At 39.5% G+C, this 72,089-nt stretch overlaps 1 protein-coding gene across 1 annotated transcript; it reads right to left on the bottom strand.

Moving 5' to 3' along the window:
* Nucleotides 1–33,188: 33,188 nt before the first annotated feature.
* LOC114050193 (replication stress response regulator SDE2-like) lies at nucleotides 33,189–48,776 on the bottom strand. Its single transcript, XM_027871822.1, has 7 exons — nucleotides 48,624–48,776; nucleotides 45,794–45,911; nucleotides 44,595–44,706; nucleotides 38,680–38,849; nucleotides 37,309–37,423; nucleotides 35,172–35,610; nucleotides 33,189–33,593 (listed from the first exon to the last, which is right to left on the bottom strand). Exons 1-7 carry the CDS (start codon nucleotides 48,738–48,740, stop codon nucleotides 33,366–33,368), a joined length of 1,299 nt encoding a protein of 432 aa, XP_027727623.1. The 5' UTR covers nucleotides 48,741–48,776; the 3' UTR covers nucleotides 33,189–33,365.
* Nucleotides 48,777–72,089: the final 23,313 nt, after the last annotated feature.

Raw genomic sequence — 72,089 nt, 5'->3', positions numbered from 1 at the left:
ATGACCCCATTTGGGGTTTTCTTGACAAAGATACTGGAGTGTGTTGCCATTTCCTTCTCCAGCTCGTTTTACAGGTGAGGAAACTCAGTCAAAGAGGGTTAAGTGACTTGTCCAGGGTCACATAGCTAGTAGGTATTTGAGGTCACATTTGAACTCAGGTCCTCCTTCCTGATTCCAGGTCTGGTGCCACCTAGCTGCCCTAGTGATATATGAGTTATGTCAATACTTGACAGGGAACAAAACTGAAGGCAACCAGAATTAGAGATACTGTCCAAAATTATGAAGGGTTCAGTTTAGAGTCCCACTAATTTCAAGTGGGCAGATGGCTCATCAATTTCTGGTCCAACACTTTAGCTACAAAAGCACATACCTGCAAAAGCTACACATACTAAAAGATACTAATACTGTATCAATACTTTCACTCTGCCTCAGCAGATAATCCTGAAGTTTGTTTGAACTGCACCTTTGTGTAGCTGGGGTGGTGGTGCAGAGCCTGGGGCCACCACGTGTCCATGATATTAGCAGTCTGTCAATTCTGAACAGCCGCCCACTGAAAAGAAGGATAGTTTACCATGATTTTTTTGTTGGTTCTAACCTGTACATTGTGTATTGTATATTGGTGGATAGAATTCGGTGAGGAAAATCACTATCAGTGTAAATCAGCAAGTCCTACAACTATAGTCTTATTACAGAGTTGCCTAGGGCACTGATAAGATTTCGGGGGAAGAGAAGGAAGAAAGATGAGGGAGAGAGAAAAAACATTTACAGGTATAGTATTCTTTAATCTTTCAAAGGCATCTACGTGGCATAGCAGATAGGGTGCTAGACCTGGAGACGGGAAGATCTGAGTTCAAATTGGCCTCAGACAATTACTAGCTGTATGATCCTGGGCAAGTCAATTAACCCTCTTTGCCTCAGTTTTTCCATCTATAAAAGAGGGATAACAATAGCACCTACCTCCCAGGGATGTCATGAGGATAAAATGAGATGTTTGTAAAATGCTTTGTAAATTTTAACGTGCTATATGTAAATGCTAGCCATCATTATTATAAAAAGGGCATCATGCTAAACAATATCGATTACACAGAATATTCATAAGATGCCTTATAGAGTTCTTTATTAGCTGAAATTTACATTTGTTCTAATTGGATGTTAATGTGTTACTATTAGCTTTCTCCAGAGATGCCATTTTTCTTATGTTTCATTTCTTTACAGTCAAAATTGGACCCCATCGTCCTCTTGTAGAAGTCTTTACTGTTATCACAAGCTATTTCAACATGAGTTCCAGCATTGTAAAGGTGGGAAATGAAGACCTGACTTTTTCTTCTGAGATCAGTTGAAACAAGGAGATCAATGATGCTAATGACTTTTCTATTCAGTTGGTTCTAAGAGTTCTAAAGCAAGTCTGATGTCTTCCTTGGGTTTTCTGGTTTCCACAATTTATTTGACTAACCTGTGGTTGGACATGTTGTTTCCAGTTTTTTTTTTAATTACAAATGATGCTATTAAAAAAAAAAAAACACTGAAAGAGTATCAGCAACTTCCAACCCACTTACTGTATGTGAAAGAAATTACACGAACATAGATGCCTAATTTTCATTTGACCTAGTTTTATGGAATGGTGAACTGTGCTCAGTTGCCATCATTGGTGATCTGAATTGGATGGCTCAGGATAAGATAACTCTAAAAACAACAACAATCACAATGGGAATGATAACAGATATTATAGAGTGTTTTAAAGTGTGCAAAGCATTTTACTTACATTATCTCATTTGAGCTCATAACAGCTTTTGAGGTAGGTACTACAACGTAGGTAGTACCTACAACCCCCATTCTACAGATGAGGAAACTGAGGCTGAGATGTTAAGTGAATTGCCCAGGGTCATACAGCTAGTAAAAGGTCGGAGGTGAAATTTGAACCCAGGTCTTCCTGACTTCTAAATCTACTCTGTCCAATATGCCACAATGCCCAAAGATGGTAAATGAGCTGCTTAGAGTGAATAATATCACTTTTAAGTTCTATAGCAACCACTCGTCTAGATTTGACAATGATTTTTTTTTAATGGACTTTGTTAGAATTTCAGTAGTAGCTCCTTAGATGACACTTAGCATTACTGATCCTTGGGAGAGTCCTCCAAGGCAATAGAGAGCAGATAAAGATATCATCATTTATTGTATCTCATTATGGAACTTAACTCTATTAATGGTTTCATGACATGTTTGATCTAGATAGTCACTTGTTCTGGAAGGGGCAAAGGTAGTTGATGAATTAGAAGTCAATGAATTAGACATTGGTGGGGCTTTTTTTAAGTTTCATTTCTGCTTCTTGTTCTTAAACCACAATTAATTCTCAATAAACCCCCCACTCCCAAACACACCCAGAACCCTCCTTTACTTGGATGGATCTGTGATGTAGTTGAGATGGGTACTTCCCCCAACTCTACAGATTTCAACCTGTCCATTCTTGTCCCGCCTGTGTGACTCGTGTCCTTGTGCTTCCATAATTCCATTATAGGGATCCATCCAGCATCCTGGGAGTTCTTCTGCTGGTGCAGAGACAAGAATGGGCAAATGGTCATCCTCACTCTTGCTATGTGACTGGCCCATCTTTTCTCCAGTCATACACTCCTTATAATGTGCCATTTTTCTTGTGCGCTTCTTTGGTCGTAGCCGCTATGTATCTCCCCACTGGCCTTTGGTTGTCCCTCAGTTTTAATTCTTCAGAGACTGGGGTATTCTATGACTCAAAGCCATATAGAATCCCTAAAAGGATAATGATATGAAAATTATGGGCCCTTGTTCTAGGGAAAAATGTGGGATCATTAAAAAAGTCTACACAATTTCCCAATGACAAGCCTGTTTTCTCTCTTCCTCTCATTTAACTCCGGGTCTGAGCTTATTGTCTATTTGTAGCATTTCTCCACGCTGCTATTCTGATGGGCTAGTGCTACAGATTATCCATAGAACTGCCTGTCACAGTCTGGAGAATAGGCATTCTTCATCCACTTGATTTTTTCTGTGTGGATAGTTAAGCCATACTTTCTTGAGTGGTTATAGATCTAATTTAGAAGGCACTGCAGTCATTCAGGGACTGATGCAATTAGTGTTCACAAACAGGAATATATGGAGGATATCACTATATATATGAGGAATCCCTCTTCCATGTGTACTCTGCCCTAGACATTGTCCGTGGCAGTGTCAAAAACTTTTGGTGGACGTACGTGTCCCTCTTTTATTGCTTGGTTGAGATTAACGATCAGAGAAGTGCTCAACAAAGTTATCTCTGTTGCTACATCTTTCAAGAAATCTTGTATGATTTGACATGTACGTTAGAACCTTTATAGGAGAACTTTTAAGGCCTTTTGCTCTACCTAATCAAATACCTTTTTTATATCGCTCCCCCCAAAAAAACAAGCTAATGGAATCTCATGTTTGTTGGACAATTGTGTGATTATGATCTGCTATAGAATCTGGTAAAAACCTGCCTGTTTACCTTCTCAAACCTTCACCAAAGATTCCTCTGACGTGTGAAGATGATTCTCATAAAAATTTGTAGAAATGGCAAAACAGGCATGTGGGTTGGAAGTTGCTGATACTCTTTCAGTGTTTTTTTTTTTTTAATAGCATCATTTGTAATTAAAAAAAAAACTGGAAACAACATGTCCTACCACAGGTTAGTCAAATAAATTGTGGTACTTGAATGTAATAGCCTACCATAATACAGTGAAATCAACAAATAATTAAGATAAAGGAACATGAGGAATATAAAGGCATCTGAAAAGACCTTTATGAAACAGTGCCAAGTGAGGAAAGAACTAGAGGAAACATAGTATATTACTAATTACCACCATATAAAAGGAAAAGTGAATAGGAATGATCAAAGAAGCCAATGAATATTTGCAACTATAAAATTATGATATTCATGTATTAAAATTAATTTAGTCAAATGTATCTAGTGATGTGTGATCTAGTAATGTATGTGTATCTAGTAATATATAGTTATGGTGATTTTTAATATTTTTAATTCATTAAAAATAATTTGAATATCTCTTCACACATATACTTCCAGAACATCTGAGTAGTTAGGAAAACACAAGTAAACACAAGTAAAAATAAACAGTGTTTTTATTGTCCTGTCTTAGAAGGCTCAAAAGTTGAGGCAGTTTTCATTATTTATTGAACGGAGGCAAGTGCTTTTATATTATTAACCCCACATGAGTCTCCTATGATGTTATGCTGAACTAATGAGAGTGCCCATGGAGCACTATATGAATAAAGAATTCCATTCTTGAGATGGATCGGGTTTACACTGTTATCTTGGTGCAGTCACCTTTTAACAAAGTAGTAAGCTCAGAAGTTCAATATCAGAGTGTTTTAAAGGCATGTTATACAAATAAAATTCCAGGGCTCTTCAGGACAGCCACAAATGTTGCTTCTAGGGATTTAATATATTTTTTTTAAAGCTGTATCAGTCTCCACAAAGCCTGGGTTTATGGCACTTCTGCAGTGAACTGGACAACAGGAGAAAAGGAATGAATTTCACATAGTTTTAAAAAAGAACATTTGGCTAATAAAGAACAGTCCGTTTTTGCCAGGACTTAGTAGACTAATCCTGGAATGGAAGAAGCCAGTTGCGATCTTTCATGTTGTGCTGTTAGGTGTGGCCGGTGCCTTCAACAGCAAGTTCTGGTGGAAACAGTGGTGTTGGTTTCCAACAAACTTCAGTTTCTCAAGTTACCACAAGGAGAGTAATTTGTCTCCAAGTGGCTTGTTTGTGAACAGTTTGGCTCTCTAACATGTGGATAAGGAACTTGCAGAAAAGCAAAAATATCCAAAAACTTATTCAAAGTGTCTTGTCCAGATAGGATATTTCTTCTGTTCTAAGACAAAGTAGCTCTATCAAAGTACAACTAGTCTTTTGTTGTTTAGTTGTTTTCAGTTACATCTGACTCTCTGTGACCCCATTTGGGGTTTTCTTGCCAGAGATACTGGAGTGATTTGCCATTTCCTTCTCCAGCTCATTTTACAGATGAGGAAACTGAGGCAAACATGGTTAAGTGACTTGCCCAGGGTCACACAGCTAGTAAGTGTCTGAGGCTAGATTTGAGCTTGTGAAGATGAGTCTTCCTGACTCATTGCACCACTTATTGGCCATCCATTGTGCCACTTATTGGCCATCCATTGTGCCACCTAGCTACACAATCTTGTCTGTACCCTCTTCTTTTCTCTATGGCCTCATAGTTAATATTGACAAAGTCCTCAGCAGCTCTGCAGACCTCACCTGCGGTCTGGCACGGCCCTTAGCAATAAAGGCAGAGAAGGCCAGCTCTAATATTTTTTCTTCAGCATTTGAATCCTTCTCTCAAATCTTGAGAATTGATCCCTTAATGCCCCCCAAAATGTGATGCCTCTAACACAGAGCTCTCCTGTATTAAACTTAGTCTACTAGTCCAGTTGCCATTCCCATTGTTTTTAAGTGTTTTCAATTTCTCATATGACAGGCATATCTAGGACTCTGATGTGTAAGTCCAAATGTGGTGGAGAAAATAGTTTGTTAGAAAAATCTTCCTTTCTTGTCTGTTGGAAGTGCTTTGCCTAGTTTCATTCTTAAATGCACTCAAAAAGAGTGGTTAGTTGGGGCTGTCACTCAGTTTTGGGTAAAACTAAGTTCTATCTGTTGACTTTTGCTGGTTTATGAAGCAATTCTGCTTTTCACCTGCTATCATTTTCTCTGTAAGATTTTACAAATTAGCTTAAACCTGTATACAGCTCTTTTCTCCTCTTAGCCAGGAGACCAAGAGTTTTCTGGCGAAGGTGATTTTTCAGTACTTTTGGTCTCTGGGTTATGACAATTAATTTATACAGGTTACACTTGTTTAGGAAATGGTGACGGTCTGTCAATGTTCTTTTTTCCATTTTCCAATTTTTTGGCCCCAGCATCTTATTTACTGGAGTTGCTGCGGTTCTATCCTGTATCCTCTTGTTTGTATTTTTCTAGTTTGTTATTGATTTGATCTTTGCTCTGACAACTGATATGGGGATGACTCCCACATCAATAACCAGTCATTTTCTGTCTGTTAAAATATTATCAGCTTTATAATTGTGATGTTATTTGGTGTTTGCTTTGCCTCATAAAAGTGTGTAATTCTTATTGCCCTCTGCTTCCGTTTTTGCCATTTGGCTATCTTCACTGCAGAAGCAGAAGGGACCACACGACAGGACTGAGGAGACATTTAAAATTTCTCTTTGTTTCATGGGTGGCCATGAACAAAGAATTCATTACCCAATGGCCCCCCCTAGTGGTGATGAGCCTCTCTGTCCTTAGCTTGATTGCTCCTCAGAAAGCAAGTGTTGTCTGTCAGGACAGTCTGTGAAGTCTTTCTGGCATAGCTTTGCATTCTACTGGCACGGACTTAAAGAGCACAGAATTATTTCCCTTTCATAACAAGTCATCAGAGTAGGACTCTGTGGAGGAAACTTCCCTTATAGTGAAGAAAAATGAGTAAAACCAATCAATACGGTGAAAATGACTTGACAATATTTGCAGTCTACTGTCTCTCTACTGAGAGGAGGGAAGTGTTTCCTCATCAGTTCAATTCAATCCAACAGACATTTATGAAGTGTCTAATGTGTAAGATACTAGGTTAAGCACTGGAGATAAAAAAAGACCAAAAATGAACTAGTTCCTGCTCTCTAGAACCTTTATGTTCACCTACAGGGATGCAGCACATACACAGGTAAGAAAAAATGAAGCTACAAAGTAATTTCAAGAGGGCCACAGCACTATCAATGGGGAAAATCGAGAAAGGCCTCTTGTTGGAGGTGTTACTTATTCTGGGCTTAGAAGGAATTGGAATTCTGCAAGGTGAGAGGTGAGAGGGGAATGCGTTCCACATATAAAAGAGCTGTGCTTTGGCAAGGAGAGGAGAGGTTGTGTCCAGGAGCTGTTACAGAGAGAATGTGAAGGGAAATTAAATATGGAAGAGCAGAAAGGCGAGGGGGTGGTGAGGAAATGGAGGCAGTGACTGAGAATGGTGTGCCCATAAATGGAAGAGATATCGTGCTCAGCTGAGAGAGAGAGAGAAGAGGAGGTGATGTAGGAAGGGTGTAAGATAGGAGAAGAGTTTGGAGTAACTACTCCAAAGAGTAGAGAAGAGTTACAGAGCGAACAAGGGAAGAATAAAAAGATGTTACCAGCGAGGGAACAGTTGAGATCAGATAATATCTGTGGTAATTCGAAGTGTCCATACTGAGTGTCAACATTCAGGGACAACCAGGTCAACCTCCACCACTCTCAGATCCTGGCTGGATCATTTATTAAATTTTCTCTTAGAGTATGCTCTTGAATATTCTCAGTAGAGAACCAGAATTACAAAAACTCTTTAATTAGCTTGGCCCCCACCCCAGAGCAAAAAGCTGAGAAATCTCTTCTCCAATGAACTAGCTTCCTTTTTCTCAATCTTGAACTCCAGATCTCCAGTTTTAAACATAAATCGTTTGCAATGGCCACGTAATTTATTAGCAGTATCAAATAACAAAGGAATGAAGATAAACATTTAAATAAAGTGTTAAAGGGGGCAATGGGGCTTACAACTAAGGTAACCTTTTTTCTCCCTTCCTTCAGGCTACTCTTCCTGGTCTCAGGGGGAATTGCCAAGAAAGGAATTGAGATTGTTGCTCTGAGTAGAAATTTTCCCCCCACTGTGCGCTGAGAAAAGCAGAATAGAGAAAGGAGCTTTTGAATGGACTTCAAACTCACCACAACTGCTGGTTCTGTCTAATCTCAACTCTGGTACACTCCTGGTGTGAGTCCATCTTCTCTCCTCTCACTTTCCAGTCTATACACTAATCTGCTTGTGTCTTACTCTCACCTCCCTGCTTCCCCTGTTAGGCCCCAGACCGTAGGCAGAAGACCCTTTATCATGGCCATAGGAACCACAAAACCTGCTGCTTCCTCCAAATGCCCAAGGCTTCTTAATAACCTGGGAAGATCTTCCAAATTCTCTTGGATCCTGGTAAGGTGTTCCAAGTATCTGTGATCCTAAGCAGGTCTTCCTGAATCTCCCCAGTCTTAGCAACCCAGAAATACTTTCCTCCTCAAGACATTTACATGCACACATTATAACAGTGCATGCATATCCAGAGTCCAATTGCAAATAATCACAAACAACCAAAAAAGAGAACTCTAGCATCAGCAATATCAATAGGCCTTTTTAGTAACAATACATGTATAATTGTTAATGTATGTGCAAATAGTACCAAATCACGCTTCTATTTTTTGCTACAGTAAATACAAGACATCAGCAATAATTAACACATGTATCAAAATATACCCACGTAGGCGATTAAATTCAAGGCATACATTACAGGGGCAAGCATCAGGATTGTCCTCTGGCCTCCTTCTGCAACATCCTAAATCACTTCGGTTCCAGGTTCTAGAGTTCTAGCTCTTTTGTAACTTACTGGCTTGTCTACATCGGTATCTGAGTGAGTTGATGATATGGCATAATCATCATGATCATCAGATCTCCAGGCTAGGTCTACATTCCTGAACCTGAAATTGTTGGGGACCTACGCACATTGGCTGTATTTCTAAATTAAATGGATTACCTTTGTACTCTAGGAAACTCAACAGCTGAGGTTCTAGGCATGAAATGTGCTGCGTCTGGGTTCAGTCTTCCCGCCTTTTCCCCATCTGAATCTGAATACTCCTCAGTCTTAGTCAAAGTTGTTGGGTTACAGCATGCAGTATCTTATTCACTTGAAATGACAGCTTCTGAACTATTATTTGGCTCATTCTTTCTGTGGCTGATAGGCAGGCTTTTCTGCTCCAAGTTTGCTTAGCTAACTAATCCTGCTCCTCAAATTATCTCTCCTCTAGGCAATAGATAGTTTTAATTAATTGCCCTTATAAAAGAGTTTCAGACAGTGGTGGGTGCTCTATGAACTGGCCGGTCACTCAGTGTCACAATGATTTGATAAAGCGTGACTTTCCATCGATCCACTCCCTAACATGTGTATTGCCTACACGCTAAGGTTTCTCAACAAAACTCTGTCACCGTGTTGGAAGTTCTTTGAGAACAAGGTTATGCAGCAGCATCCCATTATTCGTTTCTGTCAGGACTCTTCTGAACTGAAGTCATAGCTGGTTGGAAGACTTTATTCAACTTATCTCAGCTGACGGATTTACTGGTTGTGAATTTGTGTGTCCTCTTCATTTTCCAAGGCTCCAAAATACAAATCAGTTGGTAGATTTGGCTCTCACCCAAACATCAAGAAGTATCATTTCTAGTGGAGTTGTAAATTTGTATTAGAAATGCCACACGTTGACTCCGCTGAGATTGTTGTTCACCTCTGCTGTTATTGAAATTAAGGCAAAGAGGCACAAGCTCCAACTGAGCACAACCAATTTATTAGCAAAGTGCAAATTTGCCAATAGACAGGGCGTCAGACTCCTCAGCAAGCTAAGGCTTGAGGGCTGACAGATCATTTGTTTAGACAAAAGAAAGAGCATCCAAAAAATAGAAAATATCATCATAGAAGGGGAAGACAATATGAGTAGTTATAATGATCAGAGGTATCATAGGCATGGGGAGCAACATGATTGGATGGAAATAGGGAATGCAGTCTAACATCAACTCCTCCTTCCATCTTGCTAGGAAATTCTGATTTAGTCCACCTGCAAGGATAGCTAACAGTATGCAAATGACACATTTCCTCTGATTGTGCAAGCACAGTTAATGGTACAGAGATAACAGGTTTCTCTTAATTAAAGTGATTTATAGGGAAATTGAACTTTGAAACATAACTCAGATGAGAAGACTAAACTTCTGAATCTATGAACATCTGAACTTAATTCAAAGACAAAACATAACTTAGGCAGTTAGTTATGTAAAGTGTCAGCAGTGATACAGAATATAATCAATTTGCTTTTCTCAATTCCCGCCTTTGATCAATGGGAGACATGTCTCCCATGGAAAGTGATCTATATATTATCTACAAGCTAATTTAAACATAGTCAACATCAACACTGCATGCTAACATAAGCCTCCTGGTGCAAGCTTGGAACAGGCTTTAACACAGCAACTAATACAAAGTTTAAACAGGGTTATAAGGCAGAGGCTGATAAAGGCCCATTTACCAAGAGTGGCTATTAGGCCGTTTCCCTGTAACCAAGTGAACCAAGAAGAAGGATTCCACCAGAGGTTACTTGGGGTGGGTGCTTGTGACTGCAATAATAAACATAGATTTGTCACAACTTCTCCTGACTGGTTAATGTATGAACAACAAGATTGATTAATCTTAATACAAGCCTCTTCCTGAGCCACAGTAAGAATAGCTAAGGAATCTGTCTCAATCTGTTTGTTTTGTTTTGGTTTGGTTTTTTTTTGACTAGGCAACTGGGGTTAAGTGACTTGCCTAGAGTCACACCGCTAGTAAGTATCAAGTGTCTGAGGCTGGATTTAAACTCAGGTCCTCTTGACTCCAGGGTGGGTGCTCTATTCACTGCGCCACCCAGCTGCCCCCATCTGTCTCAATCTGAAGGGAAAGATGAACTCACTTGAGGCCTGAGGCAACTTCTCAATTTCAAATGAGAGATTCAAACTACTTAGAAGGCTCACTATGGACTAATTTGAGAGGGGAAATTTACATGTCACCAAGGTAACCAAGAAAACTCAGCAAACATAACCACTATGAACAAAAGGTCAAAGTAATACAATTATGATCATCACCATTAAATGACATCAAATCTTGCATCCTAATAACCCACGTGCAATGTCATTTTGATCAATACCTTTCATCTTGGGTCCTAGATGTCCCATGTTGTCTTCTGGTCCCTGGAAAGATCTCTTGGACATTTGTGGAAGAAGTCTCCTTCTCAGGGCAGCTCTAAAGAGGGCTCCTCTTTGAAGATATGCTTCTCTGGTTCCAAGTTACTTGTAGAAATTACTCAGTACAATTTAGTACAACCTTCTTTAGTTCATGTGGTGAAAAACCTGCTCAAGCCTTATAGGTGCTGGTCTTTTTAACCAATAGAGCTATAAGAAAAACATCAAATTAAGAACCCACAATTCATCTAAATCTTCAGAGAATTTCAGTTATTATGTACCACTTGCTGCATCTATCTTTACCTAAACCCTGTACCTGTTACACATTCTGCCAGCAACAGGCTTTACCTTGACTCAGAAGAGTTGGGGCTGAGGGGAGAATTAGGTCCCCAGTACAGTCATCCCTCAGTGAAAAGTTCCATGGGAGCATTTCAGAGGGTCCTCTCAAGAGGTTGCCCAGGGAACTGGCCTCCCTCCCTTGCTCCTAGCTGGTTTGCCAACTGTTGCAATTGAAATTAAGATAAACTGAGGCACAAACTTCAAGCACAATATAAACAGGGTCCCAGTCTCCTTAGCAAGCTAAAACCTCAAATGAGGGTTGACATCATTTTTATAGACAAAAGGAGAAGCATCCAAAAAACAGAAGTCCGCATCATAGATGGTGAAGACTACACGATTTGTTACAATAGTCAGAAGCATCATAGGCATGCAGAACAACATGATTGGATAGAAATCTGGAGTGGGGCTGGCAACAACTTCTCTGTCCATCTTGCTAGGAAATTCTGATTAATTTAGTCCACCTGCAAGAATAACTAATGATTTATAGATAACATTTCCTCTCATTATACAAGGACAGTAAATGGTATAGAAATAACAGGTTTCTTTTCATTAAAGTGATTTATAGGGAAGCAACTTTTAAACATAACTCAGAGAGGAAGATTGAGTTTCCGAACTTAAGTCGAAGACAAAGAAACATGGCGTAGGCAGTTAGTTACATAAAGTGTCAGCAGTGATTGACTCAATTGAATCAATTACAAAATAGAATCTATTTTGATTTTCTCATCTCTCAGTTTTTGTAACATGTTCATCTCCTTGGAGATGGTAAGGAACAGTTCTAGACTTCTTGTAGCTTACCAAAGCTAATATTTTTTTTAATTAGGTCGCTCTCAAAGTCTACCTTGATCAGAGTGTATCCTGGAAGGAAATGCATACCCAGAGAAATACTTCCTCTCTAAGAACATGGAAGCTTTCTGGTTTTTACTTGGTTGTGCCTAAGCATATTTGGTGAAGTGAGCAGTCAACACTAAGATATGGCTATCTTTTTCAGAGATAAATAGACAATTTAAATAAGTTTGGAGGAGTGTTGGTGCTTATATTCTTCCAATATGCAGCACAAGTTTGTCGTGCTTTTCTCTGAATACAATAATTCTCATACTTCCTAATGACATCTGTTGCCATCTTAGGAAGAGGGACAGGGACCGGACTTGTGATTTCATTGGTACCGGGAACTCCCAGGTGAGGAAATGCTCTCTAACGATGCAAGTCAGCACCTTCTCTACAGCTTAGAGTTTTAGAGAGTTGCTTGAAGCACTGAGAGGTAAGTGATTTGCCCAGCATCACGTAGCCAGTATGCCATAGGTGGGAGCCTTTCTCCAAGGCCAGCTCTCTACCCATTATGCCATACTGCCTCTCACTGCCACCTGAAGCCTGGAATATTGTCGTTCACTAGCTCTGGGGTTCTCTCAGCCTCTGTTTCCCAAGCTATCATATAGCGCTCTCGTGGCCATAGAGTGACCCACACTATGTAGCCCCAATTGCTTTGTAGAACCATGTTTTGTGATGAATTACTGTCTAGGGCAGCGCTTCATTGCTTCTGCCGCTGTCTCGATAGTGAAGCGTCTTCTTGGGAGTAGAATTTGAGTCCTTTAACTTCACTTCTTTGTTTCTTGGCTTGTATCTCTTTTTGCAGCATTTTTTGTCTCACTTCCTCAGCCCTCTGCTCTTGCTGCCAGTTATCCACAGGAAAGGGAAGCAAAAAGCATTGGCTTAATAAAACGAGGTTTGTATACCTCACAGGTATGTTGTCTGGTACAAGTCCCAGACTCTCAGATGTACTTCCATTTGACGATGACTCGGCTTCCCAGATATCACATATAGTCTTCGTTCCTTTAGGTATCACAAATATGTCAGTTTCATGTAACCTTTGGGACAGAGTATCTGCACCTACATTAGTTTCCCCTGGACGTTAGTGTATCTTGAATTCATAGTTAGCAAATGCTTCTACCTGTCTCTGGCACGTAGCATCTAACTTGGTGCTGATTGAGGTATCTGTCAGTGGACTGTTGTTAGTACACATGGGTAATTTAACTTCATACCCAAAATCTTTGAACTTTTCAGAGACAGCTCAATCAAAGTCAAGGGTACCAGTTTGTTTATGGGATAGCTAATCTCACTATCAACCAGTCTTCTGCTTATGAATATTACCAGTTTCTACTAATCATCACTCTAGGTAAAAGACTGTTACAAGCACTCTAGGCTCACATCCATACTCAGGACAAAAGCCTTGCTTGGCTCTACATAGGCCAGCACTGGTACATGTGGGAAACAATCAAGTCTTTGAAAGTTTCTTCACCCTTGTCTGTTCTACAATCCCTAAACGGCTTCCTGAGATTTAGAACAGTTTGAGCTTTCTTGCCCCTCTGATTCTTTCGTTCTTTTAAACTATCTATCCGCAAGTTAGATTGTTGAGTGGTTTAGCAATTGTGTGATGGCTCTTAACAAATTCACAAGAGTAGCCACCAAATACTAGAAAAGTACTCAGCTCTTGAAGGTCCTTAGGACACAGTCAATTAAAGACTATTTCTGTCTTCACAGGATTAGTTCTTCTGCCTTGCTGCTAAGATACTATGGGACCCACATATTTGACAGATGTTCTGCAAAACTGAATAAAGGACCAGGGTTGGACCTGTGATTTCATTGGTATAGGGACCTCCCAGGTAAAGGAACTCCCTCTACTAATGTGGTTTGGCTCTTACTGTGCCACTTATAGTCTTATACAGTTGACTTGCCCAAGATCATACATCCGTTATGTGTCAGAGGTCAGACTGGATCCCAAATCTTCTTGATTTCAAGGCCTGCTCTCTGCCTCTGCAAAATTTGGCCTTATCAACTGAAAACTTCAGATTACCTTGCTTAGTTAGATTAATCTAACATTGTCATCAGTCTCTCCTCATGTCTTTCCCCAAACAGTCACCTAAGCACACCAACACTTCAAGGTAATTTATGTCTCTAGTCACCGTCTCCATTAACTGTTGGAAAGTAACGGGTACTGCAAACTGCTTTGGGGTATACACTCCAACTGGGCAGATGAAAATTATCTTCTTTTTTCTTGCTATAAGTATCTGACAGTATCTACTACATAAATCCAACACTGAGAACCACTGACCACCTAACATTATCCAAAGCATCTTGAACTCTTAGCATGGGGTACTGGTCCACTTGGTTCTCCTGTTCAGAGTCTAGTCATCTACAGACATTCCCATTCTTCTTCTGTACCACCACCACTGGTGATGCATGCAGGCTGCTGGCCTCTCATGAAGATGACATCGGTTCTTGCATGTGGTTTTGGAGGTCTTCCGTTACAGAAAGAGGAATCTTCCCAGATTGTCCCCGGAACTGGAGCGAATCAGCAAAGCAGACTCTCTGAGTTGTTCCTTAAGCATACCCCACATCCTACTCCTTCAAACAGAAAGCTCCCATCCTCTTGCTGAACTTCTGCCCTGACCAATCCTTCCATTCTTTCAGCTGGGGGAAGTCACTCAGATTGAACTTCTCGGGATCCACTCCTAAGCTGGCCGGGCCAGTGCTCTAATGATATTGATTGCTATTGTTTGCCTCTTCTTGTCGGCTTCTGCATAACCGCATGGAGGATCACAGTATGCAGTACCAGCTCCCGCTTTTTTGTCTGCAGTGACATTACTTTAAATAGGTTAGAATTGGTTGCAATCCGTGCTGACAGTCTTGCAGTAATTAGGGAAGGTGGACATAGCAGTGTCTACCTTCTTGTTGATCTCAACAACTTCAAGGAAGCTTCAAGCTTACGCCGATGTATCACAAATAGAAGACAGGCTATCACTCAGTCTACCAAGTTCTAGTCTTTTTGTAGGCTGTAAAGGTATTTTCTTCAAACTTTTTTCATAGAATGACTGAAATTTAATGACCTGTCAAGAGCCAATGTCCAATAAGGCAGTGCATTCCACTTTCTCTGTCTTCATTATCACTTCTGTGTAGGATCCTATGAGTATAGACAGGATAGACTCCATGAGAAACTGAGGATTAAATGGTTGTGCTTCATATTTTGGGGCTCCAGAGTGACCTCCATCTTTGGTCCAACCTTTATTTTCCAGTGTGTATTCTGAAGGCATCAGCTTCCTCCAAACCAAGACATAATCCTCCTCTCAAGTGCACCTAATATATTTATGGCCATATAATCCACCTTTTTGATAGAAAACAGTTCTGCCTTTCTGGCTGTATCCTGCTGATACTGGACTTGTATTAGGGACGTTGTAACTATGTTCCCTCTGTCCTTATCTTTCCAAGAAGAATAGTTTTGTCTGTGGTTCTTGCTCTCACCAGGCCTGCTTCCTGTGGACTCCAGCCTCTGAATCTGTAACATCCAGGCAGCTCTGTTGCTTTGCTTTCATGGTCCATAAACAAAAAGATGGCTCAGGACTAGTCAAAACTGGGTTTTCCCAATTTAGATTCCTCTTTGCAACACTGAGATCATCCTCCATTTGCCTCACTCATTCTAGCAAATGGCTCAAATCTAGTAACTTCTGTCGAAATTCAAAATCGATAAGGTATAGCACCTGTGCTTGGTTATGCAGCAGCACAGAAGTGTTCTCACTCGTCTGACCCCATCAGCTTCCTTAGGTTTTATTACTCCTCTCTTTCTCAGTCTCTATACTTGAACATTGCCATGGGTCATATCGTTGGTCTTTCCACTTTTGTACTGAATGACAGGCTGGATGAATGGAGCATCAACTTGCTATGTGTCCTACCTTCTCCAGAGAGCCTCTCTGATCTTCCCAACACCCTTGCCATGTGAGCACAGGCAGAGCATGCAGGCTTCAATCCTGGCACAATTACTAAAGCTGCTCCTTTGGGGTTTTCTAAAAGTTTGTCTTATCCACTTTTTTATAACCAGATAGGTACCAATATTGTAGTGATTCTGTCACATGATAATTTAGACTTTTTATGGTTGTGACCCAGGGGACATGGGACCATTCCTGAGAAGATTCTTAGTTTGGACCTATAATATCCATGTAGACTCAGTGTTATCTGTCACAGAGCTTGGTAGAGACCTCAGAGGCCATATCTATGTAAAAATCATCTTTTTACGATTTAGGCATGTATAGTTTTTCTACTAACAAGTCTTCTCTGCTCTCCCCACCCCCACCATCCAGTTTTTTAATCAATTCTTCCTTCTCAGATTGGGATCTAGAGATAAATTTCTAAGTAATATCTCCAGCTCTTACTGTTATCAGGACTTTTTAATGATTGAATAGATCTGTAAATTCACAAAACACCCCCTGAGTGATTTCTCCTAGTCTGACCCTACTATGTTTTATAATTCTTCACATTTTTATAGGCCTTTTCAATAATCTTATAATGTCCTTAATTTTTACTTTTACATGAATGGTAACCTGTTTCTACACCAAGTATCAAGAGACGTCTATGTGTCCCTACACCCATTACGCAATAATACATTTCAATCATGTCAGCCTCCAGTTTTTCAAATAAGCGTAAAATAAAAATGATATTCAGCAGACCAACAATGTTAAGCCAAGATTAGACATGCAGCATCATATAGCAATAAGATAGAAAGCCCTAGTTATGTGGAAAACCCTCTATTCCAGACTCAACTTCTTATTCATCCTCTGCCTCTGGATTTAAAAATTCTTTTTGAGCTTTTGTATGGCCTGAGACCAATTCATATTTTTCTTTGAGACTTTAGATGTAGCAGTTTTGACTTTGTTGTCTTCTTCTGAGTGTGTTTTGATATTCCTTGTCACCATAGTAACTTTCTGTAATCAGAATTTTTTCTGTTGTTTGCTCATTTTTTCCAGCCTGTTTCTTGACTTTTAACCCTTTGCTAAAATGTGGTTCTGTTTCTGGGGTGGAAGGTGCATTGTCCTAAGCTTCAGGGTTTTTGTGCAGTTATTTTCAGAAATACTCCTAGGGAACCTGTAAGTTTTCAGTTCTTCCAAGATGGTATGATCCAAGGAGAGATATTTACTACTGGAAATATGACCAGGGTCCCCATTCCCCTGCTGCTGCAAGCTCTGGTGTGCTAATGCTCCTCCTCGCCCTGGGACTGAGACCCAGGACTGTAATCCAGATCCAAGAATGGGCAATGCAATAAAGTCCTGTCCCTGGTGACGGCAAAGGGACCTCTATAATCTCCTTCTGACCAATCGTCCCACCCCCTTTGATTGATAATTCTGAAGTCAACGGTTGCTGCTGCTGCTGCTACCCATGCTGATTCAGTCACTCCCAATTGCTCCTGGTTTGCTAGGGTTCAGCGGTGTGGCCTGCACTGGACTGTACTCCACTGTCACCCTGGTGTGACAGACCTTTCCTACCAACCTTGTAAGTTGTCTTGTGCTAGAAAATTGTTTCACCCCATCCTTTTGTAGGTTCTGATGCTCCAGAATTTGTTTTGAGGCATTATTTAGAGTTATCTTGAGGGGAATTTGGGAGTGTTCAGGCAGGTCCCTGCCTTTTCTCCACCATCTTGGCTCTGCCTCTGTCTCTGGATTTAAAGGTATTCTAGTAGGTATGCTCTGGAATATTTTCAGCAAATTACCAAAACTGTAGAAAGTCTTTCTCCGGTTGATTTAGGTTCCATCCTGGAATAAAACTGGGGACATTTCTCTCTCAGTTTTCACTACAAGCCTATAGGCTTAGACCAAAATCAGTTAGTGGCCACACAATTTATGAGCAGTATCAAATAACAGAGGAACTCAAATATTAAAATAAATATTAAAGGCTATAATGGAAATGGCAGTTAAGATCGCTGTTTTTCCTCACCTTTCACCCTACTTCTAGCTGGTCTAAGGGTGGGAAGTGATGACAAATGGGATTGAATTTTCACTCTGGTTGGAAATTTACCCAATACTATGCTATGGGAAAAGCAGGAAGAAGAAAGGACCTCTTGATTGGACTTTAGCTGCCACAGCTGCTGAATCCATCTGGTTTCAGCTCTAGGTCATTGCTGCCACATGCTTGCCTGTTTCTCCTCTCATTCTTTAATTCCTATACTTGTCTCCTCATATTTCACTCTCACTTCTCTGCCTCCTCTATCTGGAACCCCAAAACTTGGGCAGAAGTACCTACCTCAGATCCATGGGAACCCCAAAACAAACAAAGCCCGTAAACAGTATAGTCAAGGATTCTCTATACCCCAAGAAAGGTCTTTTCAAATCTCCACGAGCCTATGTAGAGCCTCCTGAACTTTCCTAGGTCTCAGCAACCTGGTGCTCATTTGTAATGGTTGGCATATTTAGGTGACTTTGTCCAGCAGTGCTCAGAAGCAGATGAATAAGCATAGGGAAAGAAAATTATGAGAACAATTCAGCTATCAAAAGAACAGAGAGTTGGGATTTAGGGTTGCTGATAGTTTATGGTCAAATTGCTCATAGAGTCAAGAGGGAAGGACAAAAGAGACTGAGAGAACTAGAAGGAGTAGATGGACTCTGGAAAACTTAGTAAGGGTAAAAATTAGGAGGAAGGAGGAATAAGGCATAGAAATTGAAGGATACTTTATGATCAGAAAGAGGAATTTTGGTTTCAGAGGTGGGTTGGTTATGAGTGGTCATATGACAGGGATAAACTGCCTTGTGTATCTCCAAGGCAGAATGAAGGTATAAATCATAGGTTTTTAGGAGGTTGGTGAATTAGGAGGTCAGGATGCTCAAGGGGCCATAGACATATACAGGGACCCCAATATGTATTGGGGGTGGGGGGATAGACTAGAAAGGTTGTGAGCCACATACTGAACTCTGAGAAATGAGAATGACCTGGAGACCTGGAGATGACTGAAAATCAGGATTTTGGAGCTAGTGACCCTCCAAGGGATAAGCTGCTGAGTGATAGTGGTGGAGGGAGAGTGAGCAGCAAACTCCTCCTCCTGGAGTAAGTACTCCATGGGCCAAGGCAGCACCCAGTACTGGAGAGGATACAGAAGGGTACAGTGGCATCTTGGGGGGGATCAGGTTTCTATTAGTATAAGAGAGTAAGAAGCATGAAGTGAAGAGAAACAAGAAAAACGGGGATTGCATTTATAATAGGGCAGTTCCAAAGGTCATGATAGAATGGTAGGGCAAAGGACAATGAGGCCTTAGAAGCAGCCGGACTGGATCCAGATGAGAGTTCAGAGAGAGATAAGAGGAGTAGAGGATTTTTTCTTCAGAAGATGTTCATTTCACTCTACATCATGGAGACAAAGGAAGCCAGACATAGGAATCTGACCACCATGCTACAGGAACTAACCAGTTGATAGGGGTTGCCCACCCTTTGGAATCCTGAAATTTCTTAGCATGAAGTCAAAGTGGGCTCACTGCTTTAGACTCCCAAAGGCCCAGGATTTCTTATAACTCTGTGATATCTGGTGTTGGAGGATGGCGATTACGATCTCGGGGGGCTGTACTGACCTCAAAACTCTACACCCATCCCAGAGCCTCATCCAATATTAGGCAAGGGGGCTGCAGAGTGTATGGGCTGTCTAATCTGAGTCCTCAAAAGTAAAAACTTCCCAGCCTCATCTCTCTACCAGTCCATTTGGGTACCTGATGGTAGAGTTCCCTTTGGAGCAGTCTCCCTGCTGTGCCCCACACCCTCAACGCCTGGAGGCTGAGGCCTGAAAGCGTCTAGAGTCTCCTTCAAAGCAGGCTCTTGATTGTCCCGTACCTAGTGAGGTCTAAGATGACTGAGATTCCTTCAGAGTTGGTCATCTACTTCCCAGACCAAGAATTGTCACCACATTTAATCTGATTTGTCTTGTAGTATTATAGTAATTTATGTTATTGTAGTCTTGTGTATACTGTTCTCCTGGTTCTTCTTTTTTCAGCTATTGCCAAATTAATATGCAGCCATTTTGTTTCCAGTTTGGGGCTACTACAAAAATTGCTGCTAGGAATATTTTGGTATATATGGGACCTTTACTTCTGTAATTGACCTCTTTAGGGTATATGTCTTATAGTGGCATTCACACTGTCATCTTCATACGGTTTAAATCTCAAAGTTCCAGAATCTTTTTCATAATAATTAACAAAAAGACCTAAGAATTTATTGAACTAGTATTTATCAAACAGTCCCAGTAGGTTGGGATTTTAGGGTTTCTGCCTCACACATAAGGAAAGAACATCATGTACTTTTCCTCTTGGGTAGGTGAAATAAACTTTGGTCACTTTGAAGTCTAGGTTGCAAGTGACTTCTGTATAAAGTAGCATCTTAACCAATTGACTGCAAGCTATCAGGAATTTAAGAATGAGATCCCAATTCCAGGTACTTCACTTTCTATTGATACTGAAGGTGATTCTGGTGTACTCATTCTTTCTTCAGTAGTGTAATAGATACATTTTCACCTCCGGAGTATGGGTTTCAATCCATGTGAAGGACATTCTTTCCATTCATTGGCATGATGCTTCAAAGGTTAGCACTCCATTAGACTGGGGTCTAGCCTAATCACAATGTGTACCTCACTGGGTAACCAGAGAAGAAAGGGGGAGGAAGAAAAAGCAAGACGTAGGGAGATCAAAGCTAGAAAGGGAGAAAAATCCACAGAAAGGGAGAAAATAGAGAATCCACATACAGTTCTTCTAGCTTCAGGAAAAGAGATAAACTGGATCTCAGGAGGAGGAAAAATTGCTGGGGTTGGAGATTGGGGAAGATGCCAAAGAAACTGGGGCCAAGTCATCAGTACAGAACCATGAACTTTGCTGGGAGAAATGCTTGTTTTAAATGTGAGATGCCTGGACCACAAGGAGAAAGCAATTCCCATCAATGGTAAGGGCTCATGAGGTTCACCTAGAAGGTAAGAGTTGCAAGGACAGTGGAATCTAGAAAAGACTGGAGGGAAAGAGAAAGACCATTAAACCAATGAAAATAGGCACAGGGCAGTTTGTAGCAATGGAAACACTGTCTTAGGAAAGGAGACTGTCTCTGTTCAACAGGAAATTGGGGAAATGTCAATAGTTTTCAAGCTGAATTTCACAGATGCTAGAATCCTGGTGTGGACTTGGGAAAAGTAGCCTGAATTTTGGAACACTCTAAATACTGGATGTGAAGCAAGACGGCAACATGGCATAGTAGAAAGAGGGATGGCCTTGGAGTCAGAAAAACTTAAGTCCTGTCTGATATATACTAGCTGTGTGACCATTTAATGGCAACTCTCTACTATAGATTTTGACCATTCACCAAATATATAAACATATACACATGTGTATATTTTCATACACATATAATATTTTTGTCTAAGCAATTTGATCCTATCTCTTGACAAGTGAATAATTTGATATTTTAATTAACACATATATTAAGAGCATGCTAAGTGCTGGGCACTGTGGTAGGTGCTGAGGATGCAAAAAAAAAAAAACCCAACCCCATATAGAAATCTATCTTCCCCTACAGGAAAACAGAAGTGGATGGGGATAAGGGGGGTAGAGAATAAAAGGGAGAACAGATTGGGTGAAGAGGGAATCAGAATGCCGGTCATCATGGGGTGGGAGGAAGGGAGGGATGAGGAGAAAATTTGGAACTCAGAATCTTGAGGAAGTGAATGTTGAAAACTAAAAATAAATAAATAAATTGGGGGGCAAATAAAAAATCCCTCAAAAAAACCCCTAAACCTTTTACATAAGGATGTATAAAGGATGTATAGGAGGACTGTAAGGAGCTTACATTATAATGGGAAACAAGTATATAACTACAGAATAAATACAAATAGATATGGAATAGTTAAATATAGGGTAGTTTGGATTCAGATTTAAATTGGATTTAATGCAAACAAAATCATATTTAATATATATGATTTGAGAATGCATCTTGTCCATATTATTATCTATGGAATGGCTGATCATCTTTATTGTGGATACAATTGATAGACAACAGTGCCCAACCTTTGTATCTTGCCTGTTACATAAATATTGATAAATGTATTCTGTAGTGGTTTTTTAATACAATCAACATGGAACCTCAAAAGTGGGAGAAACTTGCATGATGTAGTTTTTGTGCCTAGAGTTAATTTGGAACTGTATTCAACTGAACTAATATTATTTAATTCGTAACAGAAGACTTTTGTTTTATATATGAATTGTTTATAAATTTATGTTTGTGCTTTTAAAAACTTTTTCTTAATATATTTTGGAAAATATTATAAGGCTGTGTGCTACTCTTGGGGAAGGAATCTAACAGATTGTGATACTTATGTTAACACTAGGGTAATATCCTCTCTGAGGATCTGAGTGCTATAGTTGGCTTATTTAAGTGGAATCATTCTATGGGTTTTGATTAACTGGCTTTAACTGAAACAGGCAATGGAAAATCTATAGGTTTTACCTGTTACAGTCTTGGAAGAGTCTAATCTTTGATGAATGAAGATACATTGGCCTTGGGTTCTAAGCCAAAGATAGACTATGCACGGGGTTTGGAGATATGTTGAGTTTCAGGAACACTGTTTTTTTTATTAGGATGTTACAATATTAAGGGAATTAATTATATAGGAAACTATGTTATTGTATTTCTAGGGATTTACTTATGTTACCCTTTTGAGTTAGCTGCTGTTTAAATTAGGTTTGGATCATAGTATTAAGTTCCTTTAAATTTTGTGAAAACCAGGGATAAGAATTCCCTTCCACATTGGACTGAGAGCCTGGGAAGTCCAGCTTTGTAGGTAAACTCTCTACTGGGAGCATCAGTACCAAGAGATTTTCAAGACTGCAACTGGTAGGGAAGAGACAAGATATGTTCCCTATGTATAAAGAAACTATTTTAGAATTGGGAACTTTGCAGTGTACCACTTAGGGCAAAACGTTAAGAACACACTGTTAATATTGAGAGCTTTAATAAGCACAGACTGGAATAATAAATGTAATCATAAAATTCAAGGTTGTGAAATGTTTTTGATTTGTATTTGGTTGTCATGTTTCACGTGTAAAACTCAGTATGACTGTGATTGTGTGTTAATAAAAAGTACCTATATCTTCCTACTAGTAGGAAATTCCTGTCCTTATATTCAGAAGAACTGGTCATTAATGCATGTATAACCAGAAAAATCCATACACATATTTTTTGATGTGGTGGACATGACTACTATCGTTGACATGCCACTGGGAAGAGGGAAGGACTTATTCCAGCCTGTCTCTTAAGAGACTAGGAGCTTGCCTTCTTAGTCAAATGCAGTGTGCATGATAATGGAAATCATCAACCCACCAACCGGTTAATATAAGAGACTTCCTCAGCTCAGCCCAGCCATCCTTAACAATATCATAATTTACAAGTGACATGCTCAAGTTGTTTAGAAGTGGAGCAAGGAAGCATCCATAGAATTAAGTATTGTGGGCTCCAGGCAGTAGGGGACAGTTTTCTACTGTGAATTGGGTAAGTTCTTGATTCAAAATTGACTTCTGCCTTGGAAAAAGAGAAACCAACTCCATGAACTTTTGGGACTGGCACAGTTTGGCATAAAATAACAGTTCATCCTCAGTAAAGGAACTGGGGAACATCTTTGGATCCTTGGAAGAAGGAACATGATTGGGAGCATGTGATCAGACTCAACAAGCAGTCATGGATGGGGCTTCAAGATCCAGGTCTTCTGGAGATTCTCTTGACTCTGTTCCTTTTTCCTTCCCTTTAGCAATTGATTGCCATGTGGTCTCACTCTTTCCTTCTTCCTTGCACTGAGCAGAGGAAGAGAAACTTGGCCTCACTCTAGTGCTCTTTTCCTTACTCTTCTCTCTTTATTGGCCAGGGGAGTAGAACGCGCTCTCTCTTTCTCCCTCTCCCTCTCCCTCTTCCTCCCCCTCCCTCCCTCTCTCTCTCTCTCTCTCTCACTCTCTCTCAGTTTTCTCCTGGAGGATGAAGCAGTAGGGAGAACAGTAGCTGATGACAATCTCTGTGGGCAGAAGTAGGTGGCTACTCTTCTGGTGGGCTGAGCATCAACTGGCGAGCTTTTCCTTTGCTTTCTCTTTTCCTCTCTCTCAACAAAGAGTTCGGAGACCATGTGGTCATACATGTGTAGAAAGGCCCCATTGTGACCGGGACAGGTATTGATTATTAATCTGTCATATTTTTCCAGAAATAGGTCTGTCATATTCTTAGAATTAGGCTTAAGGGTTCTATTTCCATTACATAGGAATCATTTTTAATAGATCTACATGTTTGTACTGAGCTAGGAATCTCCATATGCCTGATAGGCTTTCACTTAGAATGTTCATACTTTTGTGGATAAATGTTCAATTATTGAGCTAATACTTTTTCCTATAGCCTATTAAATGCTTTTATTGGCAAAACTGTGTCCTCATTTTATGGTACTCTTGTGGCCAGTGCTCAGAAGATTTCCAAATTATTGACCCCCAACATATTTGGTGTTATAAACAAGTTGCATTGTATATTATAAAGCACTATATAAATGTGTGGCATTATTCCTTGGAAAACTCAACTTCTACTACCAAAGAAAAAAACTCCTGATCCTATTGGTTTCATAGAATTTTACCAAACTTTTTTTTTTTTTTGGCTAGGTAATGGGGTTAAGTGACTTGCCCAGGGTCACACAGCTAGTAAGTGTTTTGTGTCTGTGCCCGGATTTGAATTCAGGTCCTCTTGAATCCAGGGCTGGTGCTTTATCCACTGTGACACATTACTAAACTTTTAAAGAACAATTAGTACCAATACTACACAAATCATTCTCAAGAACTAAGAAAGCACTCTATTAGACTCCTTTTATAAGGCAAATATAGTATTAACTGCTAAACCATGGAAGGACAAATCAAAGCACTACAGACTTATATCATTAAAGAATAACTCAAAAATCCTGTCAAATAGACTACAGCAATTTGTCAAAGAAATCATTGATTATGACCAAGTTGGATATATGCCTATAGGAAAACAATCAGCACAATTCTTGTATTATAAAAAACAAAAGCATTCCAAATCACATTTATGTTAAAAGCCCTACAAAGTGTGGGTACAGAGAGACCTTTTTTTAATAACATAAAAAATATCTGAAACCAAAAGCATCATATGCAATGGGGCTACACTAAAAGCTTTCCAAATAAATGTAGCTATAAAGCAAAGATGCCCACTCTGCTATTATTTGATATGGTTCTAGAAATGCTAGCCCTAGCAATAAGACATAAAAAGTATAAAGATAGGCAAAGAAGAGATAAAATCACTCCCATTTGCTGACATGACGGTTTAGTCAGAAAATTCTGAGTGAACAAAGACACTAATTGAGACAATTAACAACTTCAACAAAGTAGCAGCTACAAAAAAATCCCACAAAAATTAACAGCATTTCTATATAATAAAATCCAAGAAGCAATAATAGAATGGGAAATCCCATTCAATGTAACTACAAAATGTATAAAGTATCTGGGGATCAATCACTAAAGTACACAAAATACTTATATAGATTTAATTGCAAAATGCTCTTTAAATAAAGAACAACTTGCATGCTCTTTTAAAGTTGTAGTTTTAATTATTAATGATATGTTGATTCTCTGTGTAAAGTAATTTGGAAATGCATTTAACAGAACTGAAGTCACCTGATTGGGAATGAATTTGTTTCATGTTTCAAATTGGTGAACTTTTTGTATCAGTTTGTCACACAACTTTTCGCGATTTGGTTACTGCTGAAATAATTTGGCTATTATTGGTTATTGTTTTAATGTGTAAATTTGACAAAAAGCTTGTTTGGGTTTTGACTTGCTGAGAATTTGCAAGTATATAGAAATAATCTCTAATGATTGGCTTTTTACACCAGGACAAATTTAAATTTGAGACGTAAATCCTGGAAAAGTTTTTCCTAAGCTGTGATTAGTGAAACTTGCCATTTGAGGTTAAAAGAAAGTTCATGATTTTATTTTGTCTAATGGATCATAATAATCCATCCATAAATCAATAATCCACCATCTGAGACATGCCACAAGCTACTCAGAGAGAATGTGAAAGTAGTGGGAAGTCAGCATTGAGAAAACCTGAGAGGACAATTTTAGCCTCAGTCTAAGACGCGATCTTCCTGGCTCAGTTTCCTCATTATGTTCCTTTGAAAGGTAATGCTCCCCCCCCACTGGCTATTCCTGAGTCTGGCTATGACATGGATTTGATACTGCATGGTTGGAAAACTGAATTATCTGAATCCAAACAGAGCTAAGTATGTTTTATCCTCTCATTTGGGCCCTAAATCTAGTCCCTGCTTTATATCTGGGCCCTGCAAGTCTTTTCCGTCAGATTTGTGTCTTCCAGACCACAGGCCATTCACCTACAGTTGGTAGCAAACAGCAGGTACCAGCCAATGTCCCATCGTTCCCTGGATGCTTGGTTCTTGTCAAACCTCCTTTTTGGGACCCCCTTGAGGCAGGAAGCAGTTTCAGAGGCCAAAGACCTTCGCCCCTTACCCCAAAAGAATTTAGATCCCATTTGAGGGGGGAATGATGAGGATGGGATCTAGGCCCCAAAAAGGAAAAACCTGGACTTTCCCACTTGGCCAAATCTCTGGGGGGGGGGGGGGGCCACCAAAGCTATAATCCCATCAACCAGCCTTTCTTTGTGGCTACACACAATCTCCCAATTCTGTTACCCTTAACCTAGCCTAGCCCTCCATTGTCTACCTCCCTATTGCCCCAGTCCACTTCCCAGCCTTAATCCTATCTAGGCTCCATTCTCCCTTGACCACTGTGATCTAGGTCTCTGGACTTCTATTACCTCATAGACTACTTGGCCACTCCTAGATCCCTCCCATAGTCTTTCTGTATATAAGGTCCACCTTGTGCTCAGTCAAGATGTTCAGATTCTTATAATCCAGACACTGCTCTGATTTTTACACTCTTGCCAAAAGCTCGCAGGTGCTCGGATTCCTTAAGAGTCTGGCTAATATGGCAGATCTTTAATAAACCTTGTCTTTGGCTAAAAAAACCAAAAACACCAAAAAAACAAACACCCCTGGTGAGGTAGATGCTGTTATCTCCATTTTATAGGTGAGAAATCTGAGACAGATAAAGGTTGAGTGATTTGCCCAGGGTCACTTACCAGCTGTGTGGTTGGATTTGAACTCAGGTCTTCCAGACTTTGGCCAAATGTTCTGTCCTATACCACCCAGCTGACTATTAAAGATTCCACAGCTAAACTTATACCCCAAGGAGGTTATTGATAATTTTTTTTAAAAAGTCCCTATGCACACCAAGATATATGTATAACAGAACCCTTTGTGATAGCAAAGAAGTGGAAACAAAGGAGATGCCCATTGACTGGGGAACTGCAAAAGAAACGGTGGCATATGAATGTAATGGAATTCCTGTGTGGTAAGAAATAACGAATATGATGAATATGGAGAAGCATGAAAGGATTTACAGGATCTGATGCAGAGTGAAGGCAAGTCAAGGAAACATACACAATGACTATGACAATGTCAATGGAAAGGATTACATCAAAAGTAAATGTTACAAAATTACAAAGAATAAGTCTGGCTCCAAAGAAGAGACGAGAAGCCGCACCCTCGTCCCTTGCAGAAGGTAGCAGGGTCACATCTGTGTACTCAGCAGATATTTTTAGACTTTAATGTATTGATTGATTTTGCTGATTAAAATTTTTTTTCCTTTAAAAATCTACCTCTGGAAGGGTAATAGAAGAGGGATGCCAGGAGAAATTTTGATGATGTTAAAAAAAAAAAAGATCAATAAAAATTTATTTTAAAAAAATATTCAAATTCCATGAAAATCCTCTAATGCCTCCTTGTGAATGAACTAATGAAAAACCGTTATTAAGTGCTCACTTTATGGAAAACAACCGTCCTAAGCACTGGATCAGATACAAATGGAAAAGACAACCCCAGCAGGACATTAACTGTGGAGTAGGAGCCACGCTGGCCCGTGTCTGGAATTCACTCACCCTGCATATTTTCTTCCAGGCTTAGCTCAGGTGTCACCACTGAAGTGAAGCCCTGCCTCCCCACCCAATTCGTTAATGCTCTCTTCCTCTTCAGTTTACTTTTTGTAAGTGCTTGTGAACCTGTAAGCTCAGAGAAGACAGGGATTGTTGTTCTGAGCTCTGTATCCCATACCTAGCACATGGCAGGTGCCCAGTAAGTACGTGTTTGCTGATCTGATCAATGAGGTGAAAACTATCTACTACTAGGGAGTTGCAATCCACATCCATGGAGAAAGTGCCTACATCAAGAACTCAGCATTCTTTAAGAATTGCAGCCAATAGCGTCACTGATAAGCCTTCAGGTGGCCGCTGCTCCTAGCACCCCCTCAGTCTTCTACTACTTGTGTGTGTAAGAGGTGTGTGACTCTGTAATACACCTGCCTCATTACATGGGGTGTTCCAAAAGTCTTAGTGGATTTTTAAGGTATTAAAACTTAAGAGTGCATGTGTAAGCTATTAAAGCTTAAAATGACACCAAGACTTCTGGAACACCTTGAATATATGAAAGCAGGGCTAGAAGGGACCTCAGTGGTCATGTAGCCTAAGCCCCTCAGTTCACTGATGAGGAAACTGAGGCCCAGAGAGGTTAAGTACCTTGGCCATGGTCACACAGGTTCCTACTGAAATTCAAACCCAGGTCTTCAGACTCTAAATTCAACATCCTTCTCCCTACATCACTCTGGCAAAATATCTTATTATGTCCTCCTCTGTCCATATATATATATATATATCAGATTTTCTGCCTTTAAAATATATGTAGTGATAATCAGGGTCTATTGTTCTGATCCTTTATAATACTTTACATTTTTTCCACATTTGTCATGTTTTATGGATCAATAATACATTCAATTAATTCACTTCAACCATTTTCCCCAAGACTTGAAATGTTTTTGAAAAAACAAAAACTGCTATGAATGCCTTTTTTCCATAGAGAGGTAATAGTTCTTAGCAGTGGAATCACCAGGCCAACTAGTAGAATCAATTTTGTAACCTGTTGGGTCTATGGTCAAGATTATCTTTCAGAAAACTGCACCACTCCACAGCTCCTCAAGGCAGCAATGCCCCTATTTCCTACAACCCAGTTAATACACAATCTTATTGTTGTCAACTGTTTGCCACTTTTCTGGGTAAAAAGTTATATTTGATCACTGATCAAACTGAAATTTATTACAGTGCACAATGCAGATTTTAATTCATTTTTTTTGCTATAGATATTTTCCTAATAAATTTTACTGAATTTCTTTCCCCAATCTTAGGTTTTTCAGATAAAATTTTGGTTTTAATTTAATCGATTCCCTAAATCCATCCCACTTATCTAGGGATACGGAATTCTTACGGTAGGAAACTCTCCCTATCAATTTAGGTTGCCACATTCCCTGTAGTTATAGTCTTAGAAAGCTGCTGAGAGGTGGGAGGTTGTGATTGCTTAGGGTCACATGGCCAGTATACACTCCTCAGAGGTGGCATGTAAGGCTACCTCTCTATTCACTATGCCATGCTGCCTCTCTCCCACTGATCTACTTTCCTGTCTTCTGTAACGTAGCACCGGATAGCTTGATAAACAATTCTTTGATAACTGAGAGGCACTGTGGCTTATTTAATCTAACTAAGCTGCAAGCAACTAAAATTTATCTAACAGGTTATAAATGGTATGAACTGATGGAATCTTCAATCTATAACTTTTTTGGGTGGAGAAGGCAGGGCATAAGTCTTCTTTTTATCACTTTTCCATAGCTCCTTTTGATATGTTTTTCCTTATAAATTTTGTTATAACTTTATCTAATTTTATTAAATAACCTGTCAGCATTTTGACTGGTATTGTACTGAAGCTATTGGTAAAAATTTTGACACTTCCCAAATTAATTTTAGGGCCTCAACCAAGCCATGATGCATAAAACATCCCTTTTGCTTAATTAGTTCATTTGCATAAAAATCACTTTATAATTTTCTTTACATAGGTTCATTGTGTATCTTGGCAACTGCCTTTGCACACTTATGGAAGGCATTTGGAGTATGTTAAACTGAAATGCATACCCAGATATTCAAAGCATTGTTACTATTGTAAATGATATTTTATTAATTTCTCCTGATTTCTGTTAGTCACAAATAAAAACACAAATTACTTTTGTAAATCTGAATCAGCATTCACTTACTGAGCACCTTCCTGTTCTCCAGGGAATTGGGCAGGTTTTTTTCTTTTGTTTTTAATGAAAAGGCAAGACCATGGTGAAAATTAACAAGGAACATTTCTGATAAGGATCATCTTCCTTTTCTCTAACATTTAAGTCTGTTCCCCCACATACAACAAAATTTTCCCTGTTTAAAGTTAGAAAGGCCCTCAGAAATAATCTAGTTTAATGTTCCAGTAAGAAGTAGGAATCTCCTTTACAACATACTTGACAGAGAAATCATTCAATACTTCTAATGATGGAGAACTCATTCCTGGGCAAAGTAGTTGACAAACTACTTTAGAAAACTCTTCTTTAGGCTAAACCAAGATATGCTTCCCTTTAACTTCTATCTTCCATGGGTCTTAAGATTACCCTCTACCTTAAAATGATAAGTAATATTTATCTAAAATCACCAGTAAACATTATCTGTAACAGGGATAAGCTAGACGCCTTCTCAATACAATCAGGGGTGAAGGAAGGATGCCCATTATCACCTCTATTATTTAATATTGTACTGGAAATGTTAGCTATAGCAGTAAGAGAAGAAAAAAATTAAAGGAATTAGAGTAGGCAGTGAGGAAACAAAACTATCACTCTTTGCAGATGATATGATGTAATACTTAGAAAATCCTAGACAATCAACTAAAAAACTACTTGAAACTATTAACTTTAGCAAAGTTGAAGGATACAAAATAAACCTACATAAATCATCAGCATTTCTACATATTACCAACATAGTCCATTTAAAATAACTATAGACAATATAAAATACTTGGGAATCTACCTACCAAGACAAACCCAAGAACTATATGAACACAACTATAAAATACTTTTCACACAAAGTCAGATCTGATTAACAGGAAAAATATTAATTGCTCATGGGTAGGCCGAGCTAATATAATAAAAATGACAATTCTACTTAACTTACTTGTTCAGTGCCACACCAATCAAACTACTAAATTATTTTAGAGATGCAGAAAAGATAACAAAATTCATCTGGAAGAACAAAAGCTCAAGGATATCAAGGGAATCTATGAAAAAAAAAATGTGAACAAAGGTTGTTTATCCATACCAGATCTCAAACTGTATTATAAAGCAGTAATTATCAAAACAATCTGATACTGGCTAAGAAATAGAGTGGTGGATCAGTAGAATAAATCAGGTACAAATTACATTACAGTAAACGACCAGAGTAATCCAGTATATGATAAACCCAAAGATCCAAGCTGTTAGAACATAAACTCATTCGACAAAAACTTCTGGGAACAGTGGAAAACAGTGTGGCAGAAACTAGGCATAGACCAACATCTCATATTGTATACCAAGATAAGGTCAAAATGGGTACATGACTTACACATAAAGGGTAATACCATAAGTAAATTAAGAGAACACGGAATGGCTTATCTGTCAGATTTATGGATAGTGGAAGAATTTAGGACCAAAGAAAATAGAGATCATTACAAAATGTAAGAGAGGTAATTTTGATTATATAAAATTAAAAAGTTTTTGCACAAACCAATGAAACTAAAAGAAAAGCAGAAAACTAGGGGAAAAAAATTTTTTTTGCAACAAGTATCTCTCATAAAGGACTCATTTCTCAAATATATAGAGGACTGAAGTCAAATTTACAAAAATACAAGTCACTCCTCAATTGATAAGGATATGAACAGATGAAGTTTTCAGATGAAGAAATCAAAGTTATCTATAGTCATTTGAAAAAATGCTCTAAATCACTGTTGATTAGAAAAATGCAAATTAAAACAATTCTGAGGTACCACACCTCACACCTATGAGATTGGCTAATATGACAAAAAAGGACAATGTTGGATGTTGGAGGGGATATAGGACAACGGGGACACTAATGCACTGTTGGAATAGTGAACTGATCTAACCATTTTGGAGAGCAATTTGGAATTATGTCCAAAAGGCTATAAAACTGTGCATACCCTTTGATCCAGCAATACCATTGCTAGGTCTATTTCCCAAAGACATCTAAAAAAAGGAAAAGGACTTATTTGTACAAAAATATTTATAATAGCAGCTCCTTTTGTGGTGGCTAAGAATTGGAAATTGAAAGGATGTCCATCAATTTGGGAATGGCTAAATAAGCTGTGATATATAATCGTAGTGTAATAGTATTGTAAAGATTGACAAGCAGGATGATTTCAGAAAAACTTAAAAAGACTTACATGAACTGACACATAGTGATGTGAACCGAACCAGGAGAACATTGTACATAATAACAGCAATATTGTTTCATTAAGAATTATGAATGACTTAGCTAGTCTCAGCAATACAATGTTCCAAGACAATCGCAAAGGACTAATGAAGCATACTGTCTGCCTCCAGAGAAAGAACTGATATTGACTAAATACAGACTGAAGACATGCTATTTTTCACCTTCTATCATTTTTTTCGAGTCTTCTTGTACAAAATGACTAATATGGAAATGTTTTACATAATTACACATGTACAACCTATATCTGATTGTTTACTATGGGGGGGGCGGGAGCAGAGAAGGGAGAGAGGGAGTAGAATTTGGAACTCAAAACTTTAAATAAAAATCTTAAAAAAACTGGAAAAAAAAAAAAGATTACCATCTGGAGTTACAAATAACTGTCATTCAAATATTTGAAGATAACTTATCAGGTCCCAGTAGAAATATCCCCAGCTCCTTCAACTATTCTTCAAACGAGAGAAGGGATGGTTTTTTACCTTTATTTGTACTTCTACCAATAAGCACAGTGCCTGGCATACAGCAGGGGCTTAATAAATGATTGTTGATTTGACTTGGCATGTTGACCATTTCTAGTCCATCTCAGTGTCTAAAAAAATATTCTGAATATAATAAAACTAATGAAACAATTTTATTTCTATATTTTTCATAATATTCACATTTTAAACAAAGCAGCTATTTTCTTTATGAAGACCTAAAGCACAACATGTAGTAATGACTTTTACAACATAAAATTCTCCTTTTGAATGACTTATAAAACATATGTTTATTGGAATTTAGAGTGGTACCTTTCTCAGTTTTCAAACCACTAAATCAATCAAGTTCAGTTCTAATCAAACAACAATAATTGCAGAAATAGCAATAGAGGTTAACATTTTCAGAGAAAGAAACCTGCTGGTACAAAAAACAGTAAGAAATGAGCCTTTATGGATTTTTTTTCTTCTTCCCTTTAGTGGGTTTGGCAAATAAGCTAGGGTCTATCTGTTCCTTTGCTAGTCCTCTGACAGAGAAGAGCCTTGCTGCTCTTTCCTGTAAGGTGCCTCCACACTTAAGTCCCAATGTCATTAATTCCAATTTAAGCTTATCCAAACCCAACACTTCCATTTCTTCAACAGAGCTGAATGCCAGAAGATCTATAGGTTCTTGAACATACTAAAAGAAACAGAAAAAAGAAAATAATGATTCAAATCCCACGTTTCCGTGAATATAGATTTCTCAACTACAAAACCATAAAACATCCATTTTATAGAATTTCCATCTAATTTATATTTTACCCCCAAAAGCATTCAGTGATAGGAATTTTTCAATAGCTATTATCAGTAATCAAGTAAGAATCTTTTATAACCTATTTACATAAATAAGCACCACTTTTTTGTTTTAAAACTGTAATAAAGAGAATAAAAGGCCATTTAAAATATGTAAGATCACTCAGCTCAATCTTTCCTCCCCAGTTATCCACTAAAAATGCTCAAAAAATGCCTCATCACTTATCTAGAATAAAGCTGTTATCTCAAAGAAACCTTTGCTGATTTGAACCCATTAACTCTAGTAATTTGCTGTCATTCTTTCTATCTGCATAGGGCTTAGTAAATTCAAATATATTCAACTTCTCTCTAGCCCTGGTACCTTTGCAAACAAACAACAAATTAATCAAAACAAAAATTCCTAATGGCGATAGGGAAACTAAGAGGAGAACTGTCCTTTTCTATTGAAAGCATTAACTTTGAACAAGAATAATGTTTCCTCTTAAGTTATTTTGAGATGATAAAGCTCTAGGGACAGATTACTCATTTCTTTTTCCTATTTCCAAAGACAATGCAATAAATTAAAAAATGCTATTACATCATTCTTGGAGTACCATTTGCAAAGTAAGGGACTCAGGATAGTACCTATGACAGAGCTTTTCTTAATATAAGGAATAAACTCCCTTATATATTAGATTATCAACAGTGATATTCCAAAAGGTGGGGTGGGGAAATAAGATTATTCTTGCCTACAAATAACTAAGAATTCAAGAAAGATTGGCTGCACTGACCAAAGCCAGCTTCGTTATTGGTTGCAGGATTCTACTAACAATGCTCTAGGAAATTTTAGAAAGCTACATGTGATGTCCTGAATACAAGATGCTGATTTATAAAATCAATGATGTAATTTAATTACGTAAAAGGAAACCAAAGAAGTTATACTGTTGGTTCAGATTTTATCTGTTCTATCCATAAACCTGTTAAACCCAAGTATGACCTTAGATAGGCGTTCCTAAAATCTACCCAAAGGTTACTTTGGATACCTATTCTGAACAGTATGAAATGAAAATTATGTTATCATTATAAAGCAGAACGTGGAGTCACTAAGATTTGATGACCACTCATTCAAAAAAAGGGCTCTCCTCTCCTGAAAGCCTTTTCACACATTCAAATTCTATTTTCTACTCAGGAGGAAAGAATGAATCATTCCTGCTTACACAAGATAAGACATTCACTATCCAATACACGAGCACCATCTAGTGACAAAATGTCGTATTTCCAGTGCCCTGTAATGGAAGAGACCTACAAAAATAACCAGAGCATATAAACTTGATCTCTATCTGAACTTCTAAACAAGCAAGTCATTTCACTAAGTGGCTAATGACAAAAACAGGCAAAAAGTACATGAAAAAGTCACGCTTCTTATTACTATAAATATGAGAAGAAAATAGATTTCTAAGAAACCCACCCTAAGAATATGACTTACTTTGTTTCCTGTCAGGCTTCCCTCAGGTTTATCAAGTGGCACCTTTTCTGGGTTTCCTTCAGTCGCTTCTTTGGTCTGGTCTTTCCTGTCCTGTGCTATATTTGTCTCTTCCTCCTTTCCTGCCACACATGCTTCCTTCTCTACCCCGATTTCTCTCTCCACTTGCATTTCTTCTGTCTTCTCTAATACCTGCTTCTTGTCCAGCTCATCACACACTTCCACTGGGGCAACAGTCTCAGAGTTAATAGTGGGCACCGGTAGTTTTTCTGATACACTCACACCTACAGAATCCTTACAACTGCTGGAAAATTCTGCTGACTTGCCAGTATTATCAGCACAGCCATCTGGCAAGTGGAAGCTCGTTCCTGAAGTGCTAGGGACTTCTTCACTGTCCCCATCATCTGAACTTCCAGCATCCTCCAGGCCGTCCATGCCCATCCTGTCAGAAAATAAACAATATGATTTACAGCTACTGGTTTTGAAAAACTGTGCTATTTATTTGTCTAGGAGAAAGGGTTAGTGTGACAAAAAAGGAGCTTAACTGGCAGGAGAAGTAAGAGAATTTTAAGGATATAGGATACACACTGGTATAACAGATCCAGAAACTGGAAAGTACCATTGCTTCATAATGAATTTTGATTTTTAGTAAATATATTTTAAGGGGTTCATTTAATTTGTAGAAGTTTTTTTTTTTAATTTTGAATTAACCGCAATCCTAAGAAATTAGATAAAGCCACAAATATTAAAAGGAAATGTCAAAATTTTACTTTAAAAAAAATTCACTTTTTAAATTAAAAAAATCTATTTTCTCTCCCTCTCCCTTTCTTCTTTCTCTATTGGAAAAAAAAGAAAAGAAAAAACTCTTGAAACAAGTATGTATAACCAAGCAAAATAAATTCCTACACTGGTCACATCCCAAAACTACATGCCTTAATTTGCACCCTGAGCCTGTCAGGAAATGTTTAGCACGCTTTATCATAGGCCCCTGGAATTGTGCTTAATCACTGCATTCTTAAATCTTTTTAAGTTGTCTTTTTTTAAGTGTTGTAGATTGTTCTCTTGGTCCCATTCCTTCATACCAGTCTTCCCAGGTTGCTCTGAAACCTTCATCATTTCTTGCAGCATAATAGTATTCCACTTTATAATTTGTTCAGACATTCTGTAATTGATGAGCATCCTTTGTTTTCAGTTCTTAGCCACCAAAAAAAGAGCTGCCATAGATATTTTTGCTCATGAGTTCTTTTCCTCTTTGATATGAAGGGCTAGTAGTGGTATCAATGGGTCAAAAGGAATGCAGTTTGGGGGCACAATTCCAAATTAGCTAGACAAATTCACAGCTTCCTCAGCAGTGCATTAATATATCCATTTTCCAACACTGACAGCTCCTCCAACAAGTCATTTTCTGTTTCTGTCAACTCTGCTAATCTGAAGGGTGTGAGGTGGCACCTCAGAAGTGCTTTAGACAGCTTGGATTTCTTTCTTAGAAAATAGCTTATTCATATCTTTGAACCATTTCTCAATTAGGTACTTACTCTTTTTTTTCCTGAAGAATAATGACAAAAAGAAGGAAAAGAAAAGGTAGGCCAACACAAAGAGTAACACAGACAAGTAATCAATCTATCTATTGCACAGTATATGAAGTTGACTTCTCCCATAAGCCAAAAGCCCTGAAAATAAAAAGACATTTGCTCTTCTGTGATTTTTCACCCTGATTATGACAAAAAGAATTTTGTTGATTCTATTTCTGTAATAATCAATAATAGCAGTATTTCAGCCAACATTATTAAATTAAGGAAAGGGAAAGCATTTCATTTTAAAGGCCGTATACAGCCTTGGAAAGGTTTGTAGGGTTCAGAACCAAGAGATCATCTAACATAACCTCCCCATGTTATTGATAAGTAAACTGAGGCGCAGGGAGGCAAAATAACTTAATGTCACAGTCATAGGAAGGATGAGTGGCAGAATTCAAACTTAAATCCTTTGATTCCAAATTCCAACGCTTTTTCCACTACAATATTTTTGAGCACCCATTTCACTATCATATAAACATTTTTACATAAGGCTAATAGGTGGTTCCATAGTCATTTGTTCAATAATTTAAGGCCTTAAATATTGCAACTAGTATTATTTAACTTACCAAAAGCATTTCCTTTTCTTTGATTTGATTCCACCACTTATCTCAGGTTCATTAGGTCGTTTCCTACTGTCACTCACTTCAGGAGACACCATCTTGCTGGAGGCAGCCTGCATACCTGACCAGAAATTTGAACAACTTAGTTTTTCCTGTCTAGTTCATTTATAAAAGCTGTCTAAACTAAAAAGCTGCATGCATGCATGGATACCTACCCACAGACACAAACAAATAGATCCAACTTGCTGAAGACTTCATTTGTTTTTTTTTTTTATGATTAACATGTGAGCAATTTCTTACTATATTCAACTAGATTTTAACTGGAAACTCTCAATAATAGCATTCAGTCAAAAGCATTAAAGTTCTGATGAAGTTAGAAACAAATAACCTTTGTTCTTCTCTTGAAAGCCAGTTTAGTTAAAGTATAAACTTATTCACAGGAAACCAAATCAAACATTTATTATGTGCCTTTTTAAGTGTCATTTATTAAGACACTGTGTTTAGCACTGAAGACATGAACCTACAGACCTTGTTCTCAGAGTTGACAATCTAATGGGGAAAGTGCAAAGAAAAGGTCTGAAAGGGTGGTGTCAAATTCAAAGAGAAACAGAGTCCCTGAGGGTGGCATATTACCATTTTTTATGTTATATTGTTGTTGTTCTTTTCATTTTGTTAAACATTTCCCAATTCTATTTTAATCTGGTGGCAGGCTAGAGGAAGAGCATTCTAGAGCTTTGCAGGCAGGCCAAGAGTTTGACAACTACTGTCTAAACCAGGGGTAGGGACCCTGTGGCCTCAAGGTCACACATGGCCCTCTAGGTCCTCAAGTGTGGCCTTCTGACTAAATCCAGACTTCACAGAATAAATCCCCTTAATAAAAGGATTGGTTCTGTAAGACTTGGACTTAGTCAAAAGGCCACAGTTGAGGACCTAATAGGGCCATGCGTGACCTCAAGGCCACCGGGTCCCTACCCCTGGTCTAAACAAAGGGTTATGGGCTATTTGAAAGGAAAGAGATAACTTTCACCTGGGATGGGGAAATGCTACACTTAATTTGGACTTCTAAGGAAAGGAGTGATGTCAGCAGAAGGAGAAGAGTCTAAACTGGAGTTAAAGTATCTGAAAAAAGGCTGGCACGGCATTGTGGTAAACAGCTGGTATCAGAGTCAAGAAGACCTAGTTTCCCACCTCTGATGGATGCGGCTTGTCTGGGTAAAGCCACTAACTCTAACACTCTAAGGTGTAGAACAATCGTCTGATCTGCCTCAGTGGAGGGAACTCCCTTAACGTAGGTCCTCAAACCAATGACATCACAAATCCAGACAAAAACAGCTCTCGTGATGATGCAAACTATTCCCCAGCAGCCTCCGCTCCTACCTTTGAGGACCGAGTCTTCTAATCGCTCAGCCATCTCGTGACACTGCTGCTGGTAATCAGGGCTGGCAAAGTGGTGCTTTGGCTCCACCAGCTTCCGCTGCAGCCTCTCGAGGCGCCTTTGTTCCTTTTCTGCTTCTCGCTCAGCTTGTTGTTTGACCCATTCAGCCATTCTGGAAGGGGAAAGCCAACAGGCACAACTGCCTTGAACTTACATGGCAAGGAATACGTAGCAACAGGACAAGGGGATGACAGATTCAAGAGAAAAAGATTGTGTAGAACTGAAGTGACTAACTAAGGGGTTGAGGCTGGAGAGAGAAAGAAATAAAAAATCAGGGCCCGAGAAAGTATTGAGGGTAGAGACTGGAGATTTCAATGATGGTGGAGAGCAGGCCTAGTAAGGGAAAGGCAGAGGAAGAAGCAGAATACAGAAGATATAAGTTATGATCAGATAAAGGACTGTCAGGGTTTCTACTCAGACACTTGTGGCTCACGTTGAGATCTGATGTGTTGCCATTTCTACGTGGTTGAGGTACAGGGAAGAAGTAGGTCATAGGATTTAAGGAGGTTTAAGAGGTGAGAGATTAGGGAGCTTGAGGATGCATCTGTTTGAATATTAAAGTCCTCTAGCATAAAGGCAGGACTCAAAGAGCCACCATAATCGGGACTGAGTAGAAAATTTGGATCTCAGGTTTATGCCATGGATTGGTATGAATACTAAAGGCCAATTAGGTATGCCAAGAAAAACTCTATGTTGCCAGCAAGTAAAGGCACAAGGGAATCACAGGCAGATAAAAGGAAAAGGAAGATGATAACCTAACATGTATTTTTGACAACATATGCCATCCTGACAATATGACAGTTCTGTGGGTATCCATAGAAGTGAGTTAAGCTTGCGATACACCTTAACTCCTTCAGTGGGCCAAACAACTATATTGGGTAAAGCTATACAAAATGCATTCATGGAATCATAGCAGGGGAGGGGTAGGAATGGAGCTGTTTGAAAGCACTGGACACATTGTATACCAAATACCACTATGAAAACGAAACTATTTGTTAACAAATAAGAAATAACTGGTTATTAAAGTGGGAGCAATTGCAGAATTGGATGTGTACAGTCAAGACTACTGACTAGTTAGGGCAAGGATCAAAAACTCAACACCAAATCAGAAGGATAGAGATGAAAAGAAAACACTATGTGAAATCATGATCTATTCAAACAAGGTGATGTTGAAAATCTCCAGCATGTTTTTTCTGGGGACAAAGAATTGGAAACTGAGAGGATACCCATCAATTGGGGAATGGTTAAACAAACTGTGGTATGTGATTGTGATGGAATACTATTGTGCTATAAGAAATGATGAGCAGGATGCTCTCAGAAAAACCTGGGAAGACTTGCATGGACTGATGCAAAGTGAAATGTGCTGTGTACAAAGTAACAGTAATACTGTAGGGTGATCAGCTGTGAATAACTTAGCTGTTCTCAGCAATACAATGATCTAAGACAACTCTGAAGGACTTATGATGAAAAATGCTATCCATCCCAAGAGAAAGAACTGATGGTGTCTGAATACAGGTTGAAGCATATTTTTTAATTTTCTTTATTTTTCTTGAGGCCCCCACCCTTGGTCTATGTTGTCTTTCGCAACATCACTATTACAGAAATGTTCTGCATGACGACACATGTATAACCTACATTGAACTGCTTGCCTTTTCAATGTAGGGGGAGGGGAGGAAGGAAGGAAGAGAATTTGGAACTCAAAAGTTTTAAAAATGAATATTAAAAATTGTTTTTACATGTAATTGGGGAAAAAATAAAATACTAAATAAATTTTTTGAAAAAGAGAAAAGGAAAAAAAAAGGAATATCTCCAGCATGATCCATTCAAACAAGTGGATAATACTGAAAATTGGGAAATAGATAAATATGAAGATACTGACATGGACTATAGCTGCTTTTTAAAAAAAGTTTAACTTATTTTAAGCAAGTGCCACAAAAAAAGCCAAAAGGACCTTGCCAAAACGAGAGCATGGCAGTCAAAGGTAAAACTCATTTCCAAAAGAGGAGGATGGCAAAAGACCAGGTAGCCTCATGAAACAGCAATTAGCCATAGAAGGGAAAACAAATCTACTGAAAGCTTACCTTAAACCTAACTAAGCCAAGTTTGGTTTTTATATCCAACTAAGCCATACTACCTTCACGTGAAATAAAAAATATCAAATAGATAGAAAATAGAACACATTTGCCAAAATTTCTATAATAATCTTATCAGTTACAGTGAAAGCACTACATTTGGACTCAACACCTTAGATCCCAATCTACTATATGAGGATGTGGAAACGCTACTAAGGAAGATGGAAATCATGGCTAGACCAAAAGAAACCCATGTGTCCATAGGCAAACACCTTTGAAAGCACTAGAAAGGTCAATTTTCAAGATTTTGCAAAAACAGGAAAATAACAACTAGGGGGAAAAAAAGCACACATGCTATAATTATCCCTCAAAAAAGGAAGTGAGAGGCCATCAACAACTACCAACCCATATGCCTACTTTCCCCTCTATCTATGGAAATTAAATCATTATTGAGGAAGTCCTTAATGAAAACACAAGAGAACAGGCATTCTCCCAGACCCAAACAGTTCCTAAAGCAGGCTTTATCATCAAATATTCCCCTCTTGTGAACTTCTCTATTACTGTTAAAGGTGCCACCATCCTCCTAGTTTCCCAGGCTTCCAACCTAGATGTTATCCTTGACTCCTCACTCTCTCTTACCTCCCATATCCAATCTCTTGCCAAGGCCTATCACTCTTACCTTCACAACATCTCTAATAGGTGCCCTCTTCCCTCCTTTGCCTCCTTAGAGACACAGCTATACAGTAGACAGAGCGCTGGGCCAGAAGTCAGGAAAATCTGAGTTCAAATATAGCTTCAGACATTTACTAATCGTGTGTGACCCTGGGCAAGTCACTTAACCTCTATGCCTCAGTTTCCTTAATTGTAAAATGAGGATAATAAAAATACTAACACCTACCTTTCAGGGTTGTTGTGAAGATCAGATGAAATAATATTTGTAAAAAGCACTAAGCATAGTGCCTGGCACATAGGAGGAGCTATACAAATGCTTACTCCATTCCCTTCTCCATCCTCTGGCACTGCCACCCCTATGGTACATCACCCTCCTCCCTGGATTAATGCAACAGTTTGCATCCCTGCCTCAAGTCTTTCCCCACTCCAGTCCATCCTCCACTCAGCTGTCAAACTGAGCTTCCTAAAACACAGGTGTGACCATGTCATGCCTCCCTCATTTAAGAAACTCCAGGATCTCTCTTATCTCCAGGATCACATATAAAATCTTCTGGTATTCAAAACCTTTCCTAACTTGGCTTCCTCTAACCTTTCCAGGCTTCTTAAAACTTTTTTCACTGGCCTTTCCCCATGCCTGGAATGCTCTCCCTTCTTATCCCTGCCTTCTGGCTTCCTTCAACCCTCAGTTAAAACTCCACCTTCTACAAGTCATCTTTCCTAATCCCCCTTAATGCTAGTACTTTCCCCTCTGTTTATTACCTCCAATTTATTCTGTACATAACTTGTTTGTACATAACAGTTTTCATATTGTCTCCCCTTCTGCCCTTCAGACCATGAGCTCCTCGGAGCACAGACTGGTTTTTTTGCCTTTCTTTGTATTCCCAATATTTAAAACAGTTCCTAGCATGTACTACGCGATTAATAATAAGCATTAACTGACCACTTTGGGGAGTTAGTAAATCACAAGCTCAGGAGAAGTTAGCAAAATGACAGCAAAAATGTAACTTTGAGCTACATTAAAAGAGATGGAGCTTTTAAAAATAACCAGGTGATGGTCCTATATTATTCTGCCCTGGTCAGACCACATCTGAAGAATTATGTATTCTGGCCATATTTTAGGGAGAAAATTGGTAAAAAGGAAAGCATTCAGAGGAGAGGAACTGGGAAGATAATGCCATATGAGGATCAAAAGAACTGGAGATGTTTACGGTAAAAAAAAAAGAGAACATTTATGAGAGGCATGGTATCTGTCAATTATGTAATTCAGTGGCATCAAACTCAAATAGTGCATTAAGAATCCCTTCAGATGCATATTGACATAGAAAACCACTTATTAACATTGTCTATGTTTCTACTGTAGTTTCATTTATTTTGTTAGATACTTTCCACTTGTATTTTAATATGGTTCCAGAGGCATACTTGTTTGACCACCTCTGATATAAATGACTGTCATATGGAAGAGAAAGAGTTGTTCTGGGTGGCCCCAGAGGGCAGAATTAGGAGCAATGAGTAGAAGTTGCAGAGGTATCTTTTTGCTTAATATAAAGAAACACTCCTAACAGTGCAAAAGTGAAATGGATTGCCTCAGAAGGGAGTGGGTGCCTCATTATTAGAGGACTTGAAGTTGGATGCCCTCTTATCAGGTATGTTGTGAAGCAAAGGTTCTTAACCTGGGAAACATGAACTTGGTTTTTAAATATTTTGATAACTTGGTTTCCTTTATGATTCTATGTGTTTTATTTCACATATTTAAAAATTATTTTAAGAGGCTCACAGGTTTTTACCAGACTGCCAAAGGGAATCTGTGATCTCATTTTATGTCTATGACACAAAGTTAAGAAATAATTATTATAGAGCCTGTCAAATAATAAGAAAATGTGGAACAGACAGTACAGATGGGCACTGGAAGTTGAAAAGGAGGAGGACAGCTGGTTGAATTGCTTTCAGGAAATTGCAAAGCTCTTTTACTGACCTCAAGCTTCCCATAAAAGCAAAGTCATTCAATACCAACATTTTATCAGGGTTACAATATAGCTGCAAGATGTGAACCACCACTGCCTAACAACTAAGAATCAATGCCACACACAGGGCAATGGAACATCGAAGTTGGTGCGTGCAGGCTGCACTATCTAACCAATAAATGAACAACTTTGAAGAACAAGGGTAAAGGATGTCATCAAAGAACTGTGTAATAGAAAGAGATGGGCTGATCATGTAGCAAGGGCAAGAGAGACAGGTTGACAGCCAGAATGCTCTACTGGCATCCTCAAAACATTAGGAGTGAAGAAAGCCTCCAGCTTGTTGGGGGGACTTTCTGTGGTGAACTTTTGGAGAAATATAAACAAGTGTCAACATGTAACATCATTGGGAACTACCAAACTGATGAGATCATTGACCCGTCAGAGTACCTGAGTAAGCCAATGAAAGGTATGCTTCTAACAATATCTTTCAAAGATGCTCAGGCCATCAATGTTCCTATAAATGTTTCGACATCCTTAAAGGCAGGATGTAAATACAAACAGGATTTCAAATGGATCACTGGCAGTGACCTGTAAGGATGTTTAAGATTCTGAGGTAATGCTGGACACACTATCTCATAAGGGTCCTTTTAGCCTTATGATTATACCGCTGATTAACAAAGCTGACTATGAATGACTAGAACTTTAAAAAATAACTTCTACTATGTAATAACAAAATTTCAGTGTAACAATATTACCATCGTCCATTCAGTGGCGATTCAGTGTTATAACTCTCACCTGTAATGTGGGAGGCACAGGTTTCATTCTGGCTAAAGCAACATAAATGTTCTGAGGAAACACTGTGGTGCAATGAAAACAGCACTAGACTGAGAGCTGGGATTAGTTAAATTCCAGGACCTAAACTAATAACCTGCATGGTTTTGGGTAAGTCACTTTCCCTTTCTGGTCCTCAGTTTCCTCATCTGTCAAATGAAGGGACTAGGCTAGATGACCTCTACAGGTCCCTTCCAAGTCTACATTTATGATTCTCTGAACTTGATGGGAAATGTTCTCAAAGTTTCATTTTTTTTTTAACCTGTAGAGTTAAATATAAGACTGCAGTTTTTAGGGAGCTTTATTTTTAAGTTATCTTACGCCTTTTCATGGTTGACATCTCTAAGTCTCCTTCCACTGAGATCTCGACATGCTTCTCGATTAGTTGTCTTTTCAATCTGAGCACCAAGAGCTCGAAGCATAGATCCAAAACCTGAAGAAAAGTGATAAAATTTCAAATGAAGAATTGTCCAACAGATATACATTTGGCTTTTTTTCATTTCCAAGTTGCTAAATTTTATAACACTAAATAGCCACTATGCAAACTTTAAATCCATGTGGGGGGAAAAAAGAGAAAAGCTCATTAAAAACATGTTACACGCAGTTTTATTGAAGGATTATAAAGCATCTTAATTGTACAAGAAGTTGCACCAGTGACAACTAAAGATTAACAGTGATCTTGAAAATTTTGCAAAACAAATTAAGATTCTCACCACCCCAAGCAACATACATAAAAGGATCTGCAAACCACTTGTCAACTAAATGATTTTTTTCCTTCTAGGTTCTTTTTCTTTTCTTATGGAAACAGTTCTTTCTCTCATAAAAACACCTGTGCTAGGCTAACATATTCCAAAAGGACAGGCAGCCAGCCAAGGGTTCTGAGACGAACAGCTCTGGAAATCACTTGGAAGGAGGTTGCAGAGTATCTAAAGGAAATGTAATTTTAAGTATAACGAGTTAGTCTAATGAGTTCCTCCTGTGGGATTCAAAGTTGTTAAATATTCCAAGTTGCTATTTCCTAGCTCTTCCAACATTTGAAGTTCTCCAAGGTTCCAAACAGACGCTGTGTGTTACATCTAGAGAAATCTTAGGAAGCATTTACATGCTGTGCTCACTTCCATAATTTATTCCCCCATCCCTTCTCAAATATTTTACTGGAGACAAATTATGCCTGCAAATTGAAACCATAAATATAATCTTTCTACTAACTCTTTGCCTCACTTTCATTTCCAGTCCTTAGTTTGAACTTGGAACTCCACTGGATCTCTAGCAACCAACTGAAAAATTGGTAGAAGCAGAAATATTATGATAATATTCTTCCTTCTATTTTAAGCAAACTATTTAATCAGTTACTTCTCTTCAACTCCTGTTACCAAAGCTTTCAGAAACCAGGAGTTGTCAGAATGCTAGGGAAGAAGTTCTTCCTTTTAGAAATTAAAGAAAAATATTTAAATAGGAACAAAAATAGGACATAATATCTAGATACATCATTTCCTCTGGTAACATCAAATATAAGTTACCTCCTTTTCCTCCACGGAGTCTGGGCTCCAGACTATAAACTGCTCCATATTGAACGATATCTTCAGTATTAGTTAGCTGTCCATTACACTTCACGTAGAAACAATCCACTGGAATACCCTAAATGCAATAAAAAGTTGTTTAAAAAATGCCAAACATTTTTAAAAATTAAGAGTGCAAACAAGATCAGGAAAACTAACTGTATATACACTGACTACATATACAAACAAGGCCAACTGTGTAGAAGAACTTCAGGTGGACTTGGAAGGTGACATAAAGCAAATATATTTGTTGTTATCTTGTTCATTTGTTTGGCTTCATGTTGTCACACACTGGGGGTTTTTTGTAAGATATCTGTCCTTATTTTGTATCTTTTTTTGTTGATAATTAAATAGTTTATAATAATTTTTAAAAATAAGTATGAATGTATGTAAAAACAAGAAATACAAAAGAAACAAGTAGTAGATACTGGATTACAGGTATAATTCAACTCAGATTCTTGGAGCATATTTTAAAAGACTCTCATACTCCTTGTAGTTATAGAACTGCTACCTTCTGTATAGCACAGCATCTGGCTTGGCCACACTAAGAAGTTCTAGGGCCAAAAACAAATTACACAGTGATTTCCATAAAATATTTTTATATCAGTGAAATCAAGCTAAAATGAATTATAAAGAAGAGCCCTGAACAGGGGAAAAACAAATCACAAAAAGGCAAAATGAAGCCTGGGGTGTGGGAAAGTGGGATGGAAAAGGAGGGGTGCCTTAAGGAGCTATAGAAATACATTACCATTTTTGCTGTTCTTTTTTAAAGCACCAGCTGGCTCTAACTGCCTCCTTGAGTCACTGCCAATCACTGTAATAGCCCTGGCTCCCCCAAGCACCAGGTTAGTTAGCTTCACTTGACAAAATAAAAACTTAATACATTCTAGGAGTGATAAAGTGAGGGGAAAAAAAGGAATGAAAAGTTCTTCCTTATCATGAAAAGATCTTTCTCACCTTACACCTGGACTACTATTTAATAGCTTTCTAGTTGGCCTTCCTGCTTCAAGTCTCATCCCACTCCAATCCATCCTTTACTCAGCTCTCAAATTAATTTTGCTAAAGTGCAAGACGGACCATGTCACCACCCCAGCCTGGTATTCCAAGTCAATAAACTCCAGAGTCTCCCTATTGCCCTCAGGATCAAATATAAAATCCTCTGGTTTTTAAAGATCTCCATAATCTGGTCCTTTCCTACCTGTCCTGTTGTCTTGCACCTTACTCTCCTTCACACACTCTATGATCCAGTGACTGACTTCTTTTCCATTCCTTGAACAACACACCCCATTTCCTGATTCTGAGCATTTTCCCTGGCTCTCCCTATGCCTGGAATTGTCTCCCTCTTGGTTTCAAATCCCCGTTAAATTCCATTTTCTTTAAGAAGTCTTTCCCAATCTTCCTTAATATTAATGCCTTCCCTTTGTTGATTATCTCCAGTGTATCCTGTATATATCTTGTTGGTACATGGTTGTTTGCATGCTATCTCCCCCATTAGATTGTGAACTTTTTGAGGGCAAGGACTGTTTTTGCCTTTCTTTGTAAACAAAGGCTTAGCACACCCTGCACATTTAATAAATGCTTGTTGACTTCCTAAACCATTAGCCATTTCACAGATAAACACCTCCCCCGTGGGTTTTCTTTTCTGTTGTCATTGAGAACATATTTTGTTTTATTAGAAATATATTCAAAGTCTTATTGTTCAAAACCTGATCACCTCAAAGGATCACAGATTTAAAACAGGAAGCAATCTGAAAGACCACTTAATCCAACCCCTTCATTCTACAGATAGGAAGCCGAGTCCCAGAGAGGTTAAGTGACTTGCCCGAGGTAACACAAGGTAACCATCAGAGAGGGGATTTTAACCCAGGTCCTCTGACTCCAGTCAGCGCTCTTTCTCTTGTACTACACAGTCACCCCGACAACTTTAAATGTTAGAGGGGAGTTTCGTAAAGTCTTTCATCATTGTGGTGGTTCTGAAACACTTGATTAATACTTTAAATTTTCTTAGCTCCGATTTAACGTCTTACTTTCTAATGTCAAAAGCATTTTCCTCTCCTGGTCCCATTCTACATGAACTTACCGATTTAAAACCTGTATTTAAAGGATTAAGAGTTAAGACATTTCAGAAACACTAACATCCAACTCACTTTGGGAAGTGTTCTCTAATTCAAATGGTCACAGCTGAAAACAGGTCTGTTGGCAGTTTGGAAAGTCGATTGTGTGTGGGAGGAAAAAGAGGAAGCTGAGAAACCAAAGTATTTGCAAACAGACATTTCCTCCTCATGGAAACAGTCCAAGTCTTCGAAAGCATTCAAAACTACTGTTGTTTTCGCCTTTGTTCAATGTGTGAACGAGAAAGGAAAATACAACCCAATACAAAGGGGAAATGCTTCAACAAACACAAGCCCCTAAACTAGAAGAGCCACGCACCCGTGACCACGTCAACACCCGCATCTCCTGGGCCTCCTCCTGAGGAGGCGGGTTCAGGGTCACGATAAATCCCGGCCACGGAGTTGGGGCCCTCATGACAGATAACCAGCTCCGGTGGGCGCCGGGCTGCTGTGGGGACGGGGTCCCAGCCCCCAGAAAGGCTGACACCGAGCAGGGCAAATCCCAGCAGCTCCTGACGTCCGAGGCAGAGGCTTGGGGGAAATGCGAGGAAGGAGAGAGAGACTCCCCCGACCAGCCTGACCCTCCAGCCCAGCCCAGTCCCGGGGACCTCAAGGAACAGCTTCCGTCGCTCGCGTCTCTCCCCTCTTCTGCCTCCCCGATCCGCGCCTACGCCCCTTACCCTGTGCCGGCAGTAAGAGCCGATGAAGTCCCGTACCGAACCCCGAGCCGAAGACCACGGCACTGCCCAGCACTCGGGGCCGGGACCGAACACCAACACCGGCTGCCCGGTCGCCATCTTCTCAGCCAGGGACTAAACAGCTAAGCGCGACACGGCAACCGCGTCCGGCGCGGCTTGATGACGCACAAAGCGGCCCTGCTCCTAGGCCCACCTCCTTCTCCACCCCGAAAAGCCTCGCCCCGCCCTCCCAGCCGCTTCTCTTTACCCCCTTCCTTTTCCCCTCCCCCCAGCAAAGAGTCACGTGAACCGAGCCACCCCCTCCCCCGGAGGTTCCGGCGGGGAACAGGAAAGGTCTGGCGGAGGCCGATAAGGGAGTCCGGAACCTGGGACAGGCGTTGCTAAGGGGCGGTTGCTAGGGCGGTGCTCGGGGACTCACTCTATATAAGGACCGTGGCCGTAACTGGCCCCGCGTTCCGGTTTCCTCGGCTGGCCTGTTTGTCTATGATAAACGCGCTGTGGTGCCCCGCCTTGTGATCACGTGTGCCCCACAGCCAATCCGCTGCTTTGTTGTTGGAAGGCGGGTGCTCAGGCCTACCGAGAACTGAGGAGGGTCGGGACAATCTGGCCGCCGGGGTCGGTGGAAGGCTTGTGCTTCGGCTTGGCTCGCCTCCCCGACCCGGGCCCGTCGCGGGCCACCGTCGTGCTCTCCTTTACGCTTGTCGGGCTCCCTCCCCTGAACGAGAGCTAGCCTCAGGTTTCATGCCCCGACTCCTTTCCGGCTGCGCCCTGTCCGTTCAGGAGATGTTGTTCATCCTAGGGGAGGAACGCTGGCCGTCCTCGTCTAAATCAACCTTAAACTAATTAACGGAACGGGGCGGGGCGGGGCGCCTGCGATGATTGCATCGCGCACAAACACTGCAAAGGTTCCAGATGTAGGGAGGCTTCTCTTAATGTGCACCAGTATTTGTTTCCACAATTTTGAACGGTTTTAAAGAACGTTTTAATAGAGGAAGGTCAGAAGGGTTATATGCCAGCACCTAGTTTCCGACTTCCATGTTAAGGACATAGGTTGTCGTCCATGGAATTGCTTTCACTGCTAATAAAGATGCTTGATATTTGCAAACCTGTGGGTAAAATAAAAGGTCTAGAATAGCATAAGTGCAGAGGTGCTATGGGCAATGCCAGAATTTCAGGGCCTCTCAAATCCTAGTATTTGACTTTATTTCACTTTTGTCAGGGGAGGAATGGGTCGGAGGATCTCTCAAGCAGGATGACACTGGAAAGGTGAGGAGGAAATCAACAATTATAAAAAACCCTACTGTTGTACTCGTGCTTCTCACGTGGAATGAGGTGGTTCTGGCTTCTGAGGCATCCTGAAGGGATGAGATTACAGAATGTCCTTACATTCGTGTCACAGGGAAAAATAAGGTATTATGGTTTTGCTTCTTTCAGACTTGTAGTATGGTAGTACCGTTTGCACCTAGTAAAAGGTATGGGTGTGTCCTTTCAAATTTCGAGTGGATCATTTTGCACCTTTTAATAAGATGTGGGAGACTGAATAATTCCTACTCTGAGTTCTCTTCCAACCCCTTCCCCCATTCAACGGTATAAGAGTATGAAACTGAGAGTGCCCCACCCTTTATTTTAATAAATGCTTATAGAGAAATGTTTATAGTTCTTGCTCGTTTAGGAGATTTGAAGAAGCCATCAAATGAGGTGGCTGGCTATTGATTGGCTGAAGTATTGAACCAGGATTGAGCTAATTTTAAAAAGCAGGTTAGCCAGTTCTGAAGTCAGTCATGAGAATGATTTCTGTCAGTTGGAAGAGTCATTTTTGGCTGTTGAGAAAATAAGCAACAATGGAGAAAGAATTCAGCCCTTGAGAGAGAATTGCTTTTTTTTGTTTTTATTCCTCTCTTGCCACCCCATCAGCTGTGCCATCTTGCCATCAGACAACTTGCTCAGGTAGGGCCCATTAGGAGCGGATATACTCAGCGGAGAATTGACCCAGAGAGTGTCCAGCTGGAGAGGTGAGTTAAACTGCAAAAAAGAGCAGGCCCAGGGAACCCAGCAGAGCAGTGTGCCCACTAGAGGCACTGTGCCCACAGGGAGCATTAGGTGAGAACAATAGGAAAAGGGAAAAGATATTAGGGCCCTGTAGTGTTAGAAGCATGACTGTCTGGGCCATATTATCACCACATGTGTGCCTCTGCACTAGTTAATACTCTATATGTGTGTGCCTACTCTTCCCATTGATAGTATGTCTGTTTTTGTAGGAGTGATTTCCAGGTTTATAGGAAAAATGTTTTGTTACTACTGTTCATACTATGCCATTTCAGTAAATGCATTTGCTTTAAGCTAATTGTATTTCTTGTTAACTATAATGTAGACCCAAAGAAATAACCTGTGATTTCGTTAGTATAGGAAAAAAGGGGATAACAAAAACTCCTTCTGTTAACTCAGGTCAATATCTTCTCTGCAACGTATAGATTTAAAAAATCACCTAGAGCACTGAGAGTGACTTGCCTGGGGTCACATAGTCAGAAGCAGGACTTGAACTCAGGACTTCCTAGCTCGAAGGCCAGATCTCTATCCACCATGCTGTTTCTTTTGTATTGTAATTATACTCAATACTTGACTTTTTATCCCAAGGAACTAAAAATACTATGTACAACTTGAAGACTAGCATCATTGACTTCCTTCTATAAAGAGGAAACTGAGGCATCAAGCCAGTGAGGCACCCATGATATCTTTCTGTGGACACATTTCTTGGAAAATGTTTTACAGATTTCTGCTGTCCTTGGTAAACTGGTGACTTTGACAGTCAATAGTAATGGTTCACATTTATGTATCATTTAAAGATTTGCATACACTTATTTGAACCTCACAACAATACTGAGAGGTATGTACTACTATTATCCCCATTTTACAGATGGGAAAACTGAGCCTTGGAGAGGTTAAGTGCCTTGGGTCAGAAAGCTATCAAGTGTCTGGGGCAAGATCTGAACCCCAAAATTTCTTACTGCATGTAGCACACTATCCACCACTCCACACTGCCCCTCAGAATGGAAATGCCTTGCAAGAAGGATTCCTCCTAATTCTGTCACTCTACCTGTGTGACTTTGGGGCAAATCACTTATCTCTCTGTAAAATTAGGGTGGGATTAAGATCTCTTCCTTCCTAGAAATTTTATAATTTAGCCAGGCATACAAGACATATTAGTAGGAGAACTAGGAAGAAATAAGGCTTAGCTGAGAGGGGGATCTAATGGTTGAGATATTATTCCTGGCCACCCATGAAGATTACATTTTTGCCATAGCAGGCTCCATCCACTCCAGAACAATGTCATAGAAGGTAAGGAAGATAAGATAAGGGAAAGAGAGTGAATTGTGGCTACAATTTACCTCATCCAAGGTTGTTATATCTCCTGTGTGAGTGTGTGGCAAGCAAATATGTAATGGTAAAGACGCAGACACCTCTAGTCCCTAAATAGCTGGCAGATCAGTCGATAAACAATTGATAAATATTTACTGTGTACCAACCACTTGAAGTGCTGGAGACACAAAAAAAGCAAAAGTACATTCTCTACTTTCAAGAAACTCACATTCTAAGAGGTCACTTTTACAAATAACTATGTACATACAAGATATGTACAATGTAAATGGAAGTTAAACCTAGAGGGAAGATACTAGCAGTGAGGAGGACCTGGAAAGGTCTCTTTGCAGAAGGTGAAATTTGAGCTGAATTTTAAAGGAAGGCACTCAAAGCTAGGAGGCAGAGGTGTGGAGCAAGAACATTCCAGGTATGGGGGACAGGCAATGGAAATGTGGGAAGACTAGAAGTGAAGTGGAGCATGTAAGGAACAGTAGGTGCTCTCGTGTACCTGGATGGTGGAATGTGTGGAGAGGAGTAAAGTACAGGAAGACCTGAAAGATAGGAAGGGCCCAGGTTGTGAAGGACAAACAGAATTTTACATTTGATCTTGGTGGTAATAGATAGCCAATGGAGTTTATCAAGTAGGGAACTGACTTGGTCTGACCTGAGCTTTAAGAAGATCACTGTAGAATGAGAGACCAACTAAAACTGGTATTGCTGTAGTCCTGGTAAGAAGAGATGGTAGTGGTGGGTGTGTGAGTCTAGAGAAGGGGACATATACAAGAGGTGTTAAAAAGTGAAAATGATAAGATTGTTGCAGTCTTTCTAGCAGCCTTTTTGGTGTCACATTAGCTGTGTTTTGTGATTTTTGTAATGCTTTCTTGCTCTAAATCTTGTGAGGTTTCCCTGATTCTCTCAAAGCTGGACTCTTGCAAATACATGTGTGGTAGGTACTGTTACTATCCTCATTTTACAGATGATGATATTGAGTCAGAGGTTGAATGCCTTGCCTAGGGTCACACAGCTAGTAAGTATCTGAGGCAAGATTAGAACTCAGGTTTTCAGGACTTCAAGGCCAACACTCTCTTTACTTCCTTACCTAGCTACTTACAAAAGTGAGACAGACTTTCATCTCAAAGAGTTTATATTCTATTCTGCCCATTAATTTTGCCATACAGGACATAAATTTTCCTCTTATAATTTTCATTTCTCTTTTAAACTACTCAGGAACAAAGTGTCATTCCATATTCTCAAATTCCAGAGGGTCATCTGTCTCATCAGGTATCAGATCATTAGTCTTTGTTTTGCAGTATTTATTCATAAATACTTGAACTCATTTACTAGATCCGAAGGGCATATTTTCTTCTGCTGTTAATTTTCCATGTTGATCTGTCTGCTTAAATTCAAGGTCTTTGAGTTTTCTTCTTCCTGAGATCTTTAGTAATTTCAGTCTTTTTTTTTTCCTCCTTATTTTCCCCTATTGCTCATTCCCTGACTCCCTCCCCTCTGATGGGGTGGTTTCCCTGGGAGCTGGATCTCAAAGCATCTCAGCCTCCTCCCACATTGGGCAATTTACAGTTTACCAGTCTATCCCAAGTGACTTTTGGAGGCACAGTACTGGCCATAGCTGAATGCTGATCTCTTTTCCTTGGGTTTAATGGATTGCCACAGACCCCCACCTCACACACACACATATACACACAGAGTGCTCTGTTCTGGCATCCTGTCCTGCTCCCTCTGTTCCTCCATTCTTTTGCCCAGCATTGATGGTTCAGTTGCCACACTGGTGCTACAGGGTTGATTTCTACAGTTTGTCTCTGAGGCTCTGGGAAGAAGGTATCAGGGGTAGGATGTGAGGTTGAGTTTATTATTGTATATTGTATAATAATATTAACATTATTATTATATGTGGGGTAGAGATTATTATTAAATTGTTGCTGTTATCTTTGACACATAATTTCTATTTTGGAGAGGTTTGAGGGGTCAAGGGGATCAGAGAAAACGTCTATTCCTCTATCTTGTTGATCATGTGGCCAGGAAAGCTTGAGTGTACGTTCTAATAGGGGGATACGATAAATATAGATGTTTGGTATCCAGGGAGGTGTGTTTTGGTGTGATATCATGTAATATGTCCATAGCTAAAAAAATGCTGTTTTTTGTGGTTGAGATTTCATTGATGTATCCTGGTGGAGAAATTCCCTCCACCAATACAAATCAGTGGCTGTTCTGCAACTTAAAGCACTGAGAATGCCTTACATGACTTGTCCAGGGTCACACAACCAGTATTTGTCATAGTTGGATATAAAAATTTAGTTCCATTTCTAATATTTTGTGTCACCAGATCTCTATCCACTATACCATACTGCCTCTCAAAAAGCATATTACTTTTTCAAATTTGTTTGTTACACAACCAGCCCAATTCTCCCCTTGTGAAATTCTGAGGGAAGAGTGTCAATGATGGAAAAGGGACATATATTCTTCCCCCATGGCCCCTCATAAATCAAAAACAACATTTCTCTGAAGGTTTAATGTGGGTCCCAATTTTTATATCTAAGAACTAGACAGAATATGAACTGTATATTTATCCTGTCAACTTTCTTTAAAACATTTGGTAAAATGATAGGAGAGGAAAATTTGTGGATGTTCTCCTATTAAGGAGTGTGACAAAATTAGGATATAGTAGTAAATATTAATGTTAAGCTAGGGAGATGATTTAATATGGTGTCCCTAGACGTCAGAGATTCTCATCACAAAGTAACTATCTATTTCTCAATAAGTTGGAGGGCTCAGTAACTTTTCAAAACAACAACAATAATAATAATGAAGAAGCTGTCTCTTGTGCTAACAATAACAAATCCACATAGCCATGCTTTGTTCTGTTTGCTAGGGCCAAATCTGATGAGGTAGCATTCTTCCTAACTTCTTTTTCATGGTGGGTCATGGTCAGGAAACGGACCAAACTAAATTACTTGGCCTGTTTATGCATTAAATCCAAGCCAGTGCGTTACTGAGAAGGCAAGGAGAAAGGCAGAGCTAATAAATACTGTACAAGGAAACTTGTCGTGTATGTTGGAGGATCTACAGAACTGAGAGAGCTGAAGGTCATAGGGACCTAAAATTGGTGACTAAATGGTTTGTTGTCAACAAAGCTGTAAAAACTCTGGAGGTTTGCTGGGTAGTAGCTCGTGGCCAAGAGAATTTGGATCCTGGATCCAGACTCTAAATAGTTGGTCATAGAGGAAACAGCAGGAAGGAATTCAGTTGATCTTGAGTTTTTCCTTCCCACAGTAGAACTATAAACCCTCAGGATCAAGTACAGGGCAGAAAAGTCTCTGCTGCAGGACATCCTGGCTGGGCTTTTGTTATTTAAAGACTGACTGCAGAGTGCCGCCTTATTCTTTTTCTCTTTGGACACCTGGGGTCCATGTGCAGCCTGTTATTGATTTTGTCACAAATTTACAGTGATGTTCAGTTGTTATCCATGATAATTTGGTTACTGTGAGTCACAATAAAAGCAAAACTAAACTCACGGCAGTTGTTTGCAAGAAAAGATCACTGATGCCTGTGTGGATAGGAAACCCACAGATTCAAGTTGGCTGCAGTTCTTCCAGTGGAGCCAGGAATGGGGTTGTGAATGCAATTGCAGATGGAGAAGTCTAACCACCCTTGATTTCAGGTATGGGCTAGTCATCCTGGATGGTATTCCTCTGAACAAATACAGTAATGAGAGATGTATTCATGGGATCATAAAATTTTAAGGTCATCTAGTCCAACCCCTTTATCTTCCAGAGAATAAAGAGACTTGCCCAAACTTGGTAGCTCATTAGTTGCCAAGCCAGCAGTAGGTCCCATGTCTCCTGAATCTTAGTCTGGAGCACTGTGATATTGGTAATAATTATTATTGTTGTGATGATGGTGATACTGATGATGATGAAATTTATATAGCATTTTAAAGTTCACGAAGCAACTTACGTATACTGTTGTTATTGTTGTTCAGATGTTCAGTCCTGTCCAGCTTTTCACGGCCCCATGGACAAGAGCCTGCCAGCCCCTTCTCTCTTCCTCTATGTCTCAAAGTCTGTCCAAGTTCATGTTAGTTGTTTCCATAATATTGTCTATCCATTTCATCCTCTGCCATCCCCTTCCCTTTTTGCCTTCAATCTTTCCCGACATCAAAGTCTTTGTATATACTATGTTTCCCAAAAGTCTTAGTGTGGTTTTAAGCTGTTAAAGTTTAAAATTACACTAAAACTTTTAGGACACCCTCTACTATCTCTTTTGCTTTTTGGTGAGGCAATCAGGGTTAAGTGGGTCACACAGCTAGTAAGTGTCAAGTGTCTGAAATCAAATTTGAACTCAAGTCCCCCTGACACCAGTACTAGAGCTCTATCAGACACTGTACCACCTAGCTGCTCCGACCCTATACTATCTCATTTGAGTCTCACACCAACCCAATAAAGTAGTTACTACAGGTATTATCCCTGTTTTACAAATGAGAAAACTAAGGCTCAGACTTGCTTGTGGTCACATAGCCAATCAAGTATCAGAGATGGATTCAAACACAGGTCTTTGTGACTTCAAGTCTAGCAATGTATCTACTTTATTGGCCACCTTTCCGATATTCCCCATACTTAACAAAATTCCTCTGCATCTTTAGTCTGCCCTTATTTGCCTAACCAATCTTATTTCCTGACACATCTCAAAACACAGGCTTGACTCTAGGGAGGCCTGACTCTTTACTGTCTTACACATTGTACTCTCTTTTTATATTAAACAGTGATTTTTTTTGGCTGCCATTGATACAAGCAGGATGAATTTTTAAAAAATATTATAATAGAACAGGTTAGAGGTGGTGAGACAGTGTGCAAGTGGAGAAACGGGAACATAATACAAGAGATGTGCAGGTGGACATGACTAGAGTTGGCAATAAATTGGATGTGTGAGCTGAGTGTGAGTGAGGAATTAAGGAAGATCCCGAGATTATAAGATTTTAAAGTTGTGAGCTTTGGTGATCGGGAGACTGATGGTGCTGTCAAACAGTGATAGTGAAGCTGTTGGTGGAATTGTGAACTGATCCGACCATTCTGGAGAACAATTTGGAACTATGTGCAAAGGACAACCAAACTGTTACCCTTTGATCCAGCAATATCAGTATTAGGTCTGTATCTCAAAGAGATTTTTTTTTTGAAAAAGGAAAAGGACCTATTTGCACAAAAATATTTATAGCAGCTATTTTTGTGGTGGCAAAGAACTGGGGAATGACTGAATGGTGGTAAATGAATGTAGGGGAATACTACTGTGCTATAATAAATGAGAGGAGGTAGTTTTCAGAAAAACTTGGGAAGACCTACATGAACTCTGATACAAAGTGAAGTGAGAAGAACCAGGAGAAGGTAATAGCAATATTGTACAGTGATCAACTATGAATAATAGCTATTTTCAGTAATAGTGATCCAAGACAATTCTAGAGGACTCATGATAAAAAATGCTATCCACATTCAGAGAAAGAACTGATGGAGTCTGAATGCGGTTTGAAGCATAATATTTTTCAACTTTTTGGGTGTTTTTTTTTCTTTTGGTCTGTTTTTTCTTTTATAAGATTAATATGGAAATGTTTTACATGATCACACACATATAACCTATGTCAAATTGCTTAGCATCTTAGGGAGGAGGGAGGTGAAGGAAGGAAGAAATTTGGAACTCAAATTTTAAAAAAATAAATATTAAAATTGCCTTTACATGTAATTGGGAAAAATAAAATGCTATAAAAAACTGATAATGCAGGTCAAAAGAGGGGAGAATTTGTGGGAAAGATAATGAGTTCTGTTTTGGACATGTTGAATTTGAAATGTCTATGGGACAGCCAATTCAATATGTCTAAGAGACAGGTGGTGATATGATACTGTAGGTCAAGGGTGGAGTTAGGGCTAGATGAATAGATCTGAGAATCATCTGCAAAGAAATTATAATTAAACCCAGTGGAACTGATGAGATCACCAAGGGAAATAGTATGAAGCAGGGGTTCTTAACCTTTCTTGTCATGGACCCCTTTAGCCATCTAGGGAAGCCAGAAGACTCCTTTTCAGAATGTTTTTGAATGCATAAGATACATAGGATTACAAAGGAGAACAATTCTTTTGAAATATAGTTATCAAAATATTTTTAAAAGTTCACAGGCCCCCCCAAGTTAAGAACCCCTGGTAGAGAAGGAGAAAAGAGGTCTTATATTTTAATGGATAATTACTAATTGCATACATGCACCATAGCAAAGTAAGTTATCTCTGCATTCATTAAGCATTCAGTAATTATTTATTGAATAAATATTGAGTGAATATACTAGGTACTTAGTCATAGGGTTACTGGCTTGAGGAGAATTAGTAACATAGGCCCTGCTCTCAAGGAGTTTATACTTAAATTTATCTAATGTTGGGGGATACACAAGAAGATTTAAGTGATAAAACTCCTACCTGTCTGACCACTCCTTCTCAGTCTTTGCTGGTTCTTCCTTCATGTCATGCCTATTAAAGGTGTGTCCTGTTCTAGGCCCTCTTTTCTTCTCTCTTCATACCCTTTCATTTGGTGATCTTACCAATGGGTTCAGTTGCCATCTTTATCCGTTGACTCCCAGATCCATATATCTAGCCCTAATCTCTCTCCTGAGCTCTAGTCCTGCATTGTGAACTGCATATGAGACATTTCAACCTGATTGTGCTGTAGGCATTCAACATGTACAAACACAGAACTCATCTCCCCCCAAAAATCTCACCCTTCTTACCTACTTCCCTGTCACTCTCAAGGGCACCACTGTTGTTCCAGTCACTTAGGTTCATAGCCTCAGTATTACCCTTAGCTACTCACCTTTCATTTCCTCCAAATATCCAATGAGTTTCTAGATCTTGTATTTTTATTTCCACAACATCTCTCAAAGGTCTTTTCCTCTCTACTTGGGCACCACACAAGTTCAGGCCTTCATTACTTTCATCTGGGCTACTGAAGTAGCCGCCTATTTGGTGTCTACCTCAGGAATCATCCCATGCCAAGTTGTCCTCCACCCAGCCACCAGAGTGATTATACTAAAGTGCAGATCTAAACCAAATGATGCTTTCCCCCGCTACCTCCCCTTCAGTTTACTCCAATGGCTCTCTATTAATCAAATATAAACACTTATTTGTCATTTAAAGCTCTTCATAACCTGGGTCCTTCTTACCCCACCAGTTTCTTAGATATCACTACCCTCCACGAATTCTTCGGTCTAGCTGTACTCACCAACTCTCTGTTCTATAAACGATGATCCATCTCCTGCCTCAGGTACTTTGCTCTGGCTGTCCACTGTGCCAGAAATTCATCTCTTCCTCACCTCCATCTCCTAGAACCTCTGCTTTCTTTTAAGACTGAACTCAAATACCGCCTTTTATATGAAGCCTTTTGTCTCCTCAGTCTGCTCGTGCCCTCTCTCTCCAACTTACCTGATAGTCATTTTGTAAAAATGAAGTTTTCATGTATGAAAAGGGAAGATGATTTTAACCCCCTTCCCACGAACCCACACACTTAATATGATCATTGTAAAGACTGGTTAAGTTTTAAATGTGTAAATATGTTTTTTGCCCAGTGCCCACCTCACTAAGTATGAACTGGAATTGGATTGAGAAAGGAACAGCAGATTAGCCAACCAAACAAACTAACCAAGTTAGTTACCTCTGGGGGCTTTAAATGGTTGATTCAGTTGGGGTATCTAGGCCTTCCAAAAGAGATCATAGGAAGTGAACTATCTTGTTTATACATTTAAATTTTCATCACCTTAATTGAAGAGGGTGGTGGAAGCCCTCTTATCACTTAAATTTACTTGTCATCTCCCTCGTTACAATATAGCCCCTCTAGGGCAGGAATTGTTTCACTTTTGTTTCTGTGTTCTTAGCTTAATACAGTTCCTGGTAAGCAGTACATGCTTAATTAAATGCTTGTTGATTGACTGATTGACATACAAAAGGTTCATATTACAAACATAAATTCATGCTTCTGGAAAGAATTCTTGTACTCCAGGACCTTTCTTTCAAATCACTGAGAGCACTCAGGGTTGTATTGTCATTTATTCTAATAACACCCTGGTGAGGCAGGTTGAAAGGATCGTTGAGGCTGATTATTCCTGCAGTGGGATAACCCAGGGCATCAGCTTTCCCACCCACATAGGAACAGAGTAAGCTTACACATGGTTGCTCCTACCATATGTTTCCCAGCCTGGGCAGCCCCAGAAGAAGGAGGAGCCCCCCCCCCATGGTGCATAATAACATATTTTCCCAGTCATCCAGCAGCTGTGATTGAACGTCCCTTACTTCAGCATCCCTAGGATGCTTCTGAATTGCACAAAGAAGCAATTTTTCAGTGACCAAGAAGACTCTTCAGAGGAAGCTCTTTGACCTGAACAGAATCCCGATTTTAGAAGAGAGTTCTGATGAGAGGGTCTGTTCTACATATAGGAGGACAATTTTCAGCACTTTTTGGGGCAAAGGGGAAAATCAGACTCATTACATGGGGAAATTAGGACATAGAATGAAGAACAAAACTTATTTTACACAAATATGAATACTATATTTTCTGAATGAATAATATAATTGTATTATTACTGTCAAATGTACTTTTTAATCCAAAGATCTGAAAATGTTTTAGAAGTAATTATTAATAATCCCATTGCCATACAAATGAGATGATGTTCCAAAAGTTTGTTAGTTCTTTGCAATTTGTTTTCCTAATAATACTAATACAGTTGATATATAGCTTATTAAATGATTCTATGTGTAACACATATAGGCTCTGGGCTCACTCAACTCACTAGCATGGAAAATCAGGTTCCCAGAACTCAATTAGGGCTCTTCCTTCAGGGTTCTAAGAAACCTTGAGGGGTGGTGAGTGTCCTTCTAATGCTATTTTTCATTAGCCTCTGCCCAGTGGGTTCTTCCAATATCATTTGACTATTCAACATCTCATTTTTGTCTAACCAGTGATTAGCACGCCAATATAATTTTGACCAGTTGATATCTCCTCAATGTCATTCAAAACCAATTAATATCAATTAACTTTTATAGAGGATACTTTCAAAGAAAGATGGACAAGAACCAAAGTATAAAAGCATCCCCCTCCAAGGGGCACCCTCTCTACTCTATTTCTTGGTCCCTAAAGAGAATGGGCTCACACTTAAAGTGGTAGCTATAAAGTATTCTTTGCACCAAATATTCTTATGCATGTGGCATACCAAATGGACAGGTTACTCCCTTGCTTGCAGAACACAGTGGCTCAGCTGCCAGATCAATCCACTGCTGGACTAGATCAAACAGGTCACTCAGGATTTTATTGGCTCACTTGCAATAGCTACCAACCCCAATTAAAATGGGGGCCTCTGAAGGCTCTTCCAACCTTTTGAAGGTCATAAAATTGTAGACTCATACCTTCCATCTCCATTATTCCTTTACCTAAAATCAAGAAAGAAATATGCAGAGACAAAAAATAGCGGTCTTTCGATTTCGTAACTACATGGAAGCCTTGTGGGGAGATGAGGTAGCCAGTAGCAGTGTTTGCCACTACTCTCCACCCAGAAGCTTACACCATACATTCCTCTCTTGCTACCAGGAAAGAGAAAGCTTAAATTCCTCTGATGGAACCTTTGTATGCACACTTAGTTTTAGCTCAGCTGCCAATTAATCCCAAGCTGTTTGCTTTTGCAAAAGCCCATCTGTTTAACACAAAAATTCTGATGAGGCTATATAGCTACAAATAATGGAATGCCATACTTTCAGAAGACCAAATAATGGAATGTCATACTTTCAGAAGACTCAAAATTGCTATTGACCCAGAGGGCAGTAAAAAGACGCGTTGTAGATGTTAATCATGATAAATTATGCATGAGAAATTACATAAAAGTTATCAAGCACATATATGTCCCAAAAAGGAAGTGGACCAGTGACGCAGCAAGAGTAAGGAATAACTGGTATGCTGCCATCTTTGAAATACTTTTCATTCAATTGATTCCTTTTGTTTTCAAATCATATCAATCTCTGACTATAGCCCCCCTCTCTCACATTAGTGATCCTTCCCAAATAACAAAGATTAGAAAGAAGAAAAAATTCAATAAAAATAACCAACATATAAGTTACATCTGACATGATAGGCAATATTCCACACTTGTAACTGGTCCTACATCTGCAGTGAAGGGACAATGGTATGTTTTCTCAGCACTTCTAAAGGGTCAACCTTGGTCATTATAATTACACAGGTTCAGTTTTACTTACATTGTTATTGTGTATATCATATTCTAGATTTAGTTTAATTTACCCTATCAATTTATGTTAGTTTTCCTATACTTCTTTGAATTCATAATATTTATAATTTTTTTACAGAGCAGTAAACAGCAAGTATTTATTAAGCATCTGCTATATGCCAGACACTGTTAATCGATGAAACCAGCCCTTGCTCTTCAAAAGTACACAGTCTAATACAGGCGTAGGGAACCAGTGGTCTTGAAGCCACATGTGGCTCTCTAGGTCCTCAGGTAGGCCCTTTGACGGAATCCAACTTCAGTCAAAGGGCTGCACTTGAGGACCTAAAGGGCCACATGTGGCCTTGAGGCCACAGGTTCCCCACCCTTGGCACTCTAATGGAAGAGACAACATTCAAACAACTATATATAAGTAAGACATATACAGAATAAATTGGATATTTTAGAGGAAAGGCCTAAGATTAAGAAGGACTGGGAAAGTTTTCTTGAAGAAGGTGGGATTTTACCTGAGACTTGAAGAAAGCCAGGAGATGGTGATGAGGAGGGAGAGAATTTCAGGCATAGGGGGACAGCCAGTGAAAACGTCAAGAGTTGGGTAATGGAGTGTCTTGTTCAAGGAACTATAAGAGGCCAGTGTTACTAGATTATGGAGTACATGAAGGAGGAGAGTAAGGCATAAGAAGACTGGAAAAGTAGGAAGGTACTAAGTTATGAAGAGCTTTAAAACCCAAACAAGGGGTTTCATATTTGGTTCTGGAGGATCATGTAGGAGCTTGTTGAATAGGGGAGTGACATGGTAGACCTGTAACTAACCTGTAACAATTTGACCCTTGAGCAGAAGATGGATTGTAGTGGGGAGAGACTTCAGGCAGGGAGAGAAACCAACAGGCTACAGCAGTAGCCTAGACATGAAGTGATGAGGGCCTTCGCCAGGGTGGTAGAAGTGTCAAAGGAGAGAATGGGATATATATGAAAGATGTTATTAAGGTAGAAACAAGGATGTAGGGGTGTGAGAGAAAGGAGATTAGGATGGTACTGAGTTGTGAGTCTTGGTGACTGGGAAGATGGTGGCACTTTTAATAGTAGCAGGAAAATTAGGAAGAGGGAAGAGTTTTGGAGATAAAGATGATTAATCCAGTTTTGGACATGTTGAGTTTCAGATGCCTACCGGACATCTCCAGTTCAAGATGTCCAACAGGCAGTTAGAAATGCTACGTTAGGGGGCAGCTAGGTGGCACAGTGGATAGAGCATTGGCCCAGGAGTCAGAAGGACCTGAGTTCAAATTTGACCTCAGACACTTGACATTACTAGCAGTGTGACCCTAGGCAAGCCACTTAACCCCATTGCCTAGCAAAAAACAAATAAATACCCCCCCCCCCAAAAAAAGAGTAGGAGAAATGCTACGATACTGGTAAGGAGAGAGATTAGTGCTGGGCAAATAGATCTGAGAATATTTCCATAGAAATTAACAACTGAATTCATAGTAGTTGATGAGTGAAATAGTGTAGGAGGAGAAGGGAAGAAAATCATGTACCTCAGTTTGTTAGCAATTGTCCAGTTGTTTGTTATTGTAAAATCCTATCTATTTAACACAAAAATTCTGGTGAGGTTGTATAGTTACAAATAATGGAATGCCATACTTTAAGAAGACTCAGAATTGCTATTTGACCCTATATGTGTCTGGTTTTTTGCTGTCACAAAAGTACTGTAATTAATATGTTGGTATACATAGGATCTTTCTTTTTGTTTTTGGTATCGTTGGGGTAGGTATGTCTACAGTAGCAATAGGATCTCTAGACCAAAGGAGTATGGACACTTTAGTCTCATTTTTAATATTCACAATGCAGAACTCAACTAAAGAGGTGGCTGAACTCAGACGAAAGGATCCAACATGTTACGTAGTTTTTCTATGAAGGATCTATGGAAAGACATGGATAAAAAATCACAAAGAATGAGAATGTGTAGATGGTTTACAATCTGTAGTGGTGGGAAAAATATCTCTACTAATGTGATCATGAATCCATTGGGGAAAATTATTAAAAATATTTTGTAGCATTCCTAAGCATGACACTCTAAACCTCTCATAGCAAGTTGGTACCTTTAAGCCTATTCATTTTTACACAAACTATATATACCTTAAAGATGATATGTTGTATCTTACCTGACCCATCTTCTAAGATAGAGAATTTGCTTTTTTTCTTTGCCAAGTGTTATAGTGCTTTCTGGTGTGTGTTGATTCCTGTCCTTCATACCAAAATGTGAGCAAATAGAAGTTTTAGAGAACATAAGCCACAAGCCTTGCCAGAAAAGACCTTTCTGGCAGTTAATGGTTTTCCCCCTGCTGGCAGGTGATAGCATTTGATAGCTTCCAACATACTACCATCCTGATGTGATTTAGTGCTTAATTATAAATGTGCCCGTGTCTGCCCAGGCCTGCAAAAAACATTGGAGCTATTCTTTCTTCATATTTACAGAATCAGAAAGACATTTCAGAGTAAGGATCATAGATTTAGAGTTGGATTAGATAAACTAGTCTAAACTGCTAATTTTACAAAAGAGGAAACTGAGGCCCAGAGATAGGAAGTGAGCTGTCCAAGGTAGAATCTGCTAAGTCCAGTATCTGAACTCAGATGCTGTGGCTCCAATTCCAATGTTTCTTCCTTTGGACCATACTTCCTTACCTTAACAAAATATTTCTATCAGAATTCTGTTGTTCATAGAATCAACCCAAAGTCAACTGAAATAAGAACCTTGTAGTTTGTCAGTAGGTATTTATTAAGCATCTGTTATGTGCTAGGCTGGGTGTTTGAGGTTTTTTGGATGTCTTTTTTAGTAGCACTTTTTGTAGAAGCAAAGAACTGGATGCCAAGTAACTACCTGTTGGTGGGTAAATAGCTAAAGAAACTATGGTGCACATGTAAAAGAAATGATGAAGGCAGAAGTATACGTAAGATTTATATGAACTGATGAAGAGTGAAACAGAACCAGGAACATAACATGCACTGTGGAAATGGAAGGAGCAACAGTAAAACAATAGAAATGGAATCCTAGGAAATCATAATGACTGAATTTGGTCTTGGAGAAGAGATGGAAGAAGATATTTCCCCTCCCTCTTTGCAGACAGAGGTGGAAGCAATAGTTGTGGAAAACAGAACACAACAATGGACTTTAGTTATGTGTTGCTCAGTTTTGATGAATTCTTTCTTTTCCCTTTGTCATAAGGCATGTCTCTCTACCTAAGTGCTAGGGATGTGAAGAAAGGCAAAAGACAGTCCATGCTCTCAAGTTGCTTACTATCCAATGACAACTAGCTGACAGAGAAACCTTAAGCTGCTGGCAACTTTCACTATAGAGAGTAGACCAGCTGGCCCTCCATCTTTGGGTCATAACTCTAGTGGAATCTGTTATCTGGAAGTGATTCCTTGAGTCATACCAGGATTGTCTCATTGTGCAAACTTTTTCTAAAATTTCTGAGCTCAGCATTTTACAACTTCTGTGAGCTTAGACAAATTTTACCTCTCTGGACCTCAAGGTGGTGCAGTGAATAGAGTGCTGGGCCTGGAGTCAGGAAGACTCATCTTCCTAAGTTCAAATCTGGCCTCAGACACTTACTAGCTGTGTGACCCTGGGCAAGTCACCTACCCCTATTTGCCACAGTTTCCTCATCTGCCAAATGAGCTGGAGAAGGAAATGGCAAGCCACTTCAGTATCTTTACCAAGAAAACACCAAAAGGGGTCACAAAGAGTTGGATGTGACTGAATAATAACAATGATAACTAATAATAATAATAATAATAACTAATATAGCAGCTAGGTGGGACAGTGGATAGAATACTAGGTCTGGAGTCAGGAAGACCTGAGTTTCAATCTGGCCTCAGACACTGGCTGTGTAACCCTTTTTGCCTCACTTTCCTCATCTGTAGAAGGAGCTGGAGAAGGAAATGGCAAACCACTCCAGTATCTTTACCAAGAAAACCTCAAATGGAGTCACAAAGAGTTAGACACAACTGAAATGACTGAACAACAATAACAGCAAAATGAAGGTATTGAACTAAATTATACCCAAAGTTTTTTTCAACTTTAAATCCTATGCTTTTTTGGGTGATGCAAGTGAAGTGGAAAACATGCCTCCTCCCCCCTCCCCCCCCAAAAATAAATTGGCTAAAATTGAAGCTATAATCCAGGTAATTGACAACTAGTAGTTGAAGCAAGAAGTTAAACTAAAATTCCCACCCCTGTAACATAACATTGGAGGATGAGATGTGGCTTCCTTTTTTCTTTAGTTTTGATTTGCATGAAACTAGTCACATATACTGGCTCTCATGCATCAGGCAGGTTGGCTTACATTTAGATTTCCAATACCCCTCTCCTTTTTCCTTAAGTTCCTTTTCACAGAAATAAAAAGTTATAATGCAGCCCCCAATCCTACTTTTAAAATTTTCCTTTTGAAGATATAATAGTACAAAAAAGGGGGATAAACTTCGCATGAGTAAGATGGGACTTCTACTGCAAGTAGGGAGAGTCACCAGAGAGGGAGAGAAGGGATAGAATAATAATGTGTAGTAGTTTACTTCCCAGGGATAATGTGAGATTAATTAATGCTTGCTAAGTGCTTTGAGATCTCTAGATGAAAGATTTTTTTTTACAACAGCCTAGAATGACAGTGATTATTATTATGACTCTTTTGAAGCCTCATACTGAGCAATAGAGCCTACCAGAATATTTTTTCAGATCAGGAGCTGGGGAGAAGGAAGGGAGATCATTCTCCAAAATTCATGAAGCATAAATACTATAAGAACTAAGTAACACTCACTAATCTGGTGATACTCTCTTGGTAAACATGAGAAGGGAAACTTTTGGCATATAAGTCTCAAGAACAGGGACTCTTTCATTTTTGTTTTTGTTTTGTATCTTCACCATATAGTACAGTACCTGACCCATAGTAGTTACTTAATAAACTGATTGAGCAGAATTAACCTTAGTTTCAAATGAGTTAGGAAGAATTCACTATAGTTTCAGGTTCCTGCAGACCTGCCCCCTCTGAATGTTGAGCATGGTAGTAAGTGGGAAAATCCTCCTTTGTCACCTTCGGGTTGTATGTGTGTGTGTGGTTATTATGTGGGAGAAGGAGGGAGGGAAGGGAAGGGAGAAAGGGAGAGAGAGGGGGGAGACACCACAGAGCCAGTTTTGCTTACCGAGAGGAAGAGGAAGGGAAGGGACAGGAAGAAGCATTTGTATGGTGCCTATTATGTGCCAGGCACTATGCTAAACACTTTACAAAATATTTATCTTGTTTGAGCATTGATTATCTCAGAAGTAGCACACTGGAGAGGGGGAAAGGAGAGGAGAATAGTAGAGAAGGGAGAGGGAGATGAGAACATGTTCATGTTTTATATACCACACTGTAAGAATTAAGCTCCCTTTCTACAACAAGCTAATAAATGTGGGGGGTGGGAGAAATAGGAATTAATTCACAGAGCTTTTTATTATTAGTTTCAAACAAAAGCTATTATTCAAACTTAGAGATTGTTATAATTCTTTTGTCAGAAACCACTGTTTTCTTGGACCACAATTCCGGCACCATTTGGCAGTTCATTTTAATTAGAAAATAAAGACACCCCCACCCCCAAAAAGATGTAAATAAATGAACCAAAGAAACTGGTGGGGGAGGTTGTCCTTTGTGATTGAAGAGGACCAGAATGACATCACTATGTCAGGGTCAAGGTACATGTGTCTGACTGTGGCTGATCAGACCAATGTGGGTTCAGAAGGTTCTATCATAGGTCAGGCACAAATATTCATATGAACATTTGGAGTGATGTCTCTAAATTTGTGATCTCACATTTATTTTGAGCTACTGCAATTCTACTTTGCTCATAGAGCACAGAGCCTTCCTTGAGGGTATGCCTTGATGGGCAGTCCTGTGCCAGTGTTTCCCATGTTTCACAATCAATTCCAAAGTACTTCAGAGAGACCTTCAGAGTGTCCTTGTATCGCTTCTTCTGACCTCCATGTGAGCACTTGCCTCGTGTGAATTCTCCATAAAAGTCGTTTAGACAAACATTTGGCATTTGAACAATGTGTCTAGCCCATCAGAATTGTGCTGTCTGAGGTGGAGTTTGAATGCTTAGCAGTCCAGCTCAAGAAAAGACCTCAGTGTCTGGTACCCTATCTTGTCAGGTGATCTTCAAAATCTTCCCAAGACAATTCAAATGGAAGCGATTCAGCTCCCTAGCATGACACAAGGTTTCACAAGCATACAACAATGAGGTCAGCACAATGGTGCTTCAATTTGGTAGGCAGCCTAATACCTTTTTCTCTCCCATACTTTCCTTTGGAGCTTCTCAAACACTGAGCCTAGCTCTGGCAACGTGTTCATCAACTTCATCAACTTTGTGTACTTCTCTGGAAAGTATACTGCCAAAGTAAGTGAATTTATCCACAGCATTTAAAAATTTCTCTATTTGCTGTAAAGAAATTACTTATGCTTTCAGTGCCTGATGGATACTTGTATCATTTTTAACACTTCACATAATCAAAGAATCTCAGAGTTGAAGAAGACCTCAGAAGGCACTGGTATTTCCTCTAAATGGTTCCTGAAAATCATCATCAAGTTCCCATTCAGAGATTTCCAGTGATAAAAGAGCCCACAATTTTGGACTTTTAGATAATTCACAATTGACTTTTTCCTAGTCAAAATTTGCCTCTGTGACTTCTACCCATTACACCTAGTTTAACCCTTTCAGGTCAAATAGAGTCATTTGATCATAGATTTAGTGTAGCAAAGGACCTTATAAATCAGTGAATCTAACCCTCATATTTTATTGATGAGGAAACTGAGACCTGGATAAGTTGAGTGACTTATCTAAGATCACACAGCTAGACGTAGTAGAGCAAGAATTTGAACTCAGAACCTTTGAATCTAAATCCAGTTCATTGTATTTTGCTCCTTCCCAAACATAAGAGCATCAGTTTCCTCATCTATAAAATGAACTGGATAGAGAAATGACCTTTAAGACCCTTTCCAACTCTAAATCCTATTAAGCTATGATCTTAAATTATACTTAGTTTTAAGTCATCTCTTGATTATCTGTACTATTGGGAGGATGTAATAGGGAAGTTAATGGAGCAGAGGTCACCCCTCAGATCTATGCTCCAAGCACATAGATTCAATCCAAGGAACCCTGACCCCAAAGAGAAGAACCTGTCTTTTTCTCACTTTCTCTGATTCATTGCTCCCATTCAGGAGTTCCTAGGAGAAAAACTCTTAAACAAAGCTTAGATTTGGCTCATGTCAGTATTCCTTCTAGAAAGATACTGTATAAAATAGTAAATACCATATGTAGAATGACTATATATTTTTCTCTATGGCAAAGGAAATGCTTAAAACACAAAGTACTCCTAAGTGCACATCAACAAATATTTAAAGCATGAAACAATAACCCACCACTTCCTTTATACTCTTGAGAGAGATGAAGATTCCCAAGAAATTTGTGGGATTGCTATGTAGACATATTTCATGTTCACCTCAGATTTGTACCGTCCAAACAACTCACAAAGTCCCAATCTTCTGGCTCAGCATGCATAAGTGGGGCTTTCTTAGTCCTTTTAGCTGTAGCATCCTCTTGGCAGTGGTCATCTCTAGGAAGGACATGGTTTTTGGAAGCAACTCCTGGTGGACAACTAGTCCCTACTTACAAAACTGGACCTCTGAAGATAGCTTTCAAGGCTGGAAATGTTCATATCTTATTGTTTGGTTACCTGTTCTCAAGGAAACGAACACAAAGAAGTGGCCAGGGACTTGGAGGTTTTGTCTCATACTCACTGAGGCAAGCATATGTTGAGCACCATCACCAAGTGATCTCTGATGGCTGTCATAGCTACTGGGGTGGAGGTGGGGATAGGGAAGAGAAAACTCCTTGCTTACTTAGTGCCCGCCAGCCCACAAAGCAAAGATGGAACCTTTTCCCAGATTATATGCTACCAAGGGAGCAGCTCCTATTGGCTCCATCATCAATCGTCTTTGACACTGGTCCAGTCATTGAGACAGGGGAGCTGATGGATTGAGCATGCCCTTTAGTAAGGAAACTGAGCAAGGTCCCTTCCTATGTATGGTGCATGGGATGACCTCAGTCTCAGAGAAAATATTTCCTCCATGCATTTTAAAAAATCAATGCTGCTAATTAATGGTATCCACTGAACTCTGGGTCATCAAGAAAAACTTTGTTAAAAAAAGACCCTTCTTCAACCCTTAAAAGGAATGGTTGTAGGCAAAACTAGGGAGTAGATGAAGTTTGTCTTCAGAGTTTCTCCTATGTGCCTTTTAGATCATTCCTAATTAGGAATTTTTGTCTTCCCAGTCCTGAGGCCAAATTCAGTGGAGGTTGCGGAGAGGGAAACAAAGGACAACTTGCTTCCTTGGGTACAGTTCTACAGGGAGAAGGGCCAGCTTGTCCCTCAGAGAACCTTTCTGTGCCCATAACCACCACCTTCTACTTCCAAACCCCAGAAAGAAGCAGGAAGAGGAGAACAGCAGTGAGCACAGCAGGGGAACATAGAGGTGGGCAGAGGAAAAGGAGGCCATGACAGTGGGATTCTAAGGGAAGTAGCCCAGAACCAAGCCTGAAATCTGGAGGAGTCATGTCCCACCAAACACTGTGGAAGCGGTCGACTGGAGGAGCATTTCGAGAAGGAAGGGCCTTTCCATGTCAGCACCCAGGAAACAGAGCCCTGGTAGCCTTGCCCCGTGTCCTGCTGTGTTGCCTTCCCCTTCTCCCCTTTCTACTCTGCCCAAGATGTCTAGTGCCGTCCTGGCGCTTCTGACCCCTGCCCCCAGCAACTTATGTTCTGATTATTATTCTCTTTTACAAACCAAAAATTTCTATTTAGCATCTTCCTTAGACCCTAGGCTTTGAATAGGTGACGACGGCTAAGCAATTTGACAAACAACGACAACAACAACAACAAAAAATCCCAATGCAGTGTATTTTTCCTCCTGGGTTTTTGAAGCACCAAAGACTTGGGCAGTAGTAAGTACCTCAGACACAGACCATTAAAGCTGGAGAGAATTTTAAGAGCCCCTCTAGGGGCAGCTAGGTGGCACAATGGATACAGCACTGGGCTCTGGAGTCAGGAGGACTTGAGTTCGAATCAGACCTCAGACACTTGACACTTACTAGCTGTGTGACCCTGGGCAAGTCAGTTGACCCCAACTGCCTTACCAAAAAAAAAAAAAAAGCTCCTCTAATTCAATCCCAGATTTTAAGGGGAGATGGTATGGTGAAGGGGAAAGAATTGTGGAGACACAGAAGAGAAGAGAAAGAAGTTCAGAAGAGGATAGAAACAAGTAGGGCAGTTTTGCTTCTACTAGGTTAAATTTAATGTGATTTTAAAAAAATCTCATAATAAAGATTCACAATTTCATATACAATGCTCTTTTCCTATTTGTGTATCAAAATGTTCATATTTGTTTATATTTGTTCTTAACAACAAAGAAAATTTAAGTTAAAAACTTTTTTTAAAAAAGCGCTAGTATTAGTCAGAAGAGCCAGATGTGACTCCTAGCTTTGTGACCAAAGATGTTATTTTATTTCTGTGACGCTTAGTTTCTTCATCTGTAAATTGGAGGTACTAATACCTGCTCTACCTACTTTACAAGATTGTTGGGAAAAAAGTGATTTGTAAATCTTAAAACTCTATATTTATCCGTGCCATTAGCATCAAGATAAGGAAACTATGGCCGAGAAAGGTAAAGTGATTTTCCTAAAGTTACACAGCAAGTTGGGGGCAGAACCAGCCTTGACCATACTGTTTCTAGGTAGCA

The sequence above is a fragment of the Vombatus ursinus genome, unplaced genomic scaffold (assembly GCF_900497805.2).
Source record: "Vombatus ursinus unplaced genomic scaffold, bare-nosed wombat genome assembly UNPS02014798.1, whole genome shotgun sequence".
Taxonomy (NCBI): Eukaryota; Metazoa; Chordata; class Mammalia; order Diprotodontia; family Vombatidae; genus Vombatus; species Vombatus ursinus.
This window is presented reverse-complemented; position numbering and strand designations above follow the sequence as displayed.

Coding starts and splice junctions, on each gene's coding strand:
- LOC114050193 (XM_027871822.1), bottom strand. CDS start 48,740: ATGGCGACCGGGCAGCCGGTGTTGGTGTTCGGTCCCGGCCCCGAGTGC. Junction 45,912..48,623: donor GCTCTTACTGCCGGCACAGG/GTAAGGGGCGTA, acceptor TATTGCATTTAG/GGTATTCCAGTGGATTGTTT. Junction 37,424..38,679: donor AGAAGACTCGGTCCTCAAAG/GTAGGAGCGGAG, acceptor ATTTCTGGTCAG/GTATGCAGGCTGCCTCCAGC.